At 39.1% G+C, this 72,089-nt stretch overlaps 2 protein-coding genes across 4 annotated transcripts; one reads left to right on the forward strand and one right to left on the reverse strand.

Annotated features, from left to right (window-relative positions):
* Positions 1-2,979: 2,979 nt before the first annotated feature.
* On the reverse strand, positions 2,980-32,707 carry meis2b (Meis homeobox 2b). 3 transcript variants are annotated; one of them, XM_044376154.1, is made up of 14 exons: positions 32,483-32,707; positions 32,203-32,314; positions 31,568-31,800; positions 30,862-31,003; positions 30,612-30,662; positions 30,298-30,348; positions 30,026-30,172; positions 26,296-26,410; positions 16,111-16,250; positions 12,272-12,348; positions 10,202-10,260; positions 8,867-8,956; positions 7,856-7,952; positions 2,980-4,342 (listed from the first exon to the last, which is right to left on the reverse strand). In XM_044376154.1, the coding sequence occupies exons 2-13, from the start codon at positions 32,212-32,214 to the stop codon at positions 7,894-7,896; spliced, it is 1,176 nt and encodes a 391-aa protein (XP_044232089.1). In that variant the 5' UTR covers positions 32,215-32,314; positions 32,483-32,707; the 3' UTR covers positions 2,980-4,342; positions 7,856-7,893. The 3 variants fall into 3 exon arrangements, with proteins under 3 accessions (XP_044232089.1, XP_044232088.1, XP_044232090.1); XM_044376153.1 differs by having other exon boundaries at positions 32,203-32,707; XM_044376155.1 differs by lacking the exon at positions 32,203-32,314 and having other exon boundaries at positions 32,483-32,706.
* A 35,363-nt stretch (positions 32,708-68,070) lies between these two features.
* On the forward strand, positions 68,071-71,725 carry LOC122965821. Its single transcript, XM_044330048.1, has 4 exons — positions 68,071-68,837; positions 69,057-69,224; positions 69,384-69,479; positions 70,496-71,725. Exons 1-4 carry the CDS (start codon positions 68,175-68,177, stop codon positions 70,802-70,804), a joined length of 1,236 nt encoding a protein of 411 aa, XP_044185983.1. The 5' UTR covers positions 68,071-68,174; the 3' UTR covers positions 70,805-71,725.
* The last annotated feature ends 364 nt before the right edge of the window (positions 71,726-72,089 follow it).

Below are 72,089 nucleotides of genomic sequence, written 5' to 3' on the forward strand. Positions count from 1 at the left end.
CCCTCTCTCCTCCACTGAGGACACCTACCCTACATGCATCCATGTCTCACTACAAGCACTAAACCCTGCAGAGGTCTTGAAGCCTTTGTCAGGGCTATGTTTCTTGGCCCTTTAATTTTCAGATTTCTCAGGTTGTGTTAGTGATTGTAAAGAACTTGAATTCTGCCCCTAATAGGTGAATTACAAATTCAGTGCTGCATACCCAAAGGATAAGTCTGATGATACTCTTTATGTTTTTCTTTTTGTCAGCAAATGCCCTGAAAAAACCCAAACCAACAATGAATGTATCATATTAACAAGTATTGTGTGTGCATCAAAGCCTGATATATCTTATTCCTTTGTGCCGTAGAACTCCATTGTTGTCCAAAAACTATTAAACACTGAGATCTGAGTAGGATCAAAACATTGTCCTGATTAAATTTTGTGGCTTAAAGTAGGTGTGCAGACATTACTTTTTTCATTGATGCTGCTTTCTGATAGCCTTGCACGTATGTGATATGTGTATAATTACTCTCCATTAACTCAAAAACTATAAAAACACTGTTTGCACCGGGTGACATGTTCTTCATTAGGGGCAGAGGAGGCCTTAAGGTTAGAGAGGCGAGCTTGAGACCAGAGGGTTTCTGGTTCAATCCTCTGGACCGGCAGAATATAAGTGAAAATGAAGAAGCAGCACTTGCCCCAACCTCATTACCACCACTGAGGTGCCTTAACCCCAACTACTCCAGTGGGGCTGCTCAGTGACCAGCAGATCAGACTGTGGTTGTACTGGGCAGTTTCCAGGTATGAATGTATAACTGTGTGAATGTGATCAGGTTGTACCTGAAAAAGAGAGCATTGCTCTCAGAGAAACTCCCCTGAATAAATAAAGGTTAAAAAAAATACCATGAACACACACACTGTAATTTATCTTGACTCAATCCCACACACACCTTCTTGCTGCCAGAAATACTCACTAGAGCACCAAATGTAGATGAATCCACCGCTGAAAATAGTCCCCAATAAATGCACTACTTCCTCTTGTTTGAGTAATGTTTCTTGAAAACTTGGGTTTGTTTAAATCAGTGGTATTACTGAAGTAATCCTATAATATTACATATGAAGCTAATGAAACTACATATGGTGGTTCTTTTTTACGGTATCCCATAATATTACCATAGACTCGGAGTATGTGGAGCTCGATAGGGAGACTATAATGGCCAACCGCATATTGTTCTTTTATTTGATCTTATACTATTTATTATTATGATTTCACATGCAATCACAGATACTATTATATATAAAAAATATGAGGACTCGGTATATATATATATATATATATATATATATATATATATATATATGTGTGTGTGCGTGTGTGTGTGTGTGTGTGTGTGTGTGTGTGTGTTACTCTCTTTTAATTTTATTTGTTTACTTTTTATTTCCTGCGGTCAGCTACTTTGAACTGTTTAACATTCCTCTATCATATTAATACTGCTATATGATATTCCTGCTATAGCCTACCATTATTTAAATACACTCTTCAACAGCCAGGCTGCTGTTAGGGCCAGTTTGGATATTGTACAGAGAAAAGCAGAGTTTGTGCATCATGTGATGCAGCTTTCTGCGGGAGCTCTGACCCATATTTCATACGGATCCGCGTTTGTTTCCGGCAGCCTTCAAAACGCATTTATCTTCAGCACAGTCGGCAGAACTGAACGAATTAGGCCTGTTAGAGCGCGCTCATACTGTACGCGCTTAAAGAGAAGATGCCAAAAAAAAAAAAAACAGAAAAAAAACACTCCACTCTTTATATGTCTTTTCACTGCTTTCCTCCCGTAAGCTACTATATATTCTATAGTTTACCTACAATATAAATATTATATTCAAAAGAAATTTTCGATATAATAGATAGAGTTACGACAAGCTGAAAACATGATTCAAGAGATAAGTGCAGACTACTGCCGTTTTTATAATCTAATTATGAAGTGGAATGTGTTTTGAAACAGAGCAGAAAACAGAAAGCAGTGTGCAGTATGGTGAAATCCAGTGCAACACGCCTGTAATAGCTTTTTATTTTAGCTGAGACTGCTAGAGTTGGTTCATACAGTATATGTGGTGTTGTGTTGGAGTGCGTTGGATTTTATTTTTCGTATTTTAGCCTCAGGGAAATAATGGCCGCATGGAGACAATTATTGTTGTTTTTTTTATCATTATTTATCATAACATTTTACTATTTAAAGAGCCAAGGTGTAATAGATTTGAAACATGCAGACACGACACGAGAGGCCCGCAGCTCAGACTCATCTGGCCATTAACACGCTCGTTCTGACCTTATAGCGATGAGGCTGTTTAAAGCAGCAATTAATTGTTTTTTTTAGAAGTGACAGTTAAAAAGGTGAATATGGCTGAAATAAATGGAGAGAGGCTGTTTTATTTGAGGACAGCGTGACAGCACCTGCCGGCAAAAAAAACATCTTTATCAGACAAATTGTCATCCCTTCAGTTCCAGCAAAATATCTCATGACGAATGAAATAACAATAACAATAATAATAATAATAATAATAATAATAATAATAATAATAATAATAATAATAATAATAAACCAATGGCATAATAATTTATTTCGATTGTTGCCGACTAAAATGGGTATTTATCAATAATCATGAGGGCACAAGGCTTCTGCAGCTCTCCAACAGTCTCTCTGGCTGATGCTTTGCTTTCCTCGTCAATACAAACCGCAGAGGATAGTTAGAGGCTGACAGTGATAAATGAGCCCCTCTGTGCTCCAGCCATCTTATTTATTTATTTATTTGTATTTTTCTTCCCGTAATGCAGGAGCAGACGAGGAGCGCTGGAACATGTTGGAAACAGAAGTGAAAATAAAAAAAAAATCATCAGCATTTCATTGAAAACGAAGGAATTTATTCCGTTTTATAGGAAACAATGTAACTCAACCACCCCCCCCCCCCCCACCCACCCCCCATTTCTCTACATATTTCTCTTTCACTGTCACTCTCACACTCACACACGCACATCATGCAAACCACTCAGCAGTACAGCCGACACAAATACAAACATTTAGTGAAAGCTGCCTGCCGCTGCAGCCTCCGAGTTCACTCTGGATTTTTCTTGAATTTGGGAGCCGGACCATCCATCATCCCTGTCACCATCAATCCAATAACGCAAGACAACTGCAATCCCGTCTCATATTGAACCAAAGCTGGCTACGTGACCTGCTCCAACAACTAATGTTGTTTGCTTAAACCATTTTCTCCAACGCCTACACATGATGACCTGTCTCCATTTTAAAAACGAGCCAGCGGCAGGAAACATCAAGGCCTCCCGATCTCCTTCAACATGAAACACTCTGCTGCATCCTTGTGTGTGTGTTTTTTTTTCCTCAATTAAGTCTTTATTTTCGTTTTAGTGCAGACTTCTTCTCTGTGTTTTGGTGCTATAAAACTATTTAAAACATTGTCAAAAATGGAACTCAATCTGCCATGATCAAGTCTTTTCAGTTCCACACAGAGTAAAACAGAAGAAAGAAATGCAATGCACGGAAAACAGAAACGAGCATCCAAAGATTTTTTTTTTTTTTCTTAAAAAAAAATCTTGGTTTTTACTTGGGATTCTTTTAAAACATGTCAGTGGTAAAAGCTCACTCTAACTTCTAGTGATCACAAGCGCAAACATGGACAGAAACAGCCAAATAAAGAGCACAAATCTATACAGCACAACAATTAAAACTCTCACTGAGTCCTCATATTTTTTTTAAAAAGATATTCCACAGTGTTTTTGTTTTGTACAATAAAGCGTGTGTGTGTGTGTGTGTGTGTGTGTGTGTGTGTGTGTGTGTGTGTTTCTTTGTACATTTTTTTTCCGAGAGGGGATGGAGATATTTCGGATTTTGGGGGGTAAAGCTTTATTTAAAAAAAAAAAAAAAAAAGAGAGAGAGAGAAGAAAGTTGTCATCCCCGTGGTCCGCCGTTGTAGAAAAATAAATAAATAATTTAAAATGAAGTGGAGGAGATGTGTCAGACCGCTTCTCTCCTTTATGAAGTCCTTGGTCTTTCTATTTTCCCGTGCAGCCTCCTCAGCTCACACCCAGTCAGTCTCTCTCTGTTCAGTTTCACAGCTCAGTTTAAAGTCAAAGTACTTGGGCGGCCTCCGGTGCAGAGGGTTAGGCGTTTCCATGGTGATGCTCTACACGCGCTCATCGTGCAGGCTCGGGGGCGACGTGAGGTGGAAGTGGTCAGGTGGGTGTGACGGTCAGGTGGGTGTGACGGCGGCTGCAGCGGCAGCTCCGGTACTGAGCTCCACAGCCGCGGATGAAGAAGATCCCTGAGCCAACCATGGAGGCCTGGAGACAGACAGAGGACGGAGGGTTTGTTGAGTGGATCTTTAGTTCAATACAAATACAAAATTCAGTACTTTGAAAACTCTGTATCTCCAAAATGTCAACTTTCATGAGCTAAGACAAACAACCATGTTAGATGTGACAATTCATATTCCAGACATTTTGCAGTTTTTTTTTTAAATGGTTTATTTAGCTAAAGAAGTAGCAGTTTAAGAGTGTATCCTGGTGGCCGAGGAGGTAAGACGCCCACCATGAACAGCAAAGTCCCGGGTTCCTGTTGTCGCAAGTCATTCCCTGTGTCTCTCTCTCCCTCTCTCTCTCTCTCTGTCTCTCTCCCTCCCTCTCCCCTCGTCTCATCTCTCTACTGCCGTCCGAAAGCATCGAATATCCTTACCATACACTGAACATACATACATTGGAAATTTTGTCAATCCATAGATTTATCTGAAAATTTCAAAATCACCAAGTTTGGAGATAGGTGGTTTTCTTTGGACAGTAATAAGAGGCAAATCAAATAAAAACGAATTAAATCGTCCATCCAGCCTTATTGTAAGTTTTTGGGACAAATTTAAATACATCCAAATTAAACAGTTGATGTACAATGTTTATCATCTACACTCAAATCAGAGGTTTTTTTTTTGAGTGATGTCATGAAAAATCGAATCTGTCACCACAAGGGACTTAACTGAGCCTGTATCTTTGCTTAGATAAGCAAGATGTAACACATAAAACAAGGCTATATTTTTGTATAATATTCTTAATTTCAGTAATGTGACACTGAAGGATGACAGTAAAGAATGATGACTTTACTTTCAATTTTGACTATAAGTGGAAGGAACCACCGTACACGCTCATGTCATATTTAAGAAGACGATTCCATCAAGAGATCAAGTATGAAGCTGAAACTTTTTTCAAAAATATGAATATAAGTATGTAAACTGGATGCATAACTTAAGTTTTTCCTCTCGACTAATGAGGGTAAGGCCTAACTGTTTTACTTATTTATTGTTTAATTTAATTATTTGCTGGTGGGTGAGTGATGTGGGAAAATCTTTGTTCCACGTCTCCTTGTTTGCTGATGAATTTAACTCACTGATTGAAAATATTTACTCCTTTAGTTTGATAGAAAAATATAACTTAAGGTCTACTTACTTGCTTTTTCTGGAGCTTTTAACTGAATGTGGGATACATAAGTTACGTCTGTCAAACTGTTTCCAAGCTCAAGAATGAGCTTTGATGCTCATTTTGACTTTAAGCTTTGAATTACAATCTCAAAATATTTGTTTCCCTCTATGATTATTTTTTTTTAGAACAAAATTATTAATGAAAGTCTTTTTCCTCTCCATTGTATTCAATTTCCTTCCACATATTCTCTAACAAACATGTAAACCTCACATGTGCAGTATATAATAAAGCATATGGTGGAGCCAGCTGTATTGTGCAGCAGAGAGGAACATAAAATAGTGCAGATTCAGTCATGTATTCCATAATGGCTAAATGTTATGGGTCAGGCTTTATCGTGCATGGAAAACCCTCATATTACTCCAAACACTGCTCTCTTCCTTCCTGCAGTCCTAGGGAAATTTACTGCCGCAGTCAGCATACGCTCTCGCCACAGATCAAATTAGGGGAGGCAAAAACACCCAGCTCTATTGAGCTATTACTGTAACTAGTCAATGATCATTCAATGAGAAATAATTAGATTAAACACTCTCCAAAAATATGTAGCTGGCATTTATTCAGGTTGAGAGCCTGATGTCTCTATGTAGATCTAGACTTATGTTTTTTATTATTATTTTTTTTAGATGAAGCGTCACTATCTGGTTTTTGAACTTCATTAACAAAGCTGGGAGAATTATCAGACAAGGAAGAGGGGGCTGTGTTGGCGAAAATTGGCCGTGGTGAAAAAAAAATGAAGCAAATGCAGCTCCTATTTACATATAAAGAGCTCTATTAATCAAGGTAAGTGTCATTACAGCGTGGCTCATTGAGCAGTGGAGAGTGGGTGTTAAATAAAATTCTCTGTGCTCGGGTGCCTCCGGCAGGCGATATGTCTTGATTTGAGAACTGTCAGCAGTGGTGGGGAGCTGATAGAGGCTGCAGGAGGGGGGGAGTTTTTACCCCGATTCTTAATCAGATTGCAGGGTGAGGAGAGATGGAGGAAAAGAAAAATGGAGGAAGAGGGAGATAGAGTGATGGAGGGGGAATAGAGGAAGTGGTGTGCCGATAGAGTGATAGAGCGGAGTGTGTTTCCCGCACACTGAATTTATTTAAGCGAGCTACAGACAGATTTTAACTCACGCAGAGAGATTTTTTTGTTTGTCTATTTATTATTTTACTTCAAATAAAGTCCAAGCAGCACACAGCTGACTATAAAATTATTTTATGCTTCCAGGTAACATAATCTTAACTTTATTCCAAATGACTAAAAAACATCAAATGTATGTGTCCTCTGCCTGAACATCATTCATAGCATCATAGTGGTGCTTTTGCATATCTTATTTCAGATAGAGTCTCATCTATAAAGGTTACAGTTTATTACCAACAGGGTCTTATTTTTACAATTATTATTATTTTCCAAATGACTTAGAGTCAGGCACATCTGGCTGTAGATGTTTTGACTGAGTCATATTGCTTCTGTTTGATCCCTGATGTTGATGACTTGCAACCAATACCGATTAATATTTTTAATTTTTTATGATTCTGTCATTTATTCTTTATTTTCATTGTAAATTGTTATATGTTTTTTTTATGACTGCAACCCTGTTAATTGTGCTGCTGCCTGTCTTAGCGAGGACGTTCTTGTAAAAGAGATTGTCAATATAGACCCTTCCTGGTTAAATAAAGGTTAAATAATAAATGAATAAATAAATACATGAATAATGTTGTCCCATTGTTTCTATCAGTTATAACACTATATCAATGCCATAGCAAGAAAAACTACTGAGGTACTTAGTCCAAGTTCCCATAATGCAGCCCCTCCCCCCACTGAAAATTCAACCAAACACCAAAAGGTCCAAAAGGTTGCTAAAACTTCCCACTTCCCAGAAAAAAGTGACTCCTCAGTGGTAAATACTGTCCTGCATCATACTCATATGATCATATTGGTACAACAAAGTGTGATAGGTGAAGAAACACAAACAGTCACACAGGTTGTATGCTAACCAACAGTTTATCCAGATGATCTAAATCACTTCATTTGGGGGTCAAACTGACAGTGAGTGAACCTGAAATGTCTATAAATGTCGATTTTAATGCTGAATAGCAGTGCACTCACAAGCTATGTTGTCTTGACAGTGCTAACACTGATATTGTGAAGAGGTATATGGGTCTTGCATTAAAATAACTATGAAAATCAATTTGAAGTTTTCCAGTGGAGATTAGATTGGTGAGGAAGGGAATGGGTGGAATAGCGAGATGAGTGAAAGCAGTGGAGTGCAAATGAGTGGGGGGGAAAGGTGGAGTTTGTTCCAAATGAAGAGAGACAAAGACTGCAGTACAACCACTACTACTTACTTCACCCTGTTGTTCAGGCTCGCCTCAGTGGAGTGGATTTACATGTAGTGCCACTGCCCATCCATACCCATATTCATACCCATGCCACCCATCGGCCCTGGAACAATGAGTAAGACCACTGTTAAATCCCACAACATGACAGACACTCCATAGTTTCACAGAGATCATTGATGCACAAAGGAACACAAAGAATAAAAGTGTCCTATCATATGTTGTATCAAGTGTTGTATCAAATACTAGCAATACAAAGTGATTTTCATTTAGTTATTGAGGTATCTTGTGAACATTTCTTGTATGCAAGAAAATATTTAACATCTAACTCATTATTTAAAGTGACAGTTTCATCTCTTAGTGTCTACTACAGAAAGAGTTCCAGGATATGTGTGTATAGCCTTACTTAGCACAAAGTAGGGAGGAAACTGCGAGCCTAACTCCGTCACAAGTGGCAAAATACAAATGATCTGATTCAGAATCAGACTCCTCTCATCTGAGTCACCAAGAGAATTTCAGAAATGTCAGACTGTTCCTTCAATTGATGCTGTGTGGTCAGAGAGTGGCCACAAAATTCAAAAAGTTCACGTTGATTTAACAGATGTCTTTTTAATACATTTTTAATACACAACACACACAACACAGCTGCTTTGGCAGCAGAAATAATCTCATTGGTTAAGTTCAAACTTCATTCTGGAGGTATGGAGGAGGTATCGGGGGTGGAGAAGCCCCATGCCTGTGATGGAGCTGGTTATTGCTTATGTGCAATTGTGCAGTTAAAATTGATTAAATTGCCCTGTATGGAACATTATTGGTTGTCACTCTGTGTGAACACTATTAACCCTCCTGATCTTCTCTACCCAGAGGAGGTTGTTATTCCACTTTTCTTAAAGACAATTGGCCCAAAACACATCAATCAGAGCATAAGTTGTTGGCTTTAAAAGAAGAATCTGTTGATAGGAACTCAGCTGACCACAATCAGAAAGGCTTGTTTAATGTAGATGTAGAGAGATTGCTCACCTCCAGGTCGGAGACCCATGTGCTGCTGCCCATCAAGGACAAAGCCTCCCATTGGCTGGCCATCTGGACTGTAAGCTGTACCCTGACTCACTGAGAGAGGAGAGGAGAAACCAGACTGTCAGATTGACCCACGCAGAGCACATCTATCACTCTGCTTCAGACTGAAACACTGATTTCACAATGAAAAGTCAGCTGAGTCTTAGGACTGGCTCCTCTGTTTTCACACTGCCCTTTAAGGGAAAATTCACTGTTGTGAATATGATGATTTCTCAAAACTAGGTCACCTACATAGTAGAAATGTGAAATTATTTTTGAAATTGGTGCCCTGTGATTAGAGAAAACTGAGAAAAAGGCAGAAGATTCCCCATATCGTTCTCAAGGGGGAATCCTACAACAACCAGAATGCATTCTGCATGGTCCGGTCCAATAAGACTGACTGACTCTACTGGCGTGTTAACAGCCAGCAGAGCAGGGCCTGAGCAGTGTTATATCTCTACTGAGGCTTATTTTCATTACAGAATGTTTTTCCTCATCAATCTGAATATATTGTAACGGTGTACGAGGATCATAAAAGAAATAGCACGCTGGAGTCAGTTATGTCAATCATTGCAAACTTACCAAAAGCTGCACTTTTGCACACAAGCCAGAGCAGCTGATGGACAGGTGAAACACCTTAGAGTCTGATGTCTCTATTTGAGCTTGTTTTGGGATGTAGGGTTGGGTGAACGGGTGAAAAACTGCAACTAAAAACCATTTCTTTTACCGATTTATGACGACGAGGAGCTGGACCCCGGATTATACTGATTAATAAAAGTTAATTTACAGGTAATTTAACACAGTCGCTGTTCACTGTTCTGTAATCAGAGTTAAAGTCTGATATAATGTATATAATATATATAGTTTTCTGTTCTGTCTCCATTCTCTTTGACAATTGTCACCGGTCGATGCTGCAAAGCTACCCCAGCTGCAGCGCCTGTCTTTCGACTGTCACTGTAACATCCCTCTGGTGGTTGCTTCCTCCTCCACACTGTTGCGTCTGATTCCACAGCGCAATATTCAGCCTTGTATCATGAAACTAGTTTTCTTCCAAATATGCTGATATTTTAAAATATTGGGAGAGTATGTGGGAAACGTATTTTGTAGTCTAAGGCAGATCTCCAAAGTCTGCTGGATGACACGTTTTGCATCAACCAGCGTACTTTGGCCAGTAAATTGTAATGATACAATGCTGGTTGAAAATCAGCAAAGTTTCCCTTTAACCTGTCCCCTCCACCTGTTCTATTGCATGGAATTTAGTATTTATTACACTGAACACTGAATGAACTGCAGCTTTACCTGCTCTGTTGGACTGGTCGATCATAGGCTGGACTATTCTCCTCCTCGCATTGATAAACCTGGAAAACAGAACAATATAATGAGATTTTACAATTTGATTGGAGATAAAACATCAAAGAAAAAACAAATTCTTACAAGCTTACAGATGTAAGTCAAATTAAGCATGCAGGTTCATACTTGACCATCATCTGTAAAAAAAAATCTAAACTCAAGGTTGACATAATTGCTTTTGACTGTATCTCACAGTCTTCTTTAACTACATTTTATCATGTGACCTTAGTATCACAGATATCACAATACTTATCACAGAGATTTTTAACATCTTTATTCTATGATCTGTCAGTATGTCAACAATCAACAAGATCACTATTAGTCAAAGTAGAAATTCTCCTTTATTCTGAAATTCCTGAGAAGAATCGCCTTCCAACCTTCTGTTAAAGAAAATACATTTAGATGCTTTAGATTAGGAAATATTTGTCTTACATTTTAAGAGGTCTTTTTAAAATGTGTGTCCTTGCTCTGCCCTGTACTGTCCTGTCTTTGACTAGTCTACTTGTAATTATTAAAAAACATTCATCCCCTAAAACATTTCAAAAATATTTAATGAATTCATTTCCAAAAATTGTCAATTTCATCTGGCAGCTTTTGAAGAACTGGAGCCCCACTGTATGTCTTCAGGGTTTTGACTAATAATCTAGTTTATTCCTGTTGACATAATCTGGGGTATTTGGAGAAAGTCACATAGCTTAAAAAATCTATTGATTTAGGATTAGCCCTGTAGCCTCAGGCTGTAATAAGGCTAACTGCTTTGCCAATGTTTTGCCATTGATACATACACCAAACAGACAGTACAGTGAGTTTGCAAGCTTTGATATCTGTATTGGATAGAGCCTTGACTAAAGCCCATGGTCGTCTTTACTTGTGGATTAGAGGTGGGCAGCTGTGTAATTAGGTCTGTTGGAGACCTGATACACTTAAAAGCAGACTCTTTGGTGGATTTTAGAGAGGGATTAGAGCGGCAAAGCAATGTCATCTCAATTAATCCAAACCTGAACCCTTTGCAAGCTGCCAGTAAAATGACATGCAGAACTGTATCATCTGAAACTAAATCCAGAATGTGTGATTGTTTGATTGGACCTATCTCCAGTTAAGCTGTCTACAAAGGCAGCTCTGGCTGAACACACTTTAATCCATCATGTCATACATGTAAAATGAGGCTGTGAAGAAGAGGTGGGATATGATTCATGTTTTACAGTCTTACGGTGTCACCATAGTACATGTTTTAGGCATGCCATTCAAAAAAAATATTAATCCAACAGTCACTTACAAGGTTTCAACCACATATCACTGTCTTCCTCAGTTATGATACATATACAGTATGCAGTATAAGCACTGGAAAAAGCTAGTATGTGGACCTTAAGTTAAGATTTGACAAAGAAATGACAAACTGTTGGCATGTTAGTGGCAAGACAATAACATATATGAAAAAGACAAAAAACATTTATGCACTTTGAAATGTTTTCAACTTTCAACAAGGAATTCTTTAATTTACTCATGCCTATTAATAATTAAGCAAAATGGCTATGTTACTAGAATTGTCTTACTCCTGGTTCCCATGAGGGTTCCCATCATACTCTGGGTGATATGTTTCAACGGAGACAGTCATTTAGATGTGACCTTCACTTGAGCCTTGTTTGTTTTTTTTTGTTTTTTTTACCTAATATTCTTTACATAATGTCAAATCTGTGCCATGAAAGCTCATGTTGCATTGGCTAATATCAGGTCCTATATCCACTGTAACCATGGATGTACAGTACAGGCAAAAATCACTGGATTACTGATGATACTGAAGAAAAAAGACTCTTGTAGACAAACTAACATCCTGAGATGAAGAAAGAATGTGTACTTATATTCAAAGTCACAGTACAAAACACATATCACAAAAACAAAGACACAGATTGTGTGTGTGTGTGTGTGTGTGTGTGTGTGCATGCCTGAGTGGATGTGATATCAGTCAGATGTTATGCGACACCGCAGATGATGCACAGAGTTGGTTTTAGAGTGACTTACCAGTTGTTCACTTGGAGGATGGTGAGGCCCGTGTCTTGTGCTAGCTGCTTTTTCTGTTCCTCTGATGGGTACGGGTGCTGTGAGTGACAAAAAGATTTTAAAAATATAAAATGAAATGAAATGAAATAAATGTCAAGTCTTCAGCCAAAAACAGCTTGCATTCATTTTGGGACCTCCATGTCTACAGCTGATCTGCCCTTAAGTGCAGGCTCTTGTACTTCAAGGAAAAACTCACAAAGTGTAATCATATTCGGTGCCAGTCTCTGCCATGTACAGTAATTCCTGGAAGTGACTGCACTCTGAAAAATTTGAGGCTGACCACGGTTTGGCCCCCTGAACACTTCAGGCTAAAAGCGCGTGGCATTGTGTGACAGTATTTGACATTATTTGACATTGCTTGACAAATGATCGGGTGGGATATAAAGAAGCACAATAGAGGCTTTTGTTTGAGGCCCCGGTAAGGCCAGGCCCCCAACCCCTCCCCACCTCACTCCATCCCCCTGTTCTCCGGACCCAGTCCCTCTGCTGGCTCTGTGTGTGTGTGTATGACAGAGGGAGGAGGGCGGCAGATGGTAGACAGAGGTGACCCGTGTACTGGGAGCAGGGTCGCGGGCCAGTCGCCATTCTGCGGCTGTCAGGCAAGCAGCCGCCTCCTGTGGTCATCAGTGAAGGATGAGCTTCCAAACACTTCATTTTTAAATTCCCTTTCAGGCTAAGTACACAGACACACACACACACACACACACATATATTGTCACACTTGTATATGGAGACAAACAAAAGCATACAAAAAGCATGAATACACAGCGTGAATGTAAGCACACACACTGTACCATAAAGCAGGAAATAGTGCATTTGTTGGGGACTATTTTCAGTGGCACATGTTGGATTCTTGTTGGGTCTTTTAATGGGATTTGTTGACAATAAGAAAAAAAAACATTACAAACAGACGTATCCTTTAAGGAAAAACACACAGTATCTCTGCCATTATGTTCATTTTTGCAGACCTTAATCTTTGCATTTTTTCTTGTGAAATACTAGGTAGTTTTACCTCTTCAAAACTCTAACATTATTAAATTAACCAATCTGTGAAGGGGAAATCCCTCTTTGTTTGCACTGGTCACCACTCATACACATACATGCAACCTATTGCAAGGGGTCACATGTCGACATAGCTTCACCTTCACTACAAACTCATATGCCACAAAGGTTGGAGACCACTGCTGTGCAGTACCAACACTCATACATGCACATACACACATATACATGATGTGCACCAGAGGGAGTCGTATTTTGATTCAGTAATTGATTACTCAAACAAAACCATTTATTGACCCCTGTTTTATTGAATCCCTGAATGCAAAGATCAATAATTTATAAAAAAAAACAAAACTGCACCAAATAAAATCTATTGAACTCTTGACTTTACATCATCAGTCTATACTTATGAAGTTGCATTTTTTTCACATTTTCCTATAGTTTCTGTCATGTCCTGCTCCACGTCCTAGGTCATGTTTTCATGTTTTCTTATTTCATGCATTTCCTGTTTTATTTTGTAATCACTAATTCTCCCTCTTGTTTTAGTTTCACTTCCTGCCCTTCTTGCACCTGTATCTCATTGTCTCCCCTCTCCTAGTGTATTTAGTCTGTGTCTTTCCTTTCCCTTGTGCCGGTTCGTCTTCCTTCCCTGTGACAAGAGTTCCAGCCTTTCCAAGTGTACGTTTGCTGAGTGTATTACTTTAGCCTAGTTTTTGACCTTGCCTCAGCCTACTCCTTTGTCTGCTTGTGTTTGACTGCCTTCTCATGTATTGACCCTTTTGCCCAAGTAAAGAGACTTTTAATTTTGAAAACTGTTTTTGTGTCTGAGTCGCGCATTTGAGTCCTTGCCTTGTGGTACTTAGTTCTTGTCAGTTTCTCACTAACCTCTTTGAACCTTTGCTCCATCTTCACTCCACATTCACAGGCTTATGGCATATTTACAACAGGTATTATCTAGGCATGCTATATATAGGGATTTGTGTGTGTGTGTGTTTACATATACACTAGGATACTCAGAAATGCCATCGGTTGGTGTGAGTGGCACTACATACAGGACAGTTTATTTGAATTTTTTAAAAAAGTTGTTTGGGTTTACGGCCACAGGTTTTCAATGAACATCAAGTATATTTATATGAATGAATAGAGGGGACTGTCAGTGTTCCAGGTTCTGAGTTTTGGCACTGCAGTACCCACTTTGCTTTGGTTGATGTAAACAGGAAGTTTAATGTTGCTATGGAGTCGAGGAGTTAGCTATCTCAGCCCAGTTTTGTCTCAATTAGATTCAAAGGGTGTAATAATTTCTAAACAGATTTATTGACATTCATCTGAAGTGGACCAGAGAAATTGCTATGAAAAGGCACGTTGTGTTGATTCCAGCAGTATGTGTATGACATGTGTGTAAAGATTTGACTGAATTATGATCCTGAGGAAAAGGGGTGAGACTTTGATGTATAATGTGTTAACTGGTTGCTATGGGTAAACCTGCTGTAGGGTCAAAACATTGGACCAGAAAATCAGAATGATTTGTTCTTCTAATTAGACGATGGAATATTCAGTGGAATTTTTAACATAATTAATGTGCCTCATGAGTGTCACTCAGAAAATGAACAGATAATTAAATTCCTTGTCTCAACTGAAAAAATGATAAAGCCTCAGTTGTACATGTGTGACACGACACTTGTGACCTCCAGTGGATTCCAGGTTTTGCTCCCAAAACTCAAACTTTGGCATCAGTCTTTGAATGTGGATTAATGCAAGGTTGCATGGAAACCACCAGTTACGGCCACACTAATGGGACGATAATGAATAATATAATGAATCGAAACTTTTCACAGCTGCTTTCTCTATAGCTTCCTCACAAGGGGATCTTTTAAGGTTCTTCAGAATGGACGACAAAAGCAGGAGGCTACGACTAACGGTGGAGAGAATCCCCCCCAATGGTCTTCCAACCGCGGGCCTCACACCGCAACGTCTGACAAAACATAATCCCGCTCCTTTCACACCCTCAACGACTGATGAATGCTTGATCGCTTGGGTGTTGCAATAGGCCTTTCAGAGGCCAAAGTCCCCTTGCACACTTTTCATAGGCACATCCTGCCATGGCAAACACTTGTGCTTAACAAATTAGGCCTGAAAGGGGATGAGGAACAGAGAGGGGATAATTCAATTATCCTCCTTTTTTATCTAGAAAATCTAAAGGTGGGCTTTGGAAAGGAAGGGATTACTCTGAGTACAGGACCTGTGTGGGCCTTTTACAAACTAAACAACTAAGGGGTTATAACACATCTAAAAGTGGGAGAGGTAGAAAAATTGAGGAGGCAGCAGTGGTGGTATCTTTTGGACCTTGGATAAAAGGTAAAGCTCTCCTCATGGGGACTTGCTCACCCCCTCTTACAGAGCTCCAAAACAGTGGTGCTGCTTCTGAACAGGAGGCTTCTGATGTTGATTTCTGTACAAACCCTGGACTGGTGTTTCAAAAGGGACATTTAGACTTGAGTTTGTCTTTGCTCCATTCTTTTACAATTGAACAAAGATGAACTTAGTTTCAAGATGCCTTTGGGAAACCCAGCCTGGGCTCATTCCTGGGCGAAGAGGCATCATTTCAAACAAGTGTTGCCTGATGGAGGGGCTGGGGTTGGACAACATTCATTTCTAGCATTATGTGAAATCAGTGCAGGCTTGCTTTTACAGAGGAGGAGAAAAAGTATTGTGTTTGGAAGCTATAAAAAGCCACAGCCTGATGTTGCTGTACAGAAAGCAGTGAAGGTAAACTTAACAGGACTCGGGGTAGATTCTTTTACCGTAAGGTGCTGGAAGAGCCACGCTCTCATTATATTTGTGGCTACTTTGGGGAAGATGCCTCGTTTCTTCTGCCTCTTCTTGTCCTGGTCATCCTCATCTCCGGTGCCTGGTGATGCCAGGCTGTTGTCGAGGCCGTCTCCTGTGATCAGAGACAAGAGGAGTCACATTACGAGAAAGCTTTAATTTGGCCCCGTCGCCTTCATCCTCCTCTGCAAAAAACCGAGCCATGAAAGGGCGTACAGAGGGAGATTGTGTTCCTATGTGGCACGGCAGCACAAGATTCTTCCTCTCACCTCTGCTTGACTCCCTGGCCACTGGATAATGAAGAAGAGTTTGTAGTGTGGGAGCTCAATAAAACCAAGAGCTATTAATACAATCTGAGCTATGCGTTTGACATGAGGTAATGACTGCAGGAGCTGTGCGCCTGACATGAAATAATGAACGCTCAAACTACAGTCGGGCTCGGTGCTATGTGCTCTTATTTATATGTGACCTCTGTCTGAAATAAGACTAATGATTTCCTTATAAAAAAAAAGGAAGAAAAACAATAACAAAAACACAAATCTAGTCTGTGAATGAAGTATGAACCCAATAACATCAAACCTTGTTCTGTCTGAAGTTGGACATGAGGCGTTCATTTGGGTACTGAGGCAGAATGAGGGGGGTGTGGGTGGGTGGGTCGGCAGGGGGTGAAGCCATCACCCTTGCGTTCCCATGTGTTTAGTGGCCGACACCCCCCCCACCCCACCCCACACACACACCCTCCCCCCTTACCCCCACCATCACAGAGAACGTCTGTGTCGGATTGTCTGCAGCACAGCGTCATGCTGGGCTCTGGATCCTGCCATTAGCAGCATCCCTGTTTGATTTCAGCTGGAAACTGGCGTGGATCGAGGCAGGAGGCTTCCTTTAAGCTGAGATTTCCGCCCCTGCTAGCTAACTCACTCCATCTCTCAGCACAAGGGGTACTCTGCTCCCTCTCCCTCTCTGCCATTAATTGTGCATCAGCCGAGATGATTTACTTTTAACAGTGGTGGTTATTTTTCTTGCCCTCGGGGCAGAGAAGCCTTGAAAGCCTGCCTGGAGGGCATGTGAATAATGCATCTGAGAGACTCCTCCCCCGAGGCGGGACAGGAACCCTACTTTTCTTAAGATTTGCCCTAGCATGTCTTTTTGTTTTTAGAGATGCATCAATCAAATGCGCCTATATGCACCATATTCATGCATAAATATTTCAGCTAATGAATATTGACATTAAAAAGGATGTGTTCTAGGGTCAGGGGCTCGGGGGGTTGTGGGAGTTTTGACGGATGGTGTCCAGCTCTGAGTCATGGACAAGGTACAGAGTTCACACTGCCTCTGTCCTCTACTCTTTACTTTGTTTTGTCCTCTACCTTTCATACAGCCTCTGCCAGTTAAGTTATTTCATGGGCAAAGGTTCCCTGAGGGGACAGGAGGAGGAATTTTTTCTCTTTCGAGTTTGTGAAACTTAATTTTTTAACTGGCTGGGTCAATTAACCCCTTAATTTGAAGTTTCTCCCTTTAAGTTGCAAGAATGTAAAAGTCATCTTATACCTCACTGTTTTACAATATTATATTCTGGGTCATCTCACTTCAGCTCTTCAGTGAAGCTTTGTTTCCACTGAGTGAAATATTCAAACCCAAGGCAACATGTTTTTATGGCTGCACCATTCCATGAAATGGAAATATTCTGGATGTGCATCATTTTATAAACATTTCCCTAAAATTCAGCCTGACCTATTTGGCATATTTGGAAGCTTGGACATCAAATTTTAATAATTATATTGGTTTCAACGTTGTTTGGCTGCACAGCATGAGTTTATACAGGGATAATTAACCAGCACAGAGTTTCATCAGCTGTTTTATTTAGGAACCTTAAAATAAGAAGAGCCGGTGGCCCAACTTTCGAGGACCGCCATCTTCAAATACTGAACATTGAATAGCCATGACTACAACATGCTAGATTTCATGCAATGATTTAACCTGGTTCCAGTCCTTAGAATTACTGCCTGTATCTCTAAATATGTCTACTGTTGCACTAATCGACCAATCAAATCCTTTAAAGTGGGATTATGTCATCTGTCTACATAGCTAACAAGCAAAAGTTTCATCCATGAGAAATAGTGACAGCAAAATGGATATAAAAATGGTGACAGGCATGATAACTTATAGAGATAGAAACTATATCAAGAGATAGAAACCTCCCATCAATTGCTACTCATGAGTGAAGGCAAAACAAAACAAAACAAAATAACCCATCACCAACCCTCAACAGGAAATTAGCAACATGAACACAATATCAAGCTGAATGAATGAAGTGAAATGAGTCTGATTAACAGGCTATAGTATTCTCTAAAAAGGGAAAGTCCATCCAACATAATTACATAAATAAAATAGTGGCCTCAATAACAGACAGTGGGCTAATATATTATTATAAATATTTGAGTAGTACTGTACTATTTTTTTTTAACAAAAAACTTTATACAAAGTGAAAGAAAGAAAGAAAGAAAGAAAGAGAAAGAAAGAGAAAGAAAGAGAAAGAAAGAAAAGAAAGAAGACTCACTCGGCCTAATTATATCTAAGGAAGGCACACTGTTCTCCCCTCCACAACCACCCCGCTCACCCTCAACACCCCACCCTGGTCCACCTCCTCTCCTCTCTTCAACCCTCTTTCTTCTGCTCCAGAGCGGGGAAAGCCGCAGGGCAGATCCTCTGCTACACTAATCGCTTCTGACTGTTCCCCAGCAACTCAGCCAATCTAACCAGTGTGTGACGGTGCAGTCTCAAAGTCGTACATCCATGCAAGTCTACCATGCCAGCCCCCCCCCCCTCACCCTCACCCTGCCCCCTCTTTTCTCTCTTCTCGCCCCCTCCCTGCCCCACCTTCCCTGTCACTGTCTGCACGCGTGACACCAGAGGGGGGTAGGGGGGTGGAGGGGAGGGGGGAAGATGGAAGGGTGGGCATTACCGCAGGGATGGCTGGAGTATTGCCCTGGGGCTAAGAAGAAAAACACACACACAAAATACAGCACCCTAAGATATAAGATATGTCTTCCTCGCCTTTCTACCGCCTTCTACCTCTGCTGCTCTTACACATCTGACTCTGCTCAGCCTGTGTTGTTATATATTTATACCTCTTTATACTATTTAGGTCATTCCAACTCAGCTGTTATAGCTTGTTTTCTTGTTCTTTTTTTTATTATTTTGCAAACATTTAGAAGCACTGTGCACACTGCAGGAATCATCTTACTTTGCAACATTTGTCAAAGTTTGTTGATGACTGGGTTCAGACAGTGTTTTTGTTGGGCATTATTGTTGTATTCTTTTCTGTTACTTTCTGTGGTTATTTATTTATTACTTGCAAAAACATTACTTTGGGTTTTTTTAATGCAGACACTGAAAATGATCTATTACTGTATCTATCTATGCGGGTGTATTTGTGTGTGCATGTGTATATTAACCTGAAGATATTAGGAGGATTTGGTGGGGTAAATCGTATAGTTTTGGAGATAGGGATAAGTCTGTTGAGTGGGATAGAATAAGAGAAATTAATTTTCTATTTACAGTACAATGCATGCAGTTTGTCAACATGCATTTGTGATTTGTATGCACGTGAAATTTTTTTCATCTACCTGAATATATTCATGCAAAAATAAAAAAAAATCTCAGCAAGTAGTAGTTGTATATCATTGACTCCTAAAAAGCTCTTATTTTCTTGTGAAATGTGAAAACACCTTGCAGTGCCGGGAGATCATTTAAGGTGTGTCCAATGCAAAACAGAAACAGTTTCAAGAATTATCGAGTCAATTATCATTTGTGAATGATCCACCACATTTGGTCTTGTCTCAATAGACTGACTACAATAAATTGATTTGTATTGGAAAATGGTTCACATAATCTTATTTCAATGGTAGACATTTTTCATTTGTTTTAAGATGTTTTAAGATTAGCAGATTACTCACTGCAAAATCATCCTACCAGTGCAAGGTTTTCGTCATGCGATTGCTTATTTTAGTATAAAAAAACAAATGGCTCACACTGTCTCCTTGATAATATCATGTCAGATATTCCTGACATTTCATGTTTCTTTTTTAAATCTAGTTTTATTTTCTCTGTCTGTACAGAGCTCTCTCTGTAGCTCAGAGACTGTTATGCTGGGCACAGCAGTCGGTGGATGACGTGTCCGTAAGACAAAGTGTGGAGCGGCTAGCAGAACTGATTGCCACACCCCCAGCAGCATCAGTGATGCAAAGCCAACGCGGCCTGTCTAATGAGCTCAGCGGGACCCTGATCCATCATCGGTGACACCTCGCGGCTCCTCCCCTTATTAGACATGATACACAGCTCTAAATGGAGCAGTCTGGAAGCTTTCCAAGACCCAGGGAATCCTCAGTGTTAGGAGGTGAACATAATGATTAGAAGCTGTTGATGGGGAGATGCAACTGTTTAAAGCCAGGCAATTTTGCATGCTTGAAGCTCCAGTGGCAGTGAGTTAATGCTTGAAAAACTCTTACTGCGCTACAGAAATCCATTGATAAGTTGCACTACACGGTCTCTAGTATGAAGAAGACAATGCTTTCTCTGGATGGAGGGCCAGTTTCCATTTCACTATTAGGTCATCCATCACACTGTGGGTGATGCGTGACTCTAAGTGTGAGCAAGCAGCATGGTAACTAAAGAATATAAATATCGGTAAATAAAATCTCAGCTCTCATTGAGAGAGGATGTGACTATTTTCTGTGATGTAGCCCCAATTTGTGTACTGTTTATTATAAATTATGTATTTTTAGGTCATACATCTTTTTTGCCTCTGCTCTAAAGGATCAGTTCACACAAATTATAATGAAAAAACATATGGTAACACTGCATTCATAAGCAGTACACAGACATTTAATAACTGGTTTATAACATACTACCACGGTCTGGGTTAATACTCTTTTCTGATTGGCCGGCAGGTGTTCGTTAAAACGTGTATTGCACACGTAGTTCTACTCACGTTTAATCACCGTTCTAAATTCATCTGCCACCCAACCTGTGACCATTGCAACATTAAAGAGTACAGCTGTCAAAGCTTACTCATTATGAAGTTTTGAAGAATGGGACGCAGCAGAGGAAAAAGAGATGGAGAAGAAAAGAAGGAAACCAAGTGAAAAACGGCAGGAGGAACCTGAAGAGCCTAAAATGCTAGAGGAAGAGAAGGATGAGATTAATACAAAAAACAGAGACTTTATCAAAAACAAAAGAACACTGATTTGGAGACATACTCTGCAGTTATGCTTAATGACACCTCATGTGAATTTTCATGCCTCGGTTCAGGCTGGCAGCAAGTACAGTGTGGCAAGTTGTCATGACAACAGTAAGCTCTTGCTTCATAACTTTTCGATTTTGAGTGTAAAACTTTCATCAAAAATTTGCGAATGCTTTTATTTTATATTGTTGTCAAATGACCATGGTATAAGCAGGAAAATCACTTTGTAGGGGTGCGTTAAATGATTTATCCCTTACATAATGTAGTTGTAAGCTTATATAAGGACATCTTTATGTGTTTTTAATGCATAGTATTTGTCCATAATTATACTATTTTATGTTATTACGACTGTGTTTTGCCATTTTGTCATTCATTATCTGTTTATAAGAGCTGAGTTATAGTTGTTGACATATGCATTAATAAAGACTTACATCTGCTTATAACTACATCATAATGTGTTACAAATGACTGATTAGATGTTTACAGTGTATGCTTCTTATAAATGCTAAATAGTGGGACTTAAAGTGTTACCAAACATATTTTCAATATCGGAACGCCATCTTCTCTGAGTGTGCACTGTCTGCAAACATTGAGTTACCTATAGTGTCTATATTTTGAAATGTAGACTAAACATATAACAGCAACATGGTGTGGAATTGATTCTTTTACCATGGTGTAGCCAGCATACATCTTGATGTTTGACATACTTTCCAAATTATTACCCATTGAGAAGCAGATAAAGCAATGTCAATACTGTGCTCCCTGGACAAAAGAGTACTGTTGTGTGTGATCACTAGCTGATTACAACTATTTGTTACACAAACCAGGAGCCAATCAGCAACAAGGAACTACAGAAAACTGCCAAATGGACCATGATGTTTCACATTTTGAGAGGAAAATGCCGGGTCAGCATGCCTGCTGCGATTACGTAATTGACATGATGAAAAAACCGGTGCAAGAAATATGAGTACTTCTTTAGTTGCAAGTACAGTACTTCCAAGGAAAATTGTTTACAGTGAGGTTAAACGTCATTTTTCAATGCTATGAGCACCAAACATAAATTCAATTCACTTTTAGAGTACTGGGGTGGAGGCAGAAATCTTAGCAACAGATAACTAAAAAATGATCTCCATGGATAGATACAACTAAAGTGACTGAAGTAAATGTAAATATTTTCTTTAAATTTGCCTGAACTGACCCTTTAGAAATAAAATGTGTCCAATTATTAGTGTGTATAATATAAAATTTGGATATTCCTTTTCATATAAAAAATATACAAATTTGTTGTGAGAGCAGGCACAATGATGTGTTCTTTCCTCTCCCTCTACATCCACCATTATCTCTCTCTGCCCTCCCCCATCCACCCTCACTGTCTTTTTTCCTCTCGTTGTAAAACATTTCTGAGATGCACAGCATGACAGATGCAACAGGGACATTAGCCTGCAGTGTCAGTGAAGCTGTGATGTCATTGGCATGTCAGCACCTCCACCTCGCTGCATTCCTTCCTCCTGACTCCAGGCTCTGGATGTGACAAAAAGATGCAACACATCCTGTTCCTCACATTCCATTTCTCAACACGAGTGCGCAGGATCTTTTCGAGTCACTCCCACTGCCTTTTGTTTTATTTCGGTCTTTGTGATGGACATTTCAAGCCTCCCCCATGTCCTCCCCCAGACCCCTTCCAAACATTCCTGGGATAGCTCAGCCCCTTTAGCTGTGGTCAACAGCAGTCACCCTGGGGGTTGAGGTATCAAAGAGAGACCTCTCTGCATATCACACAGCTTACAAGGCAACAAGCAAAGCCTGGGAGCTTACAGAGAAGCAGGCAGCCATGAGACAAACCGCCAGCTCCACAATGGATGGGATCATCTACCTGTGGTTAGCCAGGGCTGGAAGCCACATCGCCACCACTTAAGTGTTCCCAAATGACAGTGGATTTTAAAAGGTTTCATCGGACCATGCAGGCATGACTAATGACATCTCTCTACAGTGAGGATGCTTGCCTTTTGTGGGACTGACAGTAAATTTCAAACTCTGATAATCATTCTGATATCACAGGAATATTCCAGAACCTCATGGTTCTCTTTGTCATTTGTTATTTAAAAAAACCTTAGTTTGATTTAGGAACTCAAACAACAATCTCCATAGACTAACCTGGAGGTTACTCCCAGAAGATTTCAAATGGAATTCTTCCATAAGGTTTGGGATACATTCATATAAATAAATGAATATAATAAATATATGAGATTTGTAGCAAGCAAAGGCTTAAGATATTGACTCATTTTGTTCAACAAGGTAAATCTTTGTAACTGTGGCCATCATTTCTATCAGTTATAATGTACTGTGAACATGGCAATATCAAGTGTGATGGGTCAAGAAACACAAACAGTCAGACAATTAGACAGGTTGTAAATAAACCAACCAACTATTTGGCTTCTGCAGCTACTTTAATTATTTTTTTTTTGGGGGGGGGGGGGGTCCCAAAATGTGTACTGATCTGGGTCTGGTCTGAGACACAATATCTGGTCTTCAGCATGAAAGTTGGATGTGCTACACACCCATACTTTAATTTCTACTTTAAGACACACTACTTCATGCACTGTCACTGAACTTTGTACTGGATGATGTGCTGCAGTTTCTTCCAATATGTAATTCCTGGAGAAAAAGTCATCACTGACTTGATGCATGAGATGGAAAACATTTACCTTTTCAATATTCAACCTAAACTACAATCTCTCCCTAAGTTCAAGTGTTGAAGTTGCCTAAACTTCACAGCATGTGAGACACGGGTGGTCAACCCTGGTCTTCAATGTCAAAGTCCAGAGCTTTGTAGGCCCAACCATCCATGCCGACCACTTTCCTATGACTGTGCAGCATAAAAACATCATCAGCATTTCCTGTATTGGAAAAAAAATGTTGCCAGAGAGACATAATCCAGGTAGCAGTTGTTTCGTCCTAGATGTTTTTTTCTAAGGAAATTAGCAGAATATAGACATACTATATGTTGTGGGAGGAACTAAATCTCCCAACATTTGGTTCCTGCTAGATTTTCTTCTCAGTTTGAAACTGACCATATAAAACGTCAACAATGAAGAGGGAGGAAATTTGGAGATAGTCTGTAACCGTTAATGCAGACCAGTTAGATATGAACATAATCTGCTGGATATTGTCTTTTTGCTCAAATCAGTGTACCTCATGAAAAATGTAACAGCCCTTTTCAAATTCTGCACTCATTATAGATGTGATGATAGCTGTTATTATGCAGGCCATCTACCTGCTCCAAATGAGATTAGCATGAAACGCCTCTAACTGTTCTTCCTATCCTTTCAGGTTGTGTGTTTGACTCTACCCCGGCATAAGAATAGGCTAGAAACAAGGCAGAAAGAGCCAGGGAGAAGCAGCAGGTAGCATGCAGCCAATCCTGCTGCAGCAACCACAGCTCTGATCATTCTGGCCTCTTCTTTTCCTTTGTTCCTCATACATAAAGTGCTCTGTCCTTACATCCCCACGGGGGGTTTTCTGCACCCCCATCCTCTATGCATTCTCTGCCAGGTCAAAAGGCCATGGACCTTGGGTTTTCCCCCACTGTTTTTTAAAAAAAGCCTAAAGGAAAGAAGCTATTCACACCATGGCCTTTCTCAGCTCACCTCAACAAACAACTTAAAGATACTCAATGGCTAAATTATGAGTTACCATAACATACATGTCACACTCTCAAGTTGCTGCAGGTAGCTAAGATAATTTTCAAAAGCACTGGGTGTAAAATCAAAGGAAGAGTCTTGATCTGTTACTGATTGTCTCTTAATCCTCTGAGTTTCTCTTGTCTTGCAAAGCATCCTCCTATTGTTCTCATCAATGCTCTGCTCATTGATGCCTGATGGGCAGAGGGTGGAAAGTTGCTTTAAAGTCCATTCTATTTTTACTGTGGCCAAATGGGAGAAAAACAAAAACAAGCCATAAAACCCTTATAGCCTTCAATTAGCACATCAGAAATCACATAAAGTGCAGGAACACCAGGGCGACAGAAGAAGGGCCATGACGGCATCAGAGAGAAAGAGTAGAGCAGAGTAAACTCACAAGATCTCTTCATCACTGCTAACTGAGCTGTAACTGAGATCCCACACTGTCTGTAAAAGTGAGGGCTATTCATTCATTTGGAGCCAAAAATAGATGGAAAAATCAACATTATTTGCTCTATAGGTGTTTTACTTTATAATGTGTTAATTTAAATGAATTTGTGTTTTTCTTATTGTCAACAAATACCATAAAAAGCCAAATCCAATAATGCATTAAGTCGTCTCTCCTTCAAGCCCATTTTATTAGCTTTAAAAGTAGTCAAATTTAAAGATATTGAATCTATAAAAAAGGAATGACCATGTTCAATACGCACCGTGTGTAATTTTTTTAGAATATAGAACACTCCCTGGTTGCTAAAACTCCCAGAAAAAAACAGATGTCACTGCCTCAATGGTAACTTTAACCTTGTTCTCAGTTACTTTCTGACTTCTTTGCTCTACCCGTGGCACTCAGCTCCAAGCCCATTGGTTCATACTGAAGACATAAATCTCAAAAAATGGATAACAAATATAAAGCTTTTCATTTTTTTAAAGGCTTAAATATTTCTGACCACTGTCACTTTTAGCAAATGTTATTCAAACAGGAAGACATTTGTTTTCAGTGGCTCAGTGGATAGACACGCAGTGTGAGGGGTACGTACCTGCAAAAGCAGTCCTCACTAAACTTAGATTATATGTTTTTAATCACTGCAATTAAGATAAAGTGATTAGATGAACCGAGTGCATGAACTTTCAAGAAATAATCCCCCTGAGTCACCGGGCAGCAGCTCCCATGCCTCAGAGAGAGGTCACAGGAAAGTCACAGCTTTGATATGGAGGATGCCTGCGGGCTCTCTTACCGAGTTCACTGGTGTTGTCTCCACTCTGGGAGACGTGTCCCCCACTGGACGGTCCCGGGGTGCCCACAGAAGGCGTGGAGTGGGCGTCATCCAAGTCTCTCCAGGACGCTGGGTTCTGAGAGGTCAGGGAGAGGTCCACACACCAGGGGACAGGAGATAAGGAAACAGAGAAGAAGAGAGGAGAAGGGAAAAAATAGCTTAGGAAGGTCCAGTAGGTCCTGTATGAGGTCCATTATGCAATTTCCCAAAGACACAAAGACAGCTGCGGAGTGTGATTAGCATAGCAAGGCAGTAAACAAGTTGTCAAAAATGTGACAAAAGATCAACATTACCATTCTGTCCGAGGAGTTTTTGAAAATGTGTTGTGGAGAGAATAAGAGTAAGAGTTTAGAAGACAGTTTGGTAACCCTGCAGCATGTGAACCCTCTGGTGTCCTGGCTCTTTCTGTGACCAGTGTCAGGAGAAACCCTGTATTTATGGGCCTGCTGGTCAGGCCACTCAGACAGCCATAAGCCCAAGCCAAACAGCAGATCTCCCTCTTCAGCCTCTCTGCGTCAGCTGTTTGCCGGATGGTGATCAGATGAAGAGCTCGGCAGATGACAACAAGAAGCACGGGGACAATGGCGCAGTGTGAATGAGGCCTCTCACCGACGGCCCCTCTTTTCTTATCCAGCCACACAATAATTACAACTCCTCAGTACACACAGCTACTCAAAGAGGAGCCATGTGTTTCCACGTTTATCAAGCTAATGAAGGTCTTATTTCCTAACACCCCATATGTTAAAACCCAATTAAAAGGAGCAGAGGGCACCTTACAGGCAGGATGTCATGTGTATTTGATTCATACACACATGAAGAGAACTCAACCAAACATTCATGTTTACCTCATACAGTAGTTCTTTTCCTCATACTGTCACCCAAATGATTAAATTCCTACACCTAATGACCTGTGGCACCAAACACAAGGTAAAGACAGCTACCAAAATGTAAACAAGCTTTATGTTTCTCTCCATTATGGCAAACATTGTGAATGAAGGGATGTTTGCTCAGCACAGTCAAGTCAAACTGGGCATTGTTACACCATTATTAACCTGTCAACTTCCTACGGACACATGACTCACCACAAGATTTTGAATTAGTGAACATACATAGGGACCAAATGTTTCTGTTATTGGGAAAGACACATACCAGGCTAGTGTGAATACTCTGGAAATATATTTACATCTACTGCATTTAAACAGGAGATGTGATCCAGAGAGACGAGTGCAATCTCAGGGCTGCTCCAGGGACTATGCAAAACATACTGTATATTTTACATATGCATATTTTAATATACTTAATAGCATAACAATTGCTGGACAAAATACTGTTGAATTATTAAAAATCCTGGCAAAAAAGAAATAAAAATACAGTACAGTAGGTGTGTGATGACACTCACAGTTGTGTACTGTTGTTAGCAATAATGCTGTGGTTGTTTTGTTACAGTTTTGATGGTTTTTGTTGGCTTTTGTTTGGCGTGTAAATCACAATGGATGGATGTAACATTTGAGAGATGCTCTCCAACTAAAAAAGATGAAGATGAAATGTTCCCGTTCAGGGTTTTTAGTGTGTGACATAGATCTTTAGAAAACATTTTCACATTTAGACGGTTTAGTGTGGTGATGAATCGCAGTGGACAGTGTTGCCTGATTGTGATATTGAGAGTGTGACTTTAATGAAGCAGTGTATGGAGTGTGCATGAAACCTCCCTCACTCTGTGTTATGGAGGTACAAGTGAAAAATGACACTAGTGTGGGCTGTAATAAAAATATTTCATCTCACATGATGCTGCTTTAGATGCTTTTTTTGTTATTTGCATCACGGGAATCATCAAAATGACATTTACCAACAAGTCATTTAGTCTTTGACTTAATTGTAGAAAGTATTCTAAAATAATTCAAAATATTCAAAAATTATAAATAAGTATTGAATCAGTGCAGTTTTTCTTGATCTAGTGCAGAACTGAATGTCACTCTTGGAGAAAACATCATTTTAGGACTCAATAGACTAAATATTCAAATTGTGATTTTTGTGTGGGGAACAAAAGATCAGCAGCAGCTTCAGTTCAAACTATCAGCCTGCAAAGTCTCGGTGGAGGCCCAGTGGCGAACACACAGCAGCGTCCGACAGATGAAACACACAAACATACCAGTACACATGCAGACATGCTTTTAGCCCTGGTGAATGATAAACAGATCATGGTACACTCAGTGGTTAACATTCATGTTTGTTACACAGCTGTGCATGTCTTTGTACCCAGAGGAGAGCAAGCACATCCATTATGCAGCAGCCGTTAGGAGGAAGGCATTACAGCAGGAGAGTGTCCTGTCACATCAACTGGTGGCCTCACACACACACAAACACACACACACACACGCAAACTGTCTTTTGTTGCGTGATACAGAGAGAAGCATATTTACAATTGTGCTCTCAAGAACAAAGAGAAGGTACGTTCATGGGATACGTGCTGGGATTTTGCGCTGAAGCTGCAGTTAATATTTTGTGCTAATATTGAAATTTGACAATTTTCCTGCCTTTGCAAAACAGCACTGAAAGACAGTTTGAGTCAAGGTTTATCCCTGATGTCAAGCTGAACAAATATAAGTATATATTTCATTAAATGTACAATCTAACACTGCTGCTGCTGCTACATGTAACTTTTCACATCTGAATTTGCTTCTTTGTAAATGAGCACAGGTGCCAAAACTAGGAAGAGGCGTGTGTAAAGCACACAGCAGGGGGTGGCACTGACAAAGACCCCCCTCCACTCCAGCTATAATAATCCTATTGGCTGAGAAACACCAGGCTGAGTGGAGTGAAGCCCAACAGTAAACACAACACTAGCAGCTCAGCTGCACTTTATGCCATGGAGGAGGATCATCATCATCATCATCATCACCTCTGTCTACTTTCCTGTTCAACTCAATACAGATCATTATAAACAGACATTTCAGTCGTTCTTCTTAAAATTCTCAACTGTTCATATTCTTAACAAAGCAGTTTCTCTTTCACCCTCCTGTTGTCCTCCCGGGTCAAAACTGACCCGGGAGGACAACAGGAGGGTGAAGTCTTACTGAAATCTTTCTCTGAGACTCTGCATAGTCTCTGCCCCCAGCAGCCATCACACAGCAAACAACAGCAGTCCTCAGCATCATCAGCGCTGCCAAAACAACTTTTCATCATGTTTCATGAGATTTCTGAGATTTTTAAATCAGTGAAAAGGCCTTATTTTAAAAGGCTAAATGTATTCAACTGTAATATCCTGACAGATTCACTAATACAAAGTCAGTGCAGAAAATATTTTGAAATGACAGGCAAAAGGAAGGAGTCACACTTTGAACATGTTAGTAAAGTGTGAGAAATTCCACCATCTTTTTCCTTCTCAGATTGAATTGTTTTTAGAGGAAAAACTCTCCAGAATTTTTGTTTTTAAAAAATTCAAAGATTAGAGAGTCAGAAAAACAGAATATTGTTTTGTGTTTTTCCTTCTCCCCGAACCCAGACTGGTCAGCAGCATAGCCACTTGTGTGGACAAAGAAGAGCTGCATGTCAGCCTTTTTTATAACGGGAATAATAAGAGTTCATCTTAAGAGAGACATCTGGTGATCAAAGAAAATTGTTATTTCTTATATTGCAGCCACCGCTGTCGTTGCAAGGTTGGTGAGAAGAGAAGCTCTCTGTTTCTACTCACATGATCTGCGAGGTTGGTGGAGGATCCTGACAGGTCGTCGAAGTCCGACTTGCAGACGTCTCGCTCCTCTATGACCAGGTCGATGGGCATTTTCCCTTTCAGGCAGCTGATGTACCGGTGGCAGAAGTTATCACAGAGCTCATGAACCTGCAAAAAAAATCCTGTTTTTAATTTCGATTTTTCGAGTTTTATTTAAAAAAAAAAAAAGAATTATTCCGGCATTAAAGGGGGCAAAAAGGAATCAGCCATCAGTGACGGAACATAATCTTTACCTTCTCTAATTCCAGCAGATGGAATCGTAAGACTTGAATCGCTTGAATCATCTAAAAAAACAAATATATATTAAATCACTACAACAATACAGAATAAATGAACAGGATGTAGACGCCCACGGCACAACAATAATGAGCTGTGTGTTTTTTGCTAATTACCAACATAAAACAAATATATATACTTTTCCTTCGTTACAAAAATGAATGTGTCCTGAAGGTGTGATGTTGCTGCAGGCAGTCTATGACGTCCCGCTGCACACAGAGAGCAACAGTCCCCCACAGAGAACAGCAGACAAACACAACAAAATGCTCACCAAGTTATCCAGCTCCGGGTTAGAAGAAAATAAAGGTTTCTCTGCGCGGATCTGAAGTGAGAAGAAAAATGAAAAGCGGCAGTTGGTTTCATGGCGCGTTGTTTCAAAAATGATATTGCTTTTCGACTCCAATAAGGAGAGTTGATCGTCATACTTTACACCTCATTATAATCATTATAATATATAATAATTAGTCAACTGTAGATTTTATTTTTTATTATATCTTAGCTGTATATAATCTGCCTCCTACCTGTTTTGCAAAAACTGCTATGTCTTCATTGAAGGAGTCGGAGGAGCAGACGTCTCCTCCCGCCACTCCGGGCTCTCTGGGCGTGCAGGTCGCCAGCTCGCACTTCTCGAACACCAGAGCCAGCAGAGGGAATAACGGGTGGCTGCAACACAGGCGATGACAGGCCCATTTTTATTCTCCAGCCATTCTTAGGGCCTGTACATGAACTATTGCCTATATCAATGCAGCGGCAGATAATATTTAACATGAGGCCAATGCTAATGTCGCTTTGTAAGCTGTTACACATATTTATTTATTCCTCCTTAATGCAAGTGAATAAATGTGCCGCTGGAGAGAGATTATTTCATCTGTTTCCAAAGCAAAACAACCTGTTCAGAGATTTGAATCATTTCTTGATGGCAGTGAGGGGAAAAGTCTTGTTTCCATTAACAACAAATCTGATAAAAGTGGAACTGCTTTGGAATTTACTAGAATTATTCCCACTCATTAGCGGGTTATATTATTAATTCTAAAATGAAAAAAAAAAAAAAAAAAATCATTCCAAATGTATATTCCATGTCAATCTGACTTTCTACTTAACAGCTGAAATCAAAGCTGTTGGTGCTTAATAAATGACAATAACAAGATATTTAATGTATTTATAATTGTTTATATTACCTCATAACTTTAAAAATGTAACATTATTATTATTATTACTATTCCACACCCATAAATCTGGTCCTTGTCTCTCTTCAGTGCGTCGTTGACCGCGCTGCCCATGCTGCTGGGCATGATGTTGTGCGGCGCATGGGCTCCATAGTGCTGCGTTGGATGCGGGGGCGGCCCGTGGTTCAGGTGGTGGACTTGGGGCAGAGGCCGGGGGGCGTGCGGGTCTCCGTACATGGAGGTGGGGACTCCGACTCCGTCCATTGCGCCTCCATAATGAGCCAGCTCGTCGTACTGGGGTGAAAGTTGAAGATGACATTAAAGAGTTGAGCATATTACATGAGGCACAGAAGAAGAAAATCAATTATTTTTAATCAGAAAGAATTAATCAGAGGAAAACATCAGTTCATATTGGCTTAGATGCTAGAGTAAGGGTATACATAGGCCTTAGACGCGGTGTGCGAATTAAATCTAGCGAACAGACTTTGGAGTTGATATATTATTTTAGTTTAAAAATCAGTTGCTAAATTAGTTTATTTTTTGCGTAAAAGTTCACATCCTGTTTTTCATGCATGTGTAATTGAATTACTTAAATCTTGTTTAAGGATGTAAAATGCTCAGTGGTGAAAATGGATAACCATGAGCAAATCATTTAAATAATAAAAAATCAAAAATAATATGTCAAATCAGACGTACCCTTTGCGCCATCTCCGTGCGCAATTTCCAAAAAAGGCGTAAGGAGATGTTTGGTGTTGCAGAGCGGTGTAGATGATGACTTTAAAATCCAGGAGGGAATTATAATCCTGTCCTGTTTTTTTTGGCAGTGAGCAAGATAGTAATGGGTGAAAGCAATGCAAAGTGATCAAAAACAAGAAGGAAACATCATCTGTCCTCACGTTACCGAGTGTGCCAAAAAAAGCGCACTGGCAACTCCTGTGTTTCTTCAACGAGGGGATTAGTGATAATCTGATCGGACCTGTGTGTTTGATGTTAGTTCCGAGCATCAGTTGCCACTTTCACAGGAATGCGCTGACGGTCCGCGGCTCAGTCCTCGTGTCCATGTGTCTGCGCGCCTACACGCTCACTGTCCGCAGGTTGGCTGTGGAGCCGCTTTTAGGACCGCTCTGTGATCTGCGGGACACGCTGATGACGGAACGTGGAGGAGCAGGGTGGGTGCAACAACCAGCCCCACTTTACTGTCAAGATACTGTGAGTGGAGACGACGTTTCCCGGTTATTACTTTCAAAATAAAACCCGTACGACCAGGAAGCAATAAAAACTTTATTGATCTGACAGGGAGTGTAAGTCCGTCACCGTATCAGATGGATGTGCCAAATATAGAATATAAAATGGAAATTATATAAGAAAGAATAATTGTGCAAAATAGGAAATGGGACAAAAACATGAGACAATGAAAATGTCGCAATTAGCAGGTTATCTCAGGGCACAATTAACCTGGGTAAATATGTTCATGTTTTAACAGTGTATTTTGTGCAAATAGAAGAACTAATACAAGTAAATATATTAACCTTTCAAACCTTTTCTATATCTTTAGTGTGCATTTCCCTCTGAAATAGAGACTCTTATCATACTCAGTATACTCATGCATTTACTGAGCATGAAACTTTATCTTCTGTCTGAAATTGTTTACTGTCTGAAATGTTATGTTGTTTATGTATGATGTCTGTTTATGTTGATCTTGCTGACAAAAAATGACGTATATAAAAACTTGAATTTGGACAAGCGGTCAACTGAGAACAAAGAACTTTACCTGAAATTTGCTTGTTTGAGGCCTTTAGTCATTTCAAAACCAACCTCAGTGTGACATGTGTGTAGCCTATGAATGGAAAATAAAATAAATAAAAAGAGCTTTGGTCATTTGAACAAGACTTTTGTCAGTGGATGTCATGTTGGACATCATGCTCATAGACCAAAAAACGACTCATTCGCACACACACACACACACACACACACACACACACACACACACACACACACACACACACACACAAAATGCAAAAAAAACATGCATTGAAAAGAAATCACTCATGCTTTATATTACTGCTGTCAATGTCCCAAAGCATATTTAGATTTTTCATTGGGTTTTTATCTCCTAAGCATCAGTTTGCATTTATTAATCACCATCACAGTTATTTTGATTGTGAATAATTCAGTGTGAACAGTTCTGATAAGTTCACACACACAGTTGAATTAATGTGATGCATTAACTAAGTGAATTAAGTTGAATTAAGGAACTGAAACCACTAGCTGGCTGGAAGGAAAACCACATCCAGAAGTCTAAAACACTGGTATGTTTTGAGAAATGATGATTTTTTTTAAAGCCACAACAGGTGAACCAAGTTAAGATATTTTAATGAGGAGTTATTTTAATGAAATCATTATTGAACAATTAAAAGAGTGAAAACGTACACAAAGAATATTTCATTGCAGGTGGTTACAGATGGTCTTTACCTTATCAGAAACCTCACACTGTCACAACTATCACACCGTGTTCATACATTTCATTCCATAGACCTGAGCAGGCCTGAAGCTCCTGCTGTAAAAAGAACAAAATGTTGATGCGTTTATTTTGACAAAGAAAACTTCCCTTTTCCGGTCTTAGTGTGTTTCATTTGTGTGCAGCTTGACGCTACTCCAGCCTGCATGGTTCCACCATGTGAATAGGTGGACCGGAGACTGTGACGCGCCACCGGCTGTTAGCCTGGTTCGTATTGGAGGAAGCGGTTGGTGACGCAGATGGACTGTCAGAATCTCAGAATGAATCCATAAACAGGCCTTTACTACTACTTCCATCACCACTATCACTACTTCTGCTACCTTTATTGTTCATTTAATGTTCTACTTTCTTTGCTGCTCCACAGGAGGTTAGAGGTCAAAGGTCATGCTCTGGAGCTGGTGGGGTCAGTGTCCTGCTCAGCACCATTTCAGCAGGTGACTACCCCAACTGTTCCTGAAGAGCAATTTCATTTTTGACCAGAAATTTTGATTCTACCTTGTAAAGCTACCTGCAAATGTCCCTTGAATGTCCAGGAGATCCCCTGTTTACTGGGATTAGTGTTTCTGTTCTTTTCTTTTCTTTCACAAAATTCGAAGGAATTTGAATCTCCAGATTTCGTTTGATATATCTCAGTGGAAACCTTGTGTGGCAGGTTTCAAATTCACACTGCTTTATAATTCTGAATTCTTTATTATAGTTATAAAATCATTAGGCTTGAATGTTCTTGCTCACATATTGTCTATTTAGGGATAAGAAATTCAAGATCTTTTATTCCCTTCTGTTTCTATGTTGATCAGAATGAGAGTCACATTTAAATGATTGTTTTTATTTTCTTACAATGCCAAGCTTTTAAAAATTCTTGCTTTTTCTGCACATGGCAACTATGATATGAGAAAGGTTAGGGAAAGATCGTTCCACACAGTTAATATAGAGACAAATGTTAATTGCAGTGACAGGAGGTGGTAAGCGTCACTCTCTTTCATGAAAGCCAGACAGGTTACATACTCATCAACCACCCTACCCTACATATGGCACACACTGCTTCCTGCATCATCACAGAATGCTGGCATTGGACATAAATCCTGAGGTGGATTGAGCCTAAAATCTAAACAATTTTAAAGCGTAAGATCATAAAGATTCACTTTTCAACAGGGAGAAATGATTTTGTCACACTGATAAAGGCATCAGATCAGAAAATGTTTATATGTGTCATTCTAAAGGGCACAAATGATGTATTTTGTCATTTAATTTTGAAGCCTTGTTAACATACACTGTCCAACTGCCAGAAACACTCACTAGAGCCCCAATCTGTGTTAATCCGCAACTGAAAATAGTCTCCTCAAAAATGCAGAATTTCCTTTGGTTTGAGTAATGTTAAAAACTACAATAACCAGCTGTTTTAAGAAATTTCTGAGCCTTTTATATATTTACATTTTCAGCAGGAACCAAAGACTTTGGGCTGTGAAGAGAAGTCAGAAAATATTGAGAGACAGATTAAAACATAGTTGGTTTTGGTCTTGTCATGAAATTTGTTGACAAAAAAATAGAATAACACCAGACTTATGACAACAATGTGCGGTAAAATGATAAAAAGCCAGAATTACAAGAATATATTGACATTAAAAGAATATTACATGAAAATCATTGATTATTATTGCATAGTGACTGGTATTTCAAAATGAATGTTGCCAAGTTATATTCAAAATTTTGGAAGTTTTTTCATCCAAATTAATTAAAAGGAAAATACAAATATGTAATAAAATGACATTTAAGTAGATTTTGTATTTTCTCTTCAGTCTTGTTGCGGCATCCTATGTCTCCATCAGCTGGCTTTGTTTCTTTCTAATTCACACTGTTGAAGCATTTGCTTAAAAAGTCAAATATTTCCAGCACGTTATTTTTTTGATCAGAAAAAACTTACACACTTTCCTTTGATATGCCCCATGTGTAAATTATTAAAGGCATATATTTGAATTATAAATACACTAACTATAAGGAAACAGGCAAAACATGCACCATGCCCGGGGCTACATCTCTCCTCATCGCATATTATTTCCATGTAGTCTCTCTCCGTTTCCTTCTCTCCCTGCTTTCTCCTCCTTTATGTTTACCCCCCCCCCCTCTACACACCCCCTCCCACCACCCTGGCCAGCCAATGTGATCTGAATGGAGGCTGATTCAGGGTGTCAGGCCCTGTCTTAAATGTAATAAATTACCATCTAGCCGGGGAACGATGCATCCCTCCCGACGCATCACCAGCGAAGGGGCCTGTGCACCACCATCCTTGACCTCCTCTTCTACCCCCCACCCCACACACAAACGCACACACACATGCATGCACACACACACACACACAGACACACACACACACACACACACACACACACACACACACACACACACATACTCCTTGCCCTCCAATTCCCCATCTACACCCCTTCCCCTCCATCGTCAGCCAGCCCTGATCTGGCTGGCTCTGTCACCCGTCATCCTGTGCCCCAGTGAGAATCATTAGCATTGTCAGAACTGGCTGAGAAAGGAGGCCAGCAGAGACCTGGGTGGAGGTGGGGCATTTGGGGTGTGTGTGTGTGTATGTGAGAGAAAGAGTGTGTGGTAGCATGCAAGTATGCATAGATGTGTATTTGCATGCAGGTGCTACTCTAGGTTTTATACGCATGAATGTTTGTTTTCTTGCATGGGTGTATTTGCGTCAGTGAGGATAGGTGTGTGTGTGGGTGCGTGTTTGACATGGTGCAATAGCAGCGAGCTGGTGATGTATGCAGGTAGAGGTGGGCTTGGTGAGGGCAGCTAATCAATGATAAACAGTATGCATGTGGCAGGTTTTGGTGTTCATCTGAGTGGAGCTGCTGTATGAGCTGAGCTGTGTTGATAAAATGTGCAGAAATGGTAGACGGGTAAAATCTCCAAACCACTTGTACAGCTACTAGTGAAGGTTTGGGTTAAGGTTAGACTGATCAGTATCACTGCTGACAAATCAAGCTGGTTCTGGTCTTTTAAAAGATAATTCTGGGGTTACATCTTGGGTCTTATTTTTGTAGTTTTTGTAATTTCTATCAGTTATGATAAAATTGTACTCACCAAAGTAATTACTGAGATCTGGAAAGTACAACAAAGTAGAGGTGTTTACTGGTCTACTCCTGACCTGGGGTCCATGCAAGTTGTGACTTTCAACATGAGATCATTTCTTCTTGCGTTATTTTTGACACATTTAACAAAACCAAAGGAACACCATACTAGCGACCAGCGGTGGAGGACGTACACAGATCCTTTACTTAAGTAAAAGTATCAATACAGCAATGTAAAAATACTCCATTACAAGTCCTGTATGTAAAATCCTACCTCAGTGAAAGTGCATACAAAGTATTATGAGCTTGATGTAGTTAAAGTATTGCAGTTAAAGTAGTGGTTTGGTCCCTCTGACTGATATATTATTATATATGACATCATTAGATTATTAATAGTGAAGCATCAGTGTTAGAGCAGCATGTTACTGTTGTAGCTGCTGGAGGTGGAGCTAGTTTACACTACTTTATATACAGTTAGCTAGTTTAGTCCAGTGGTTCCCAACCTAGGGGTCGGGTCCCTCCAAAGGGTCACCAGATAAATCTGTGGGGTCGTGAGATGATTAATGGGAGAGGAAAGAAGAAAAAACAAAGTTCTGATACACAAATCTGTTTTCAGTTTTTGGACTTTTTCTCTGATCTTTGATTTTTGAAATATTGGATCATTTGAACATTTATTGAAATGAAAAGATGTGAGAAGTTTAGAGGCAAAAATCACTATTTGGCGGAGCTGTTAACAACTCATAGACATCTGAAATGTGACCCCGACTACATACTGCTTTTTGTAAGCCAAAAGCCAAAAAGGTTGGAAACCACTGGTTTCATCAGTTCATGTAGTGGAGTAGAAAGTACAATATTTCCCTCTGAAATGTAGTGGAGTGGAAGTATAAAGTAGCATCACATGGAAATACTCAAGTAAATGTACTTATTTACTTTCCACCACTGCGTGCGGAGCATGTGTGAGCACACGAAAGGACTATAGGACTTGAAAACTGACCTGCAATTTGCAAGACACAATCATTTGTGAAATGGGACCCTGGCACTATTTGGAGTGCTCACAAATCCCTTTTATGAAATGGATCCCTGAAAGACTTAGGATGGACCAGTTCCAAGTTACATTCAATCTAAACAGGTCAGTAAGGTCCTATTGTTCTACTGTGGGTCTCGGGTCTGTCTGTCCAGCCCAGTGTCCTGAGCAATTATGTTCATATTAGATGATTTTGCAGTTTATTTACATCCAGTGCCAATGTTCAAGTAAAGATAGAAGTAATGTCTATCTAGTCGAGAAAAAAAGCTTGAAGTAACATCACATTTAAACTGTTACACCAAGCTCTTTCAATCCCTAACTGTACCGCAATTGATGTATGCAGATATTGTGGGAGGAAATCACTTTTAAAATGTTGTCATTGAAAGTAATTTGGGGTTTTGTATAATCATCGCATATCAACCTTCTCTCTGGCAATAATAAGGTTGGTGTGTCAGTATGTGTAATACAGGATACACTGATATGAGTGGGATCTTTCAGCTCTGATCACATGGTGCATCATCATTGCCACAGGAGAAAAATGGGATTTTTGAGCCAGATGGAGGGTCTATTCAGATCAGGTCAAGAAACAGGAGCAGTCAGACATTCAGACAGGCTGTAAACAAACTACTTTACTTGCTGGTCAAACTGAAAGTGAGCATACCTGCAATGTTGCTAATAATCCTTCAATACACAATACAACTGCACACAATAAGTACAGTAGGTCAAAGTTGAAAGTAAGTGAGTCTGAAAATAGTTATTGTCAGGTTGGGGAAGCAGGAGTGGACCCAAATGCAGAGGCGACGAAAATCTCCTTTAATCTTGAAACGGTCAAGAACAGAACAAGGCAAACAGAGCCGAACAGAACTAGCAGACAAAACAAATGATCCAACAAGGACTGACCAGAAAACCAGGTCTTAAAAAGAAACTGAACTAACAAGGAGATGAGGTGTAGGTGGGGAGATGGGTGGAGAACAAGGAAACAGGGAGCAGGGCAAGTCTGACAAGGCTAACACAGGGCAGGTGTGGGGAAAACAGAGCAGGGCAGGGCCAATGAATCCAAATGCAGGGCAGGTGTGGAGGAGTACATGAACACACAAGGGAAACGGAGCAACAGAAAACCAAAACCCAGAAAACAAACGCAACGCCACCTACACTAACCCATCAAAGACTCACCACGAACACAAACCCATGTACACAACCCAACAAACTAACTAATAACGCAGTCCTCTAAACCCACCACCCAAATCATAAACAAAACCATATGACCAGAAGGACTGACAACAGAAAAGAAACACAGGAAACTCCAAAGAACACAAAAAGTCCAGGCAAGATGTGACAGTTATAGATGTTTACAACAGAGGTAATAAATTATTTTACTATTCACCTTAGTTTTTGTCTTCCAGTATATTTTCTTTGGGGTTTGTTTCTAACCTGTCTGATTGTCTGAACACTTGTGTTGCAAAGACGGTCTCTGGTGTCAGATGTGAATGTCTGTTGTTTTTCCGCTCATCCTCTGACTCCTGCTCAATGACCTTTGACCTCTTCTCAGTGGATGCTGTGAATGGTTTTGGTCTCTGGTTCACAGAGAGCTGATCTGTCTCTTGTGTTCATTCAGTGTCTTGTCCAGGGTGCTCACAGTTTCACTGATCGAGTGTTCTCCATTGTCATCATGTGATATTGTGATGATGACGTACACCGCCTCAGGCTTCCTCTCAGGGGGTTCCTGTCTGTTAGGGTGAACCAGCAGAGACTCTACAGAATACAGAAGATTGACCTGGCTAGATGTTAGTTAGTTAGTTAGTTACTTTACCCTTTGTCTGTCTTGGTCTTAAGTTGGGATAATGTCTAAGACCATGCTACACAGGAGTTTGGATAACTAAACCTGCAAACCTGCAGAAGATGTGGCACTATTCCTCTCATCATGATTCATCAAACTCAGCACCACATCAGCTCAATTTCCTGAGGCGTCCCCTACAGCTTCTCTCTCCCTGACATTCCTCCACTGTTCCCTCTGCTGACACAGTCTGATGGTCATCACTCTGTTAAGATGTGCCTCCACCTACACTAGATGTGCATACCTCTCACAGAGTTTAAGGCAATAATTGTTGAGTTTTGAAGAAAGGTAGCCTTCATCATTTCCATAAATCATAAATCAAAGCTTCTTATTATAAATCTCACAGCAGCCTGTACTCAACATTAATCATTCTGATAATCAATCCTTTGCATGCTATTAGTCATTAGACTACATACGCTACACCCCTGAGAGTACAGTGGTTATTCTGAGAAAAACATGAGCAGCACATGTGTGTGTTATAGTTAAATCTATGTTTTGGTTTGCTGTGATATGACTGCCTTTGATTAAATATTGGATATAAATAGAGATTCCGGTATCAGTATAGCTATGCAAAACCTGCTAGGTGATATCATTTTTGTATATCTTGATTTAACTGTCAGATAATGTTTTCCATAAATGAATGTTTGGCACTGAATGAGAGCAATAAAGTGTTGACATTTGTGGACATAACCATGATCTGATTTGAAATTTGCACCAAATATTAACTATTAGAAAGTTAAATGAGCACAGGTGCTGCCCTCCATTTGAATATTAATTCATTTTGTGTCTTTGGTAACCTTCACAAATGTGCTGAATAAAGTCAGTCTAGATATTATAACCTTAACATTTCATGATGATAGAAAACATTATTTTATAATCACAATGTCGTCTGACAAAATCACATGAAAAAACCACCATGAAAACATGAAAGTTAGTGGCAACAGAAAGTCCTTTCTAACTTCACTGCAACAGAGCCCCATCCCTCAACGAGGAGGCTTACATCATTGTTTTGCAAAGGCATTTTAAGATTAATACACTGGAGAGTTTTTGAAAAGCTCCATTTGTTTTAGTCTAGATGGAAGGCTGTAACTGAGAAAAAAAAGCTACATCTACAAATTTAAAAGTCTGCAGCCATGCTAGCAGCTCCATGAGGCTGGACTTCAGCACAGCAGTGCTTTGAGCTAAATGTTCACATCAGCATGCTCACATGCTCACAGTGAAAATATTGACATGCTGATGTTTAGGAGTTTAAGTGTTTACCATGTTCACCACCTTAATTTAGAGTGTTCAAATTCAAATTTTAACCTGATGATTTTTTAATAGTTTTTTCATGATTTTGGGCTATTCATATAAAACTGACTTCAGCTTGTCCTTTTTCCATCAACTGTTTTTACAGACTGAATAGAACTCCTCATGATGAGTAAACTCATCTTTATCTGTAAAATCAGTGGAATACCCCTTTAAATCCATAAAATGTATGAAAAAAATAATAATGATATTGATTTGATGTCTCAACTTTTTTATTTGGAATCAAAATCAGTGTCTGGTTCCCACTTTAAGTTTCCATTTTTATATAGATTATGCAATAATCTTATGTTCCCAACTTATGGTTCTTCAAAACTGTAGAACTATTATTATTCATTATCCAATGCCCAGATTAAAAGCAGACAGGGAGCAGAAAAAAATAAACTCCTATTTGTACACTGTGAGCAATAAATCCATCAGTAAGAATCCATGGGAAAGCCTGTGAAGGGAGTCAGAGGAGGTGTGGAGTCAAACGATGTGCAGAGGTTATTATTTACTGCTCGATTCGGAGCCTGTGATTGCTTTGTCTTGCACCAATGGGTCACTGCTCACTATGTGGGAGCTGAGACATGAGAGAAGACACACAATGAGCCTGTGTGTGTTCTCCTCTAATGATTAGCCTGTCATTGTTGAGTGGTGCGCCAAGGTGGCAGACCAGACCAGAACCCCCTCAAGTCCTCATTCTGTGTGCATCTGTGTGTGTGTGTATTCATGCGGGTGTGTGGCTGCATGAGAATGAGATGCCCCAGACTTGTGTGTGTGTGTGTGTGTGTGTGCAGGCGTGTGTGTGTGTACTCTTCCCCCAGTCTGGGTGTCAGTATTAATGAGCCCAGATTTCATTTCCGATGAGCGATTATTTGACTGTTCATTTGGCTAAGATTTATGACGAGGCCCTATATCTGTAGCCTGCAGCGCTGCTCTAGTCTTTAATAATGGGAAATGAACACATTAATCACCCTGTAGCAGTCAGCCACAGAAAGCGCGGGAGCACCATCCAATCTGCAACACTGGACGAGGGAGAATATCACCTCATATTCATTCAAAACCCTTATCTAGTACATGGTGGTAGGAAAAATTACCTGTCTAATTGAATATGATTTAACATCTTAAAAATTGGACAAGAGTCACACACACATACACATAAGCTCACATCCTCAGAGGCCACATCACAGTCGTTTAGTCCTGCTGTGATCAAACACTTGGACAAACCTTGGCCTGGTTGCTTGGTCAGTTTATCAGCCAGCAAACAACAAACACAGTCACCGCAACAAACCTACATGGTTTACCCAGGGTGGAGCAGGGCCGTTGACCACAAAACCCCATGAGTCACTGGGCTACCTATCACTAAAACACCTCACACTGTGCCAATGGTCTGAGAGTTGGGAGCCACTGAAACAAAAGATCAATGGCAGCACTGCCTTTTCACTCCTCTTACCTATCTGAAGCTACAGAAACACTCACAGAGCTGAGGAACAATAGTGACTTCACAAGAACACAGATTACATTAAGTGGTGCATAATGGACTGATCTGATTCCATACAAACATATATAGCTGAGCCTTCCTGTAAGCATTAATGCATTTTGATAATTCCAAATGGCACTGCCAAATTGATTGTCAGGTTTTTAAAAAGGGGACTGATATTTTGAATATTACAAATTAATGTTTTTTGTTTCTTTTGAAGTTAATTCTTTATATTTTAGTCCTGGTTGATTTGGCAGTTCCTGTGGTTAATGGTGGCGTTGGCAAGAGGCTTTGGGGGCATAAAACCTGTAATTGGTTTACTCAGGTTCCAATCAGTCAATGAGTTGGTAAACTTGTGGTGTTTCCTCTTGGTTTGGTTTCTTTCACACAGAAAAAGCTTCAATTGAACCAAAATACATCACTAAAAGCCAAATGACAACATTCTCTCTTGTCATTGGTTAGGTGTGTCTGGGGCGAGAACAAGAACATAAACATAGGAAAAAAGTCCTGAAAAAGCATGCACCTGGCTACGGGAGCTGTTGAGCTTAAGCTTGCAAAGTACTGTATGCCTTGTAGTCAGCCAGATCAAGGTCGGATCATCTTCCCACGACAAACGCACCGCTCCAGAATTTGTTTCTGTCCAGATCGAGACCACTTCTTCTAGAGGGTCTTGGTGCAGTTGCTGTGTTCAGATGCCCAAACAGATAGTACCAAGGACCGAGAGTCCAATTCAACTGGAATAAACAACACAGGTTTGAAAACAGCTTTAATAATACAGGTCTCAGAGTTCTGTTGGAAATGCAACCATCTCACCAAACGAGAATGTTGGTATTGGATGATTCTGCAAAATGGAATACATTCACTGACAACATTTTTAAAATAACTTCTTTCTGAAATATCTGGTCATGGAAACTACTGCATAGTTCAGGTTAGGGTACATCACAGTTTAAAAAGTGATCATTTATTGCAGGTCTGTGACAGCAAACTCCAATCTACCAATTGAGAGTCAGATGTGCTACATACCCATCCATCACACTGCCCTCCTCACCCACTACTTCCTGCATTGGCAATGAACATTGGCTTTGGATGTAAATTTTGGGTTGCAGTACTGTCCAATATGTATGTCATTCCAAGGATACTGCGCTATGAAAATGACACATGTACCATCCAGCAAACATGCCTTGATTCCCTACCCAAACCCTATGGGTTGTTGTGTTTAGTTTCAGGCTGGCTCAGGTTTGAATTTTTCTTGCTTTCAAATGTAATCTTAAAAGTAATTTCTCTCTCTGACTGTGCCAATTTTCTCAATCCATGCATGCCATGTGTTGCAGGTAGAATATATATTTCCATGTGGGAAGAGAGGAAGCAGACAGTGTTGTAACTGTTAGTAACACATGAAAAAACATTGGGTCATCTTAACCCTTACATAGTATTCATATTCTGACCCTTCACAATATCCCCTCATAATTAACCTTCCCACAACGTTTCTGAACCACAAATTTATTTTTCAATCATAAATACCTGATCAGTCATTAATTAATTAATTTATTCACTCATTCATCTTTCAGAGAGCATAGAGAGTGTTTTTATTAGGTTTTACACAGTTTGTTTATGGAAAAAAAAAACATTCACAATCACACTTTAGCATGTTTTCATGTTACATAAAACAGGAGAACATAACAGCCATATTGATTTCGATGAATTTTTATTTAATGTGAAGAATGAATGGTGATTTGTGAATTTTTGAATAAATACGGGTTCAAAATTAACCCGGATCACTCTTGACTGTATGTACAAAAATGTGTATCAGCTGCACAAAAATGTGTAAAAAGTTGAAATATTTCCATTTTCAGTATATTCTGGATCAATTTTGGGCTAAAGGAAAGGTGTTTAGGTTGTTTTTACTCCCCTCAAATGTAAAAGTAGGTCAAATCTGACCTGAACAGTATGTAAGTGTTAAAGACATACAGGTCGGGTTCAGATATCTGTTTTAGTCCCTTGCAGAGCGCTGAATGAGCAGCTAGTCTGTCAGAGATGCAACAGAAGAGGAACCATTGTTGTATTTGTTGACAGAGCAGCCAAACAAACTGTGAGCTGAGAGGATTCATTATGTCATGTTGTCTCAATAAAGACGACAAAAAGAGAAATGGTGACACTAAAGATACAATTAATTGTTGTCTTCTGCATCATGTCTAATATGTGCATGCATCATTTTCTATGAATTTCTTATGTGTTGACACACCTGAAGTCCTGGTGGTATGTGAAAAGGCAAACTGCAAATACTGAATTGCTATTGCCGAAAAAATGCCAACTATAAAAACTACTATAAAAAATCTTGGTTTCATATAACAAAAATCTTAAGGATTATACCTTTACAGCATTATTTTCATCAGTAATACTGGCAAACAGAGGATACAACACTTGTTTTATCTGATGCTTTGTTATTATTTTATTCTGGTCCTGAAGAAGTGTTCATTTTAACTGTATTTCTTGGCGTTCAAATGACAAACTTTACATTTCAATCATCATCAGCTGACAAACTGAAAATGTATATTTTTAGATGTTGTTCATTTGTTCCTCATTAATGATCCAGCCTTTCTGTCCTTAGTAGTGTTTGGCATTAAAATCAAAATCATAATTATCAAAAAATGATTTCACTCTTTTTTTTTTTTTTTGACAGTTGCTTGTGTAATTTGACCTCTTTAGAGAATTTGACCTCTACTGTTAGTGTTTTGTGCTGTTTGGAATCTGACAAGAGCTGCTAAATAGAGGCCACTTTAAAGTAAGCCACTTTTTAGATGTTTTTGTAATTACAATTAAGTTACAAGGATGATTCACTATTGTGTTCAGTGATATATTTACATTTTAAAAATGCAAGGGTTTGTATTGCATCTATCCTCCAGAAAATAGCCAGTGGATGAGGAGGCTGCAGTCTTCACTTCATGCTGTTCTGCCTCTGAAATTTCATAATGTGAAGACTTTATGTATAATTCACGCTAATTTGTTCACTGTATGTTTTTGCTTTTTGTTCAAGGCATGAAAGCAGCCCAATGAAGAAAAATGGGCTTTATTGCTGCATGCCTGGGAGAACTACAGTCCACATAGAGAAGGATTCATCATCTCTGTGTCCTTATATCATTCCTTGATATTACTCATATTTTGCCTCCAGTCCAGTTCTCATAATATAAATTACAAACAAATAAAAAACAAAAAACACTAAGTCCTTGTGTTTCATTACTTTTGGGCCCTGCTCTGTACTGTCACTAAAGATCTGGTTGGTCATTAACCATTCAAAGCACTGGAGTGTGTTCGTGTGTGTGTGCTTTTTTTTCATTCCCTTGGGCATTGTGGACAGAAGCCAGCTAGCTCATTATGTCTCCTTTGGAGGATTTTAATTGTTAATTCTGAACAAAGACTTTGGCTCAGTGACCACTTCTGTGCCACATCCCATGGTGTGCCTATATACAGTATACATTCACTCTGTCTTATTGTCTTGCTCTATCTGTTGGCTTCAGATGTCCTTTTTTATCCTTGTTAGAAAAAATGTTTTGAAGTGTAGCTGTTACATTATTAACGCGTTGTTAATATCGACCGGGTCAGTTAAAAATGACGCTGTAATTACACTATATCAAAGCTGCTCTATATAACTTTATTAGACACACTTACATCATGTTAATCAAATTGTTCTTTTACTGACACAGCAGTTCACTTGAAACAATTCATTGACTTAGGATGACACCACAATGAACTGTATAAACATTAAATATGTAGAAGTCCTCAAAAGGACTGGTCAATCATACTGTTGAAGACAGGAGCAGTAAATGTCACTGGCTTAAAAAAAAACATACTTAAAAGCTCAAATCGTTTTGTAGCCCCTGGGACAGAGCTGGGCATAAATTTTATGCCATCACAACCTGACCTCTGCCATGCATCTTAATGGCGTGGGTGTATTGCTGACTGAAACTCCAGTGTAGAGAGGAGACGCCTCCTGCTGGCTGAGCTGGTAACCAACATTTCCAGGCTATACGGCTAAACAGCACCATCTACTGGATATATGATATAAAAGACTTCAGATGGGACAAGTACCCAACCTGTATTGCAACTTCTGACCACATGGAATATCAGGCTCCTTTCAATGTTTTGTTGGGCATCTCACGTCCTGGACCAAGATGGACCAAGAAATTTGTTGCAATGTTTCATCGTCTCCACCACTTCCTACCAGCTACTGCCATCAGGCTGTCACTACAGGGTTCCACTTGCAAAGAGGAATCCCTTCAAAATGTCCTTCATCCCCTCAGCCAGTTCCTCCCTAAATAAATCACACCAAGAACATACAGATATATTCACACCTGAATTGTCTTTCAACAGTATTGTTAGCATTTGGGACTCATTTTATTGCAATATTTTACTGTGTTTTTACTGTTTTACAGTTTCTACTTTGCTATTGTTCAATTTGTCTACCTGTGTCTTTGATTGAGGTGTGTCAAAGTTACTATGTGACAGATAATAAAGTTTTTTCAATCTTGAATGTTTACTGGATATGCCATATCTCACACTGTCTTCAAAAAGGATCAATGCCACTTTATCAAGTACTTTACAATGATGGACAGATTCAGTCAAAAATTTGAAACACCATTTATTCCAATGACTGGAACACTTGCACTTTGTATAGTTTGAACAGTATATTATTTGGAGAGTCTCAAAGTCCCTGAGCCAGATGATGTATAAAGATGGGTTAAAGGGAGGAGATGGTAGTTAAAGGGACTATGGAAATAAGAAAATTCTGAGAGAAATTTAGATTTCATCACTACTACTACATTCCTTTACTATTATGACCAATGTTCATCTTTTAAAAATTGTGGATTTTTTTTAAAGTTCAGTTTGATCAATTAGAAGCATGGGTAACATCACAATAATACCACTGACAAAAGTACATATGAGGAGTTCACAAAAAAAAAAAAACATGATTTGGGATAAAGTTAAAAGTTATTATTTTTTTGTGTGCACTCCAGGGGGTATCAATCAAACAGGTGCTTGTTTATTCATTTTAAGAATGACTCTAACTGTTTTTGCAAATTAACTCTTCCAAGAGTCATCATAAGGAGGTTGAAAAACTTAATGAACAATACAGCAATCTTGGTTTTAAAAATCATACTGTAACTCTTACAGATATGTTGTATTAAAATTACTTTTTGTTTAGTAGAGCTAGCCACTGGGAACAATCACAATAATATCAAATGAAGATTTTTTTAAAGGTGTTTTGCATGTGTTGTGGCAGTCAGCGAAACAACAAAACTCCTGTCAGCGACATTTTGTATTTAAAAGAGTATGTACAAGAGTGAATGAAAGCTCTTAATATCAAAGACACTGATGAGAGGATTTTGAAGTCCAGTGGGCACTGGGATCACATGAAAAGCTCTAGGTATGGGCTTCCTATTGAATTTTATTTCACATGTTGGATTAAAGTGGCTCCTGACAAGATACATTTGAATGAATTAAGTTGTGATGTCGATAAAAAAATGTCCTTGTTGGGTTGAGAGAGAAAGTGGGAGGGGAAGAGGAGAGAAGGAGACACAGAGAAGCACAACAACAATAATAACAATAATAATAATAGAAATATGACTAATAATAATAATAGTAGTAGTGGTTAACGTCAAGCTGGACCAAGGGGGCAGCAAGCAGTCCGCAGTCACAGGCAGCAGGCGGTCCACAACCGAAGGTCACCTGTGAGACGAGAAAGCACAAAACTCCTGGGAAGATGTTAGAAGCTAGTAACATGCATTAATGGGGCATGAATGTGTACAGATGGAAAGGGAAAGGAGGAGAGAGGATCATGGGAAGTCCCATGGCAGTCTAGGCCTATAGCAGCATAACTAGGGGCTGGTCCAAGGTGAGCCTGGTCGGCCCTAACTATAAGCTTTATCAAAAAGGAAAATTTTAAGCCTTCTCTTAAACATAGAGAGGGTGTCTGCCTGGACTGGACCGAATCTGGAAAATGGTTCCACAGGAGAGGAGCCTAACAGCTGAAGGCTCTGCCTTTTGGTGACTGTAGGAACCACAAGTAAGCCTGCATTCTTGGAGCGCAGTGTTCTAGTAGGGTAATAGGGTATTATGAGCTCTTTAAGATATGATGGTGCCTGACCATTAAGGGCTTTGTAGGTGAGGAGAAGGATTTTAAATTATATTCTGAATTTTACAGGAAGCCAATGCAGTGAAGCTAAAATGGGAGATAAATATCTATTTTTCTTTTCTTTTTTTTGTCAATACACATCCAGCTATATTCTGGAGCAACTCTAGAGTCTTTAGAGCCTGATAATAAGGAATTGAATTATCCTATATAAAAATAAATAGGATTTAAACCAGCAGCCTGGTCGCCAGAATAAAATGTTAGCATTGTATGTTTCTGCAAACCACAGAAACGCTGAATATCTACATTTCAACATGTTTAATATGTAGCATATTAACATTTCAACAAAATATATAATATATCATCATTTCTACAAAACATAGCATATTAACATTTCAACAATAGGTATCATATCAAAATTTCAATAAAACATATCATCTCAACATTTCTACAGAACATAGCATATTAACATTTAAACAAAACATATCATATCAACATTTCCAAAATACGTATGATATCAACATTTCTAAAGTGACATAGTTCACATGTGATCTATATGAGCTGACTTTCCTATTAGGAGTAGGAGGGGTCGGTGGACAGTTAGGAAGTTTTTTGGCAGTAAGTTGGAAATCAGCCGGAAATCAGCAGAGAGCACGGTTCGAGACCACCTCGAAACCAATGCCTGCTTCCCGTTTCAACGGACAAAAGCGGGTGGGTGTTTTTAGCGAAATGTCAGGACATTTGCAGCCGTTTTCATTTTATTTTTTATTTTATTTTAACCCAAACCATGATCTTTCCCTAACCCTAACCAAGTGGTATTTGTGGCTTAACCTAACCAGACCTTAACCACAGCGTTTTCACACCATAAAACATGCAACAGATTTGAAATGTTAATATGCTACGGTTGTAGAAATGTTGATATGATACGTATTACATGTGTTGAAACATATATATTCAACGTTTCTGTGGTTTGCAGAAACATTCAATGCCAACTTTTGTTCTAGCGAAAGAGTTGAAACCAGTTTAGTGCAGTTCTTTTAATGCCAATGAAATGGTCCAGTCTCTGTAATAGGATGTGATGGTCAGTGGTGTCAAATGCAGCACTAAGATCTAACAAGACAAGTACAGAGAGAAGTCTTTTGTCTGATGCAATTTGGAGGTCATTTGTAACTGTCTCTGTGCTATGATGCACTCTAAATCCTGACTGAAAATCTTTAAACTATTGTTATGTAGAAAGTCACACAATAATTGTTGACTGCTTTCTCAAGGATCTTGGAGAGAAAGGGAAGGGTTAGATATAGGTCTATAGATGGCTAGAATGTCTGAATCAAGAGCAGGCTTCTTAAGAAGAGCTTTACAGAGTTTTACAGCTACTTTAAAGGACTGTGGTACATAGACTGTCACTAAAGACAGATTGATCATATCTAGTAAAGAAGTGCTAACTAAGGGTAAGACTTCCTTAAGCAGCCTAGTTGGGATGGGGTCTAAGAGACAGGTTGATGGTTTAGATAAAGAAATCACTGAAGTTAGTTCAGGGAGGCTGATTGGAGAAAAACAGTCTAAATATGTATCAGATTTTACAGCTGTTTCTAAGGTTCCTGTGTTTGGGGATAATTCGGTGCCTGTTGAAAGCAGGAGGTGATGAATTTTGTCTCTAATAGTTAGAATTTTATCATTAAAGAAGCTCATGAAGTCATCAGTACTGAGAGCTATGGGAATACATAGATCAATAGAGTTATGACTCTTTGTCAGCTTGGCCACAGTGCTGAAAAGGAACCTATGGCTGTTTTTATTCTCTATTAATGATGAGTTATAGGCGGCTCTGGCATTACAGAGGGCCTTCTTGTATGTTTTGAGACTATCTTGCCAGACTAAGCGAGATTCTTCTAGTTTGGTGGAATGCGAAATCCTTTTAAATTTTCGCAATGTTTGCTTTACTTTGCGGGTTTGGGAGTTATACCATGGGGATAACCTCTTATGTTTTATTATCTTCTTCTTTAAAGGGCGATGGAGTCAACTGTCATTTGCAATGAGCCTGCGACACTATCAACAAGATGATCAATTTGGGAGGAACTAAAGTGCTGATGGAATTAAATTTAGCTACAGCACTATCAAATAGACATCTAATGAAGATATTTTTGTCTAATGGTGCGTAGTCCAGTAATAGAAATTCAAAAGTTATTAAGTCCGATAAAATAGGATTTTGTGTAAATACTATTAAATGTTTCATTTTGGTGCCATATGTCAGAACAAGGTTGAGGGTGTGGTTAAGACAGTGAGTGGGTTTATTTACACTCTGAGAGAAGCCTATAGAGTCTAATAAATAATAATAAAGATAAACATAGTGCTAAGACTATCAATATCAACATCAACATCAATATTAAAGTCACCTACTATAATTACTTTATCTGTACTAAGGAGTAAATTTGATAAAAACTCACATAAAAATTCACATAAAAATTCAGAGTATGGGCCAGGAGGACAGTACACTATAACAAATAGACTGTAAATAGGCTGTAAAGTTTTCCAGGTTGGGTGTGAAAGACTAACAACAAGGTTTTCAAATGAGTTATAATTAAGTTTAGGTCTAGGGTTGATTATTAGGCTAGAGTTGAAAATGGCTGCAACTCCACTTCCTTGGCCAGTATCTTGAGGAATGTGAGTATTAATATGACTGGGGGGGAGTGGATTCATTTAGGCTGACATATTCTTCTTGACACAGCCAGGTTTCGTCTGAAGACAGAGTACCTTAGTTTTTTCCAGGGTTGTCTGCACGACTGAATATTTACTGAATACTGAATACTGAATATTTAGCAAGACTTCCTGGATTTTGTGTTTTTTTGTATTGTATTGTATACTAAAGAGCACCTGTCACACGACCCATCTGAACCATGCAGCGCTTCCTTCTCCTGTTAACTGTAGTGTTTAGATTCATAGGGGTGAGTCTTGTTGGAAGCAGCTCCATTCTACTGTGAATGTTTTTTGGACAAATTATATTACAGTATGGTTATTTATGGTCATTTTTCTTCACTGACGAGCAAGGCGAGAACATTATTATTCAAGACACTTTACTGGGAAATACATAACACAGGTAACAGTGGGCATGCTCAGCCTCCTTCAACCTGCCCAGTAGCAGTGAGGATGACGGGACTCTGATAAATGTATCAGGTATCCCTCTCCCACAAGAATGTCTCTCTTTGCTGTCTCTGGGTCTTAGTTTTACACCAATAAACTATTGCATAACTATTGCAAACTATTTTCAAACCAATGTTGACTTATTTGAATTTTATAGGAGTAGTAGTATAGGACACCTTAAAGCCTGGTACCACCAAAATCCCCAAAATACTGTTTTAAGAACTTCACAAAACCCTGATATCAATGCTCTGCAAAGGAATTTAGACCCAAATCCACATTTTGTCCTATAAGTAACGATGCTTGTTTGACAGCTTTTACTAAGAAAGTTTCTTGTGAAGTTGAATCCCTTTTTCAAACTATTAGACATCCCTCTAGGTTTAATTTGACAAAACAAGAGAATGCAGCCTTGCCGTGGCTCTCTAATAGTGAAGACCTACTGGTAAAAAGAGCGGATAAATGTGGTGCTGTGGTAATCTAGGGCAAAGATCAACGTGTACAGGAAGACCAACGTCAGCTATACAACTGTTATGCTTCTCTTTCATCCAGTCTTTTGGAATATATGAAACGTGAATTAGAGGAAATTCTGAATAATGCCATTAACAAAAAGTGGATAAGAGAAAATGAGTGGGACTCCCTTGTAAAAAAACAGCCCTAAGATACCTACATTTTACCCAAGATACAAAAAAATGTATCCAACCCTCCAGGTCGACCCATTATCAGTGGTATAGACTCCATCTCTGAAACTGCCTCTCAATACATCGACCACTTCATGAAACCATTTGTTTCATTTCCTACATACAAGACACCACACATGTTCCTACCATGATTGACGGAATTAAAAACATTGGTAATGCAAAACATTGGTGATGGTGAAGGGAAATTAACTATCTAGACCTCAAAAAAACGTTCTTGGGGGAGCTGCATACTGCAATTTTTCGCAAGGACACAGACCACAATACCATTCTGCACACTGAAAGTTCCGTTGCCCATTCATGTTTATTTCGTTCTTTATTGTTAAAGTTAATAGTATTATCAGTGATCTGTAAAGTAGTCTTGATCTGCTAGCCTGAGATTGATTCCTTTTGTCTCCACTCACATAACCAGGGTAAATAGCAGTATTTTCCTCATTCGAGTAAATGCTCTCACTAAGGAAATATCCAATCACTCTTGTGATTATTAATTCACATTTTTTTAGGTATATTGTCGGTATTTCACAATGTTAAATTGGTCATAAAAATTTTCTAATATGTTTTGAGTGTCAAGAGAATGTGTATGTAACATTTTGATTAAGTTAGAGTAAAGTTTCGCTGAGTGTGGTAAAGTGTGTATGTAAGCGAAGCCCCTCCTTATTAGCAGAGTTCAACTGGTAACTGCACCAAATGCTTCCACCATTTTGTGAATTCAAATGTACCCAATGTAAATGTATTTCACACAGTTGCTAAAGCTGATGATTCATTTGAGAAACACTCTCAGAGGAAACATTACTCTGTCACTCACGTGATTATTTCCCCCCATTTTTGGGGGGCCTAACATTTTGGAAGCACTGCTGGGGTATCTCTTCAGAAGTCTCTTGCTCACAATCTGCTGGCCAAATTCTGAGGCAACTAAATCCCCCACAATACAATCCAGGCGGGCTGGAGTGACGAAGGTGTTGCTGTTCAAGGAGATCTGGAAGCTGGTGTGAAGTATCTGTCATCTGAGGCCAGTCCGAGATTGTCAGGGACATTAAAGGCAGGACCAATTGCTCCTGGACCCTCCCGTGGCCAGCCCCAGACCACCAGTTTAAGATCGTGGTCATTAATTTGTTGCGAATGTATTTTCGTTTGGTTTTTGAAAAGGTTTATTTTTTAATTTTTTGGTTTCTTTAAAATCGTTTTGCTCAGTCATGGAGCAACAGGTCAAATCAGCAGGGTTTTAATTGCTGAAAGTATGGAAACCTGATCACTGTGCTCTCAAAAATGTTAAAGAATATTTGATAGATATTGTTCAAAAATTAAATTATTAATTTTAATCATGTAAAGAATCATCAACACAGTTGTCAGGACTTGATCAGCTCTCCAAGGTTCTGATCCTGCTGCTGGCAGCAGCTAGAAGCTGTGCAGATTTATTTCCTTCTTTAGTTTAATCGTTGTTTTCACCTCAGTTATTTCCTCATGTGTTCCTCATGTCTTCATGTATTGATGCAGCAGGAAAGTCGATCTGTGTCTGATCTGTTGTTGTCTGTCTGTTTAAATACCTACGTGTTTTGCCACGATTTGGTCAAATAATTAGACAATTTTATCCGTCATTACTGCGATTAGTTAATTCTGATAAATATTATGACTAAGCATAATGGCATGTATTTTTTAAACTATGTTGATGTACATAATAATAATCTTTCACATTTCAATCCTTTTATTGCGCACAGACATGCAAAGCAGAGTTACGCGCGTTGTGCACCCGCCTATGTGGGTGCATATTCACATATGCACAGTCTTGATAATGGTCTGAAGTCATTCAATGGTGCAGTGATACACTGCACCATTGAATGACTTCAGACCAGGTTTTGTTGGTCAATAGTGTAATCGCTCTCTGCTGCCTCAAGATAAAAATGCACCAACAATGTGCCTGACCGCACCTCATTTTAAGAGCAACATGCCCATGGGCGCTCTGATGGATGCAAGTGCATTTGTTATTTAAACAACATGGGCACTGGATGGGAAAATGACAACTGTGTCATTCTTAAACTAACAAAGATACTTGTGTTGAGCTTGGTGCCGCTTTGCACCAGGCGTAAGATAGGGCCCACTTAATTGTTCCAAAACATGTCAAAAACAAAACTGGGCTGAATATAAGCGAAGATGCACTCACCTGTCAAGTGCCAGTGAAAAGTTTTCCTGTAAAGGGAAAATGCAAACACAAGACTGAAAAGACTATAGCACAATGAGGAAAGCTTTCCCGACAAAGAAACAAGGTGAGAGCTTTTATTACTCATTGTTGGCGCAGAGCAAGTAGATGAGTATGCAGTAAAAACAAAGAAAGAGGAGGTTGCAGTGTCAAAACACAGTAGCATTCAAATTAACTGCTGCACAGCCCTTTAAAGAGGGCATGACTATGCTATTTCAGCCACACCTGAACCTGTAGTGGCCAGATGGTTTTGAGTTTTATGAGACACTAGTTAGAGTCAGGAAAGGTGTATTCCCAGTCATCACCATTGATGTTTCTAACCCACCTGACCATGAAATTGCTTTGCCAGGGTGCACTTTAATTGGCACAGTACAAACCATTATGACAGTCTTGCCCACCCAGATTTTTGAGAAAGTTGCAACACCAGCCATGTGAGTAACACCACCATGAAACCCACAATTTAAGTCACCTTAGTGATGATCAGAGACAGGTAGGTAGTAAAACAGATGCTTAGAGAAGAGTGTCATTCCTTCTCAAGATCAAACAATGATATTGGCAGTATTGAAAAGCTGCATATGACCATTTCCCTCAAAGACACTGAACCAGTGAAATGCATATACATACATATTAGTGCCTAACTACCTGTACCAGGAAATGAAGAGTAACCTCCACTACCACTGCCAAAGGGTCAGGAACTCCTTGTATTCCTCACCTGTTGCATGTGTTAGAAAAAAAAGATGGCACCCTTTGCGTAGACTCTCAGTGCCAAGACATCATGGACAGTCTAGATAGTAAATCCTGGTCTTCTCTCCTAGATCAGGGGAAAGCTTACCACTAGGGATTCTTGTCAGAAGAAAGCAGACCACTAACAGCTTTTGTTACCCCATTGGGGTTTTATGAGTGGATTTGCATGCCCTTCAGCCTCATGAACACCCCTGCAGCCTTCCAACATTATATGGAGAAATGTTTGGAAGGGCTTCAGGACAACATCTGGTCTTCAGTAAAAACTTTGACAATCATGTGAATGATGTACAAAAAAAAATGTCTCAGAGAATACAGCATCAAACTCAAGCCAAGTGTGATCTACTCAAAACTGAGGTCCACTATCTAGGCAAAATAGTCTCTGCAGAGGGCAGCAGAGTTGATCAAGCTGACGTCAAAGTTGTTAGAGCACTAGAAGACATCAGACCTCAGACTGTGGGCCAACTCAGAAAAATGCTAGGTTTACTCACCTACTACAGGCAATACATCAAAGAGTTTTCAGAATAGCCAGCTGTTTATATGAGATCATAAAAGCAGACTCAGATGAAGCTCCTGACAACAACAGCAAAATAAAAACAAGGTTAAAGAAAGTGAGTCATGTTGTGCCCTCAAATAAGCCAATCTTGTGGACAGACCAGCACCAACAGGTACTTGAATGGCTGATTGACTGTCTGCTCCATCCACCAGTGTTAGATTTCCCTGATTTCACACAACCATTCATTGTACACACTGATCATCACATATCACTCCACACCAAGGCTTGGGAGCAGTACTGTATCAAAGACAAAATGGCTCTCGCACATTAACGGCAGCTGAAAAGCACAATCACCTCCATGCAGGCAAGCTATAATTCTTGGCTTTAAAATGGGGAATCATTTACAGGTTCTGAAATTATCTGTACTACACTCCAACTTTCACTGCATATAGTGATAATAACTTCCTCACCTACATCCTGTCGAATGAAAAACTCAACATGGCCACTTCCATTTTTTCAAGTATACAGGTACCTGGGTTTCTAATCGGCTTTTCACATGCATGCATGTGCATAACAAAAGCACAAAAACACTAATCATACTCAATCTGATCCTGACCCTTTAGATTATAATTGTAAGTACTGACATTATGAGGTCAACAAACCTATAATAGCAACAGACATTAATACCTTAGATTTCTGACACACAGTCATCGTAATACAGGAGTATAAAAGCACATTCAGGTATCAGAATGGATGAAGAAATAAAGAACTCCGGTATGTCTTTGTTCTCAAATCTGATATATATTTCAGTGTCTGAAGGAGCTGCCCAGTGAGTCTGAGTCCCTGCTGATACCAGTGGGACCATTTCAGATGTAACTGAGGTGCCAGTGTGTGAGCAGCAGGCCCACAGGCTGAAGCTGCTGCCTCACTGCTCACTGTAGTGACACATGGCCTAATTAGGTAAATAGGAAGCACAGTGTCACTGTCCTGCCATGTTCAACTGCCTGAACAAGCGTGAGTGATCTACATGTTAACATTCAGAGTGTTCCCTGGGGTCAGGGAACCTGCCCTCAGCTATGGTTTTAATGTGTCTGTGGTATGTGTGTGTTTGTGTGTGTGAGTGTGTGTTTGTTACCTCATTGGGACCTTTTCCTGAATAAACACCGACCTTGTTGGGACCAGCAGTCTTCATGGGAACCAAAGCCCGGTCCTAATGAGGTAAAACATAATTTCTGAGGTCCTGTTTAAGGTTGGGGTTAGGGTATGGGTTAGGCTGTGCACAATGAATGGAAGTCAATGCAAGGTCCTAACAAGGACAGCTGCGCAAAGCTGTGTGTGTGTGTGGGAGCCACTATTTTTTCTGGAGGCGTCTCATCCTTGTCTCACAGGAATTGTCTCTACTCTTTGATTGTGTTAATTAATTAGTAAATTAAGAATATATATATGATTAAAACACTCCTACCACTCATACATTTCTACAATATCCAGACACTGAGAGTACTTTTGGTGGGAAAATGAGGCTGCACAACAAATTGTTATTTTAAAGCATTAGATTAGGCTGTAAGCAGGGGTGTGAGCCCAGATTCCTCACCATCAAAAAACCTTTAAAAATGTACGTCTAAACAGACTGTTTCCCTGCATTTTTTTTTCTTGCATGTAAGAGCTAAACATTGCTTAAATACGTGAAAAGTGGAGAAGGAAAGAAGGGTTTGGATTTGATTTACCATATAATCTGCATATAAATATTTCAGCCACTTGAATATCTCAAATCAAAGTGAGTCTCATAGGTTTTTCGTGTTCAATAACCTTTAACAAAATTCAGTACAAATCAATTTACCAAAGCTGACACTTGCAGGTTATATTAAAATGGCTTTATTTGACCTTGTCAAAACAAGTGAGTAATTCATAACAAACTGCCCAACAATTTAACACAAAAACAAGAATAGCATATAGTTCATACACCTGTGAAGCAGCACACTTTGCCTATAGCATTTAGCAGGAACATTCATATTGGCAAACAGATGACCCAGGTACAGGTGAGTTGGTGAACAGTGTTTTGATATGAATTAATATAACAACACATTAAGAGGTGTGGTGAGGGCTGCCATTATAAATTATTTTGAATATAAATTATCTGATTATTTTTATTAGAATTAGAAGAATTAGATTATTTTTGGCCTATTTGAAAAAATGAGAGAAATGAAAATGTCCATCACAAGTTGGTAAATGCCAAAGGGAAATCTATTAAGAGGGGTTAAAGCAGGCTGGAACAGTCCAGAATGGTGTTTTGGCACCAGGGGCCCGAGTAAGCGAGGGAGCACCGGGGGCCCCAGAAAGTACCGGGGTAGCGAAAGGAAAAGCAGATGGAGTACCACTATAGTGCCCACTCAAAATGTGCCTGAGACATCCTGCACTATGTCTTGAACATATATACAAAGTTCTCGTGTATGAGGAATGGGAATAGAGCATAACTCTCTAAACTTTTTCAATTCATTTTCTATGGTAATTCTTATCACTACGGGTGTAATCCCACCTCTGTTGAATCCATATACAGAAGAAGGAGAAGCAAAGTTGTTTATGAGGTATTTTTATGTATTTCTGAACATGCCTGAGACATGCAGCACTATGTCTTGAACGTACATGCCAAGTTTTGTTCACAGCACACAGTTCAATAGTAGAGCTTAAGTCTCTTAAACTTTTTTCAATTCATTATCACTACAGATGTAATCCCACCTCTGATCACAGTGTGGGCACATGCAGTACTCAAGTCTAACAGCAAGAAGCAGCAGCAACTGGCCTGCTGAAAAGCAAAAGAAGAATCCAACCAGTCATAGCGCCAGATTCATTCCCCCTACCTTCACCCAAATATGAAGTGAGGATGATCATGATTGACAAACGCCTAATGTCATTTCAAGAGACTGAAAATTGATAGCAACACAACATCGATTTTATCCCTCTTGTTCCCCCTCCTCACTCTTGCTGGCTGGTTCCTCAAATGAGGACAGTTCTTTTAACTCCTTTGCAAAAGGGTGGATGTGAAAAGCTGAAATTGTGAATTGACTTAAGTTAACACAGACCTGCCAAACTTGGGAAAATATTTAACATTAAAAATGTTAGCCTAACATTACGTAAACTAGCTTGCTTGTTCACCAGACATTTAAGCTGGCAAAGTTATGTTAAGTTATATTGTCCATGTGTTGCAGATTGTTGAACATGAAGTTTCATAGAACTGTATTCATAATTATTATCACAGTCAAACCTGTAGCCATAATGAGAGGAGCAGATCATGGCACGATGAAAAAAAGTGGGTGCATGTGCCACAGAAATAACGTCATCTAGAAAGTTACCGAGAGGTATGTGTGTGTCAAAAGCAGAATGGGCCTGTGGCCTTGCGTGTGTGCAACTTTGCCTACTCTAGGAAAATTTCAAGGAAAGGAAACACCCCCACCCCCCTTTGCAAACTAAGTACAATATGTAAGGAGGGATGTTATTACTTCTACAGTTTCAACGGCCATATTCATATTCCCACTGTATTGTTATTAGGTCATCATACCATTAAGTAGTAGCCTACCAGCTCTACCAGTTCTAAAATATTTATTTCACCATAGCCACAGACTAGTCTGTTTAGGCTGATTAGAGATTTACAGCTACATTGTCATCATCTTTTCAAATTAGCTGAAAATCATAGTTTCAAAAATCATATTGGCTTAAAGTTTGATTATTGCGGAGGTGTAAACAATAGAAACTACATAAATGCAGCAGTAGTGGTAGGTTAGTGTAGCCTAAGTGAAATTGTGTTCCTTGGTAAACTTTGTTTAGGCAAGTGAAAGAAAAACATAGGCATATATGACCAACTAACAGCACTGGCATCTGTGGATATTAGTATCAAGAATTTTTATATCAGTGTTTCCCTCACTTTTTTATCTATTGCATCTATGCAAATGATGTACTACTGTAATGCGTATGTATGCAAATTATGTACAATAATTCATTGTGCGAACAGCAGTGATACTAAGTGGTATTCAGGGTCAGCAGGTCTGCGACTGGCACCACCTCCCCATCTGTTTGCCAGACCATCTCTGTGGTTTTGTTTAGTTGTTCCATTGAAATAAAGAGGGAATGTTCCTGACCTTCAATGTTCTTCTTCCTTGTGATGTAATACAAGTTTCATCGCTGCTAAACTCTCTGCTGCATACCTTTGTGTGACTTGTTACCGTAAAACAATCCCACCTTATTTTGTTTAACCACCTATGTAATGCCTTTTAAGTGTTACGATAGTACTACTTTATGGCTGCTTTATGATGGTGAGTTTCTATACAAACACACTGGTAGGAGGAACTGCGGGCTCAAATGGTTGTAGCTGTGGCAGAATAAGCCTGTGAGAGCCAGTTACTCTGTCTCTGCACTCACTTTAAGGTGGACTTTGGATGAAGAGTGACTGCTTGTTCCCCTGTGGCTACTGGAAAGGAACTGATGACTGCTGCTACACAACATCCTGGACAACTTTCGGTATTTCATTTCCCAATTAAAGACAATTAATGGACCCCTTTGGATTCCTACTAAAAGATGCACTTTTTTGTTTGTTTGTTTGTTTGTTTTTTTCAATTGAAGACCATTTCAGTTCTTCTAGTACATGGACTCAGAAAGGACTCCTTAAGTTTAAAGGGCAACATAATACATTTCCAGGTCGAACTTGTAATTGTTGTTATAAAGCCAATTATTTGAAGGTACTGATTTGTTACCACCCAAGGTTCAATTTTGCATTTATACCTATCATATGGCTATGCTCCAGTCCAGCAATTCATAAAATAACTGCGTATATGTAGTAAACTAAATAAATTATCCTGAGTTGTTAAAGTTATATGATCTCAGTAACTGTCTTATAAGAAGCCGAGGCTGAGGTTACAATGAAAGGAGTAGAACCTTCTTTGACAGTTCTCCTGTTTCAGTATCCTTATTCAATAAAATGTCATGTTTTAGTTAGTAACACTGGAACACATGGTACACCTTTGTCTATATTGCATGGGAAAGGAAACCATCCATTTTGATGAAAGGATGTGATAAGGACTTTGTAATACCATGGGATTAAACATTGCTTTCTTTTACAGTAAAGTTTCAGTTTACTTGCTCTGTAAATTGTAATGTCTTAGTAATGTTGCAGAACATACATGGTACAAGTTTGTGTTTATTGCATGGAAAAGGGAATAACCAGTTACAAAGGATATGGTAAGAGCCTAGTAATAGCATGCAAACAAACAAGGCTACCTTTTACAATACAGTTTCAGCTTACTAAGTAAATTGTCATGTTTTACTTAGTAATATTTTGGAATATATATGGTACAAGTTTGTGTTGATTACATGGAAAAGGGAATAATCTATCACAAAAGAAAGATATGGTAAGGACCTGGTAACACCATTGAAACAAACAAGGCTTCCTTTTACAGTGCAGTTTCAATTTACAGAGTAAATTGTAAAAACATCTGCAAGAACACACCCAATTTATAAGAAGATGTACCATGACACTGAAAGAAAACTGTTCCTATGGAGGTTGGTACCAGGTACCAGGTTAAATAAAAACAATTACATAGTTTCTAAGGTAAATCTAATAAACCCTTTATAAATGGGTGTAGCCATTAACAATAACTATATAAGAAAAAGTCATTTATTAGAAATAACTATCTTAATTTCTAGATAGTACATAATTAAACTTGGGCTGTTACCAACTTGGATAACTACAATTGTAAAATAAAGTAATGTGTAACAGAGGAGATGTTTCTAAGAATTGGTTGCCTACATTCCTTGGAAGTATGCAATTATATCTGAGTTATTACCAACCTAAACCAGTCACCACCGTACGGTACTTGGTTGAGTTGATGAGTGATAGTGGAAGTTTTTCTTAGTATTTCAGCTGTAGTTTCTCTGTATTTACCTACTTATTTACCAGTGGTAATTACCCAATAATATACTATAATTTACCATATATTTACCAGGTAAATATTTTAGTTAGGGGACCATTAAAGAAAGGGTTTCCCATTATTTTAGCTGATACTGTATTTATATGGTGGATGTTCTCAGATTAGTTTGTGTTTAATCAGATTACTACATAAAAAATCTGGTGCTATTTAATATTCTAGCTCAGAACATGTGTACAGAATGCACAGAGAGAAGGGGGGGCAGGGTATTTATAGGGGTCCAGCGGTTCATGTTTGCCCTGGGGGTCCCAAGCAAATTAATCCACCAAGCATACAACACAGAGTAATAAAAGCTAGTCTATCTTCCATGTCAGGTTAGGTCTGTTTAGGAAACATCTGAATAAAATAAAATGTTCCTTCTCCCTTGTGAGTCCTGAGTGCCTGTGTGCTTTTGGTCTTGGGACATCTAACCTGCCACAGAAAATCATATGATGTAGTCCTACTATCTGTCCACTGGATGGTGGTAATGAGCTGAAGATTAGCCCAGCCCCACAGAAAGATGAGGTTCAACAATTTGGTTCAAAATGCAAATCTTACTAATTTATGCTCAATTTAAAGTTTTAAATGTCTTATAAAAACATGTTGGATCACAGTTGGTTCAAGACCTTATGAAAAGTTGTTTATTTGCAAATCCTGTTCTTCAGACTTCACATTTTATTTAAGACACTCTTGAGATGAGAGGTGAGGGAGAGTTGGGAACCCTGAGTGAGGAAACTGTTGGCAACCTCCACTCAATGATGATGAGAGGATGATCTTTCTGAAATAACACAGGCAAGTGAAGAAGAAGAAAAATAAGGATGAAAAGAAAAAGGATTTTCAGGACAGAGAAGAAGAAACAAAATAAATGTCCAAGCCAACAGAAAAGCTCAAAAACAAACTGTTCAGAAATACAAAAGATAATGTATTAATTTATGACAATGTTTATGGCATTGGCATGTAAATTTTAGGACAGGGTTCACTTTTTAGTTTCAGTGAAGTTCTATGTCCATAATTAAATTCATATTTACACGCTCTGACTTCAAAAACCCTCAAAAGCATGTTTTGTTTTGTTTTTTTGTTTTCTCTGTATTCCATGTAACACAAGTTATTACTATTTTCCAGGACATTGCTGGAGGGTGCAGAGGAGCTGGAGCTGGAGCAACAGCATTAAGATGAGGTTGTATTAAGGTTTGTTTTACCCTCATACTGAATTGAAACCAAATCTACCCACGCAGCTGCTTTTGTCCCCTCACTATAAATGTATATTACATATATATATTTAAATCTTTAGCTTCAGTTATCCAGAAAAAGAAATCCCACTGCTCTGGGTTGGGCCATTGCTCTGAAAATACATACTTAGAATTGGACTTCAGTGACTGCTGGTCCGTCCTTAGTACTTTCAAGACTCTGCTAACATATTTCTCAATTTAACAGATAACATATAAATCATAACATATGACTTTGTATGACTCCTAAAGAAAGACGTTTCATTTCTGCTGTTATTTAACTTCAACAGCTCTTCTGTGAACTAAGTGAAATAAACTAAAGTAAGATGTGTAACATTACTGTTTGACACTGCTGGGGAAACACCTCCAGTCAGCACATGTACACAATATTTGTAACATGATTTCATTAAATCAGAGTTCTGAAAGGCACAAAAACCACTTGGTTAGGGTTAGGGAAAGATCATGGGTTGTGTTAAAATGATCACCTGCATGTCAAGGGAGAATGTGTATTTTGGAACAACAGGCTTTCGGAGCAGTGGGTTTTTGGTTTTGGGATAACAGCAGACTAATAGCATGGCACTGGAGTGCCTAAGTAGTAACCCACTGTTCTTCCTTGTTGCAGTCTGGTGCAGACCTCAGTTACAAAGTGCCCTCACTGGTGTCAGGTGAAGCCAGTGAGGGCTGGTCAGGTGCCAGTGACATAAGAGGCAGAGGGTGGGGAGGACAAGCTAGAGGAAGAGTGGCAGAGAGAGGAGGAGGAGGAGAAGAGAGTGCAGGTCCTAGTGGTACAAGAGGAAGAGGATAGAGACAAAGAGCAACAGAGAGAGGAGAGAGAGCAGGTCCTGGTCCTGGTCGAAGAGACAGAGTACAGAGAGGAAGAGCCTCCATAGAAATGACAGAAACAACAGCTCTCCAGGAGTTGGTGAGAGAGCTTTTTTCCAGGAAGCCAGGACTAGTTTTTGATGCCCAGATGATGCACAAGAACCAGCATGGTGGCCCACTGCACCCTAGTGTATGGGTGGGGATTACAGGGAGATGCTAACAGACCAGGGGAGAAATTGCTGCGGCCAGGGGCCCAACCATTGCATTAGCTGCCACACTTCACCCTCTACTGTCTCGATGATGTTCATTTACATCTGCACCGATAATACAGGAATGATGTGTTGGTGATTGGTAAAGCAAGGGAGCTCAGGGATGACAACCGTGAGTTCCGATATGCTGCACATCAGCAGTATTGATAAGTGAAATATTTCTTAGAACTAACCACTCTACATAGTATATGACTAAAACAACAATACCAGGAACACTGAGATGAGTAAGAATAATAATACAGAAACAATAATAATAAAATGTAGTAAGAAAGATTCAAGTAATTACTAGTTATTACAGGTATTGAGAGGCAGTGGAATGATCTTATTGGAAAAGCAATGCTGAGACTAATGTATACAACACAGATATGAATGAATTCTCATAATTAATATAACATGGACTATAAAAGTGACTATGGCACAGTTTTACTATGGCTCTTACTGCAGTGGGCTGTGCACTAAGACAGGTGTTGTGGCATAAATGTGGCATGGAATATGGAATGGACTGCTGGGAGTCTACACATACAGCAGACTCAAAGTAGTCAATTCCATATTCCATATTCCGTCTGTCTTGGTGCACAGCACACTGCAGTTTTTGTGTTTCTAATTTCAAAAAGTGAAGGGGTCTCATTTCTAAAACTTTTTCACGTAGATATAATCACACATTATACACACAATAAAATACACACCAACATTGCAATTTACAAACTTGTTAAGTTGAGTGTCACTGCTGTTCATCAGTCTGTCTAGAATTCTGGCACTGAGGAGAATAATTGCAATTATTAGACAAAAAATGTTGTTAATGTTCTGTGGATGAGTTCTTCAGCACAGAATGATGTAGAAAAGAAAGGATAGTGCATTAATTGATGTCATTCATAAGGTCAAGCCTCAAGTGTGTTTCATTAAGCCTAAGAAAAAAAAGAGGGGTTTTCACCTATAAAGACCCCTCCTGACTTTGGTTTGCTGTAGTCCCTCTACGGTTGGTGCCAGTACAGGGGGGAAGCAGGCCAAGTCTTCTGGGGTCATCAGGGTGAAGCGTCTTTCGTCTGGGCATTCCAGTGCCCGTCAGTCTCTTCTGGAGAATCCAAGCCTGTAGATCTGGGATGGGATTCTTCTTGTACTTCTAGTCTCCTGAACCTGAAATAGGTATGACAGGTATAACAAGTATACAAGTATAACAGATCTATTTTTTGAATACTGTATTGGTGGCTGTTTGCCTACTTTGTAAGAGGCAACTACTTTACAATAATGTTACCTAAACAACAAATGGAGTCACCTGTTAGCTTATCACCCAAGCAAGGCTAAAGAATCAGAGCACCAGCAGCTACACAACCTTGCCTAACTTCTTATTTTTTTCCTATAAATGACATAATATTAATTTACTATAATTCAAACGAATTCCATAGCAATCCGTTCAAACTTAATTTTAGGAAAAAGTGAAAGTCCTAGTGCATTGCCTGCACAGGAGACGGACCTGCTTTTCTGCTGGTCCGTTCTTTTTCAGCTTCAAGTCTATTTTTTCCCAACCCTCCGTGTCAGTGAAGCGTGGATACACATACTTTGACTGCTATGTAAATAAATGACATATTCACAATAAAGAAATCCATACATAATTATGTTAAAATAATTTGCATCCATCTGCAAGATTTCAGTTTCTTGATTGAAGCTATTGATAGGCTAGATGATCAGTAATTTTGAGAATTTTAATCATGTTATATCTAATATGTTTATTTGTTGTTGGTCATTATTTTAAACTGTACATTCTGCATAATTCAATCATTGTTTTGCAAGTTAAAAACTCAAACTCTGTCTCTCTTGCCTAAAGTTTGTGCAAAATATTGCACCAGGGTTTTAACTGGTTCCAAATGTAGAGACTATTACATCACTCCTAATTAAAAATCCCTACACAGGATACCAGTCAGTTTTACGAATGGTTTTAAGATTTTGTCGATCACATTTAAAAAGCAGCTTGATCTGTCCCCAACCTTAATTTCAGACCTTTTTAAACCCTTAATGTCCCTGCACGAAAAGAGGCAAAGTTTGATCAACTTCTCCTCAAGCGGCAAACTGCACTCTTTTAGAGCGGCAGCCTCATGGCTCCCCTCTGCTGCTGCTGTCAGGGTAGAAGGCAAAGTTGCCATTGTGTGTACATTGAAAACAATACAGGCAACAACATTGCCACCTGTTGGTGTGCACTTAAGAGCACAATACTTATTTTCTGTTTTTGTATTCTCTGGAAAAGGCTTGGTGAGGCTCATTGCAGAGGATCATAGCCATCGTTGGAATTCTGAAAGGAAGTGGGTGACTTTCAATCTGCCATATTACACTCTTTATCAGTAGTGGTACTTATAAATTCTAACCATAACCATCCCTAGTTGTAGCGACTAACTAACAGGTGCCGTTTTCTCATGTTTTAAGCGCTTCTTTCATGGTGACTTGACTTGTGACTTACACTGTAAAACCGAACAGTATAAGCTTATTAAAAATGATGAGTTGTATTACCTCAAAAATTAAAAACAGCTATTACAAGGCAAAATGTTTGAGTTATTTCAACGAATTTTTAATTTTAAGTGTACAGTACTTAACCACTTTAATGATTTTGATATATTGTACTCAAATAATTTGATAGTAATCACTTAATCCGCGTGACGTCACGCACGTGCGTACGTGCCTCTTCGCCAAAGTGGAAATGTCCGCCATTACTGCTGCTACATCCCTGCAGTGCACAGGTAAGAAGTTTGCTTAAACGTTTTTTGCATGTGAGTTCTTTAGATATATTTAGAGCCTAAAGCGAAAGAAAGAGAGATTGGTAAACTTGCTGTGGGACTGCTTGTGACGATATTTTAAGCGAAACGTGCTGTGGCATGCAGCAAGTTTCTCGACCTGACCAGCTAATTGTTGCTAACTTTAACTGTTACCATGCTGGCTGCAATGAAAGCGGTCATATGGTTTTCCGTGGTTGCCTTAATATTTTATTCGTTAGTTTAGTTACGTGTTTTGTCGGGTTTAATTAACGTAACTAATATTTGGCGTGTCTTAGAGTTACTTCATGCATTTGAAAAAACTGTTAACCATATCTGCCTAATTAAAGAGTGAAAGGCAATTAAAACGTTGAAAACACTGAAAGTTAACGTTAATTATTAGAGTACACAACAATAATAGTTATTCTAATGTTTCCCGTTGAGGCGGACCGTTTGTGATGCATTAATTTATTTGTGCAGGCTTTTTAAGTTTTCTGGTTCTTTTCTCAACCAGAAATTGGCGGCATGCGACCCCATTTTAATCGGGCAAGTTTTGGCAAGTTTCAGTAAAGGCAATGGTTTGCATTGCATGGAACGTTTTACTACACGTCATGTATTTTAGTAAGGAGAGATCATTAAAAAAAATTAGTCTTGTGATTTGTGTGTGAAATAACACTCTCATGGTCAAGGTCAGGGCACAGTGTCCAGGGTTTGTGCAGTAACCTGACCTCCAAAGATTAGCAGTGTTGACGAAAACATAATAAGTAAAAAGAAAAACACCCAACATCCTTATTTGCCTGCTAAACTTAAGAGCCAGTATAGACTTTTGTTTGTTATATTTATTTGGTGATAAAAGGACCGTTCTAACCATTTGTATTTTTTTTCCTATGAATGTATGAGGATTTTTACTTAGCCAAAGTTTAAATATATGTTATGTTCCCTTTTAGACATTGAGGAACTTCCGCAGAAGGCTGTGCTGAAAGTGATCAGGTCTGAGAGTGATGCCAGTTCAGTAGCATCAGATGACACGATAATATTGCCTCATGCCATGACTCCAGACAGGGTCAACAGATGGCCTGATGTTTTTCCAGTGCCCATTTTTTCCTATGAGGTAGAATTCTTACTTAGTGATGGAAATGCTACATATGACAGAACAGGGAAAACTCTAAAGTTGTCCAGGGGACAAAAGCATGACATTCTTGAGACTCTTGCTGCCAAGATGCATAGCTTCAAAGCTTACCCCAATGATAAGGAGGTTTCAATGGTAGCAGAAGCACTTGTCATTAAGCATCCTTGTCTGAAAGAGCCAGGATCTCAGACGGGATGGTATGGTTGGAAAAATAGTTTAAAGTTTAAGATGGGGAACTTCCGCACTAAGTTGAGTCGTGCAGGATTTCATGAGGTAGCTATAAATTCTGGGAAAAGGAGCCGGAACAACCCAAACAAACCATCTCCTCACACCAACATCAAAAGACCGAAGAGGGCAGAAGTGAATTTCCTTCCCAATTTCCCAAGAGGTGAAAATGCTGCAAGCCTTGAACGACTGAGACTGCAAATTGTAGATGAAGTGAAGAAGAGTGACAAGAACCTTTCTCTGATTGGAAAGTTAATGCAGACTACCTTTGCCCTTCGGCGCAATGAGATCGTCAGTGATGATCCCCCTGTTGATGAGATCCTGGAACGCTGGCCTGCACTCAAAATGGAGTCACAAGTAAAGACATTTTTTGTACTACACCTATTTGAGCAGATCTATCACATATAATTCTTTTACATGACTTTGTCTGTGAGGACATGAATAGTTTTACTCAAATGTAGATTAACATACCCTACATGGGTTGGTAGTGTCATTTTTTTATTGCTGTTTTTTATTTTTCCTTTTCAGAAAGAACACACACTATACGCTGACTTAAGTCATTTTATGTTTTTGCAGATCTGTGCTGAGTTTCACAGAATCTCAAACATCAACCTAAAGAACTGCTTCTATGCTGAGTTGGATCGACATGCCCCACGTCTTCAGCGCTTGTTCAGGAGGAAAGCTGCACGGACAGGGAAAGCAGCTGAAGTCCTCAGTCGGATCTTCCAGATGTATGACCTCCAGGTAAGTTGTTTAAGCTTCTTGGTGCTTTATAATTATGTTACAGTAGATTTTGGTTTATCTTTGGTAGAATTTTGGTAGGGCTATTTGTTTTAATATAGTGTTGTGTGGCTATGCTGTTTACCAGCCATAGTAAGGCAAGAATATGTTCTTGCTCCCAAGGAACAAGTTGATGTTCATGTCAGACGTGCTGCTGTTCTCCGTGCTCTCCCTGCATATCTGCATGATGACGACTCTGGATTTCTCAAGCAATGGGATGTAAGTCAGTATATTTATTTTGATCAAAGAGTCAAATTTCTTTGTTACTCTAATCCAGTAAATCACTGATTATACAAGTTGAAAAATTTCAGAGTTTGAATATTACCATTAAAATTATAGTCATATGAATAGAATGGACACAAATCAGAAAACAGGCATGTGTTGAATATGCTTTTCAATCATGGGTGTCTTTGAAATTACGATGTTTCCATATGCAATAAATCCTGCTTTAATTAATGTTATGTTTTTCTTGGGGGTTAAGGTTACGATCACAGTACACATTCAAAGATTTGTAGACTGGAATGAGGTATAATAAATAACTGGACTGAACATGATTAATAAATGTCTATTCATTTTATTAATCAAAAATAATGCCTCTGCCACTGTGTGAATGAATGAAAATCCACATCTTGGAGAAAACAATTCTGAGTACATGCCATTCAAATTTACCATATTGTATGGATATTGATAATTTTGATAACTTAATAACTGGTTCTAGCCCAATTTCTGTTTGCCTGAATCATTCATACTCTCCAAAATATACAATTTCATGATCTATTCCAAGCTTCAGTTTGCTTCAGTATGCTTAAATATTAAGCGGCCATTTCTCACTGTTGTCACTTGGACTGCAAACTCCAGTGTAAATTAGTCAAATCTATAGTTACATGAAAATAAACAGTACCATGGAAATTCCATAGTGCTACCTTTTTTTTGTAATGCTGAAATCCTGCCCTTGAAGCAATGGTAATATTACCAAGTTTCAGGTTTATCTTAATAAATGCCATAGTTGCTATGCCATGTGTCAACAAAATGTACACTCGCCCCTAAAAAATTAATTGCTTATTTTTTATTTTATGTTACATATGGTGAATCAAATCACATTCATAGATTGTAATTTTTTTTTTTTACTGCTATTTGTCTTCTGATAAGCCACTGATATTTTTTTCAGCAATCACCCTTTAGAAATAGCTGAGGGAGTCTAGGGCCTAAGGTAACCCTTCTGATGTTGTCTGCAGGTGGCGCAGTCTGAACCAGACATTGGTGACTTACCGGTTGGGCTCTTGATCAGTGCCACTTCAGATGCCATGGACCTCTGCCCAGAGAAGGTTGCGGTCGTGCTCGAGGGTAAAACAGTCATTGATTTTCCCACATTCGCTGACGCATTTGTAGTGCTTTTCGCACTGATTTATGCACTGCATCTGAATTACCCAAAAGACATGGCAAATACTTTTGACTTCACTCAGAAAGTCTTGATGGGTCTGGAGGATGGAAACATGAGACCCAGGGTCTTGAGCCTCAAAAATGAACTTTTGGCAGTGGAGTAGTTTGTTCCTGTTTTAAAACATCTTAGAGATGTGTTTTTCAAAGATTTTTATTGTTCAATTTTGAATGTGTTAATGTTCAAGAAAACTCATTCTGTACTGGCAAGATCCCATACCATGCGGTTGTCCACTATGTGGTTCTTTTGTCAGGCCATTTTGTTAGGCCCTTGCACTATTGTTCAATGTTACTGTTCCTGTTTTTGCACTGAATGGAAGCGTATAGGGCAAGATATTGATGTATAACGTGAAAGTTGTCAACCAGCAGAGATATTGCCTTAATATTCATTGTCATGTAACTCTTTTTAATATGCGGCCATTATAAGCAAACTGAAAAATTGGTGAACAGAACGGTTTATGGCAATATTTGGATAATTTTGGTATCAATTGCCTTTCCTTGTCAGGAAACGTACAAAAATGTTTTTAACTTGCCACGATTGTATATTAATATCATGATAAAAATTGGCATGTACCATTATAGGAGTATATACATATTGTCCACTTCTATAGTTTGGGGAAAAAAGTAATTTCCCAAAGGCCCCTGCACTGTTTTTGAAGGTGTTATCATGCTAATTTCAGTGTAAAATGTTTTTGGTTACTAAATAAAATAGTAACTTGCATTTGAATCATCTGTGTTAATGTGTTTTTAATGTTTACTCAAAATATGTTTGTATTTTTTAGTCAAATCTACTTAATAAAATTGATGTAATCAGTTTCAAAAAAAAAATTAAGTTGCTTCACATGGAATTTTGAGTTAAAATTTCAAGTGAAATATTTAAGTATAGGGAGGATTGTACAACTTTGTTGAACTTAAACAAGTTAAGTTCACATAAAGTGAAAATAGCTTTACCAAGAAATTAAACATTTTCTGGTTAAGTAACAAAAATTTTACGGTTAGCTATACTTGATTTTTATTAGTAGTCTGAAAACAAAATACTGAGTAATAATGATGTAAGTAAGAAAGTTTATGTAACTTAATATTGAGTATGTGTCACTAGAAATTACTTAGTAAAAACTACTTGAACAAGTATGTTTCTTTAACTTAGAAAATGGAATAATTATCACTTAAAATTTTCGATGTAATCTGTTTCAACAATTATTTTAAGTTACATTAACTTATCGGGTTTTACAGTGTACCTGACTCGGCTTGCTTGAGTCTAAACACAGTGACTTAGGACTTGCTTGAGCCTTTAAGGTTAAGACTTGAGACTTGCTTGTGACTTGCACATGTGTAACTTACTCTCACCTCTGATATTTCTGAACATGAACTACTCTCTTCCAAAGCCACAAA

This window comes from Thunnus albacares, chromosome 16, assembly GCF_914725855.1.
Source record: "Thunnus albacares chromosome 16, fThuAlb1.1, whole genome shotgun sequence".
Taxonomy (NCBI): Eukaryota; Metazoa; Chordata; class Actinopteri; order Scombriformes; family Scombridae; genus Thunnus; species Thunnus albacares.

Coding starts and splice junctions, on each gene's coding strand:
- meis2b (XM_044376154.1), bottom strand. Junction 10,261..12,271: donor ATCCTCCAAGTGAACAACTG/GTAAGTCACTCT, acceptor TCTGTTTTCCAG/GTTTATCAATGCGAGGAGGA. Junction 7,953..8,866: donor CATGGGTCTCCGACCTGGAG/GTGAGCAATCTC, acceptor TCATTGTTCCAG/GGCCGATGGGTGGCATGGGT.
- LOC122965821 (XM_044330048.1), top strand. CDS start 68,175: ATGACTCCAGACAGGGTCAACAGATGGCCTGATGTTTTTCCAGTGCCC. Junction 68,838..69,056: donor CACTCAAAATGGAGTCACAA/GTAAAGACATTT, acceptor ATGTTTTTGCAG/ATCTGTGCTGAGTTTCACAG. Junction 69,480..70,495: donor GATTTCTCAAGCAATGGGAT/GTAAGTCAGTAT, acceptor TGTTGTCTGCAG/GTGGCGCAGTCTGAACCAGA.